We start from the raw sequence: 72,089 nt of genomic DNA on the forward strand, positions 1-72,089 counted from the left end.
TCCGGACAATACAATTATAGCATGAACAATAGACAATTACCATGAACAAAGAAATATAATAATAACCATTTATTATTGCCTCTAGGGCATATTTCCGACAAGACACGTCTCCGGTCAATAACCAATAGCGGGACCTGGATGCCCATATTGACTCCCACATATTCTACGAAGATCTTTATCGGTCAGACCGCATAACAACATACGTTGTTCCCTTTGTCACCGGTATGTTACTTGCCCGAGATTTGATCGTCGGTATCTCAATACCTAGTTCAATCTCGTTACCGGCAAGTCTCTTTACTCGTTCCGTAACACATCATCCCGCAACTAACTCATTAGTCACAATGCTTGCAAGGCTTATAGTGATGTGCTTTACCGAGTGGGCCTAGAGATACCTCTGCGACAATCGGAGTGACAAATCCTAATCTCGAAATACGCCAAGCCAACAAGTACCTTTGGAGACACCTATAGAGCACCTTTATAATCACCCATTTACGTTGTGACGTTTGGTAGCACACAAAGTGTTCCTCCGGCAAACGGGAGTTGCATAATCTCATAGTCATAGGAACATGTATAAGCCATGAAGAAAGCAATAGCAACATAATAAACGATCGAGTGCTAAGCTAACGGAATGGGTCAAGTCAATCACGTCATTCTCCATTTGATATTTCCTAATGAGGTGATCACCTCATTAGGAGAATGACGTGATTGACTTGAACCATTCCGTTAGTTTAGCACTCGATCGTTTAGTATGTTGCTATTGCTTTCTTCATGACTTATACATGTTCCTATGACTATGAGATTATGCAACTCCCGTTTACCGGAGGAACACTTTGTGTGCTACCAAACGTCACAACGTAAATGGGTGATTATAAAGGTGCTCTACAGGTGTCTCCAAAGGTACTTGTTGGGTTGGCGTATTTCGAGATTAGGATTTGTCACTCCGATTGTCGGAGAGGTATCTCTGGGCCCACTCGGTAATGCACATCACTATAAGCCTTGGAAGCATTGTGACTAATAAGTTAGTTGCGGGATGATGTGTTACGGAACGAGTAAAGAGACTTGCCGGTAACGAGATTGAACTAGGTATCGAGATACCGACGATCAAATCCCGGGCAAGTAACATACCGGTGACAAAGGGAACAACGTATGTTGTTATGCGGTCTGACCGATAAAGATCTTCGTAGAATATGTGGGAGCCAATATGGGCATCCAGGTCCCGCTATTGGTTATTGACCGGAGACGTGTCTCGGTCATGTCTACATAGTTCTCGAACCCGTAGGGTCCGCACGCTTAACGTTACGATGACAGTTTTATTGAGTTTTAATGTACCGAAGGAGTTCGGAGTCCCGGATGAGATCGGGGACATGACGAGGAGTCTCGAAATGGCCGAGACATAAAGATCGATATATTGGACGACTATATTCGGACTTCGGAAGGTTCCGAGTGATTCGGGTATTTTTCGGAGTACCGGAGAGTTACGGGAATACGTATTGGGCCTTATTGGGCCATACGGGAAAGAAGAAAAAGGGCCTCAAGGGTGGCCGCACCCCTCCCCTTGGTCTGGTCCGAATTGGACTAGGGAAGGGGGGCGCCCCCTTCCTTCCTTCTCTTTTTCCCTTCCTCTTTTCCTATTCCATATGGGAGGTGGAATCCAACTAGGACTAGGGAGTCCTAGTAGGACTCCACACTTGGTGCGCCCCCTCCTAGGGCCGGCCTCCTCCTCCCTTGCTCCTTTATATACGGGGGCAGGGGGGCACCCCAGAGACACAACAATTGATCCTTGAGATCTCTTAGCCGTGTGCGGTGCCCCCCTCCACCATATTACACCTCGATAATACCGTTGCGGAGCTTAGGCGAAGCCCTGCATCGGTGGAACATCATCATCGTCACCACGCCGTCGTGCTGACGAAACTCTCCCTCAACACTCGGCTGGATCGGAGTTCGAGGGACGTCATCGAGCTGAATGTGTGTAGAACTCGGAGGTGCCGTACGTTCGGTACTTGATCGGTCGGATCGTGAAGACGTACGACTACATCAACCGCGTTGTGATAACGCTTCCGCTGTCGGTCTACGAGGGTACGTGGACAACACTCTCCCCTCTCGTTGCTATGCATCACCATGATCTTGCGTGTGCGTAGGAATTTTTTTGAAATTACTACGTTCCCCAACAGAAGGCTTATGTCCTTAATGCACCGCTCGGTGTGCTGAACCTCAGCGTCGTCTGTAGATGTTGCGAAACATCTGACATACACGTTTTGATGACTACGTGATAGTTCAGTGCGTAATGCTAACGGTTTAGAATTGTGGCACCAAAGACGTTTTTGAAACGTCGCAGAACATATGAGATGTTCCGAAGACTGAAATTGGGATTTCAGACTAGTGCCCACGTCAAGAGGTATGAGACCCCTGACAAGTTTCTTAAGCCTGCAAACAAAGGGAGAAAAGCTCAATCGTTGAGCATATGCTCAGATTGTCTGAGTGCCACAATCGCTTGAATCGAGTGGGAGTTAATCTTCCAGATGACATAGTGATGGTTCTCCATAGTCAATGCCACCAAGCTATTAGAGCTTCGTGATGAACTATAACATATCAGGGATGGACATGATGATCCTTAAGCAACTCGCGATGTTTGACACCACGAAAGTAGAAATCAAGAAGGAGCATCAATTGTTGATGATTAGTAAAACCACTAGTTTCTGGAAGGGCAAGGGCAAAAGGGATACTTCATGAAACAGCAAATCATTTGCTGCTCTAGTGAAGAATCCCAAGGTTGAACCCAAACCCGAGACTAAGTGCTCCTGTAATGAGGGGAACGGTCACTGAAGCAGAACTACCCTAGATACTTGGTAGATGAGAAGGCAGGCAAGGTCGACAGAAGTATATTGGATATACATTATATGAATGTGTACTTTACTAGTACTCCTAGCAGCACCAGGGTATTAGATACCGGTTCGGTTCCTAAGTGTTAGTAACTCGAAATAAAAGCTGTGGAATAAACGGAGACTAGCTAAAGGTGAGATGACGATATGTGTTGGAAGTGTTTCCAAGGTTGATTTGATCAAGCATCGCATGCTCCCTCTACCATCGAGATTGGTGTTAAACCTAAATAATTGTTATTTGGTGTTTACATAGACATGATTGGATTATGTTGTTCATTTAAGAAGAATAATGGTTACTCTTTTTATTTGAATAATACCTTCAATGGTCTTGCACCTAAAATAAATGGTTTATTGAATCTCGATCGTAGTGATACACATGTTCATGCCAAAAGTAATGATAGTACCACATACTTGTGGCACTGCTATTCGAGTCATATTGGGATAAAACGCATGAAGAAGCTCCATGTAGATGGATCTTTGGACTCACTCGTTTTTGAAAGGATTGAGACATGCGAACCATGTCTATTGGTATATATATGCATGAAGAAACTCCATGCAGATGGATCGTTTGGACTCACTTGATTTTGAATCACTTGAGACATGCAAATCATACCATATGGGCAAGATGACTGAAAGGCCTCGTTTTCAGTAAGATGGAACAAGAGAGCAACTTGTTGGAAGTAACACATTTGATGTGTGCAGTCCAATGAGTGTTGAGGCACGCAGTGGATATCGATATGTTCTTACTTCACAGATGATTTGAGTAGATGCTGAGAATATTTACTTGATGAAACACAAGTCTGAATTATTGACAGGTTCAAGTAATTTCAGAGTGAAGTTGAAGATCGTCGTGACAAGAGGATAAAATATCTATGATATGATCATAGAGATATCCGAGTTACGAGTTTGGCACACAATTAAGACATTGTGGAAAGTGTTTCACAATTAATACCGCCTGGAACACCACAGTGTGATGGTGTGTCTGAACATCATAACTGCACCCTATTGGATATGGTGCATACCATGATGTCTCTTATCGAATTACCACTATGGTTTATGGGTTAGGCATTAGAGACAACCGCATTCACTTTAAATAGGGCACCACGCAATTCCGTTGAGACGACACCGTATGAACTATGGTTTAGAGAAACCTAAGCTGTCGTTTCTTAAAAGTCTAGGGCTGCGACACTTATGTGAAAAAGTTTCAGGCTGATAAGCTCGAACCCAAAGCGGATAAATGCATCTTCATAGAATACCGAAAACAGTTGGGTATACCTCCTGTTTCAGATCTGGAAGTAAACAGGTCCTTTCTCGGGAAAAAAGTTTCTCTCGAAAGAATTGAGTGGGAGGACGGTGGAGACTTGATGAGGTTATTGAACCATAACTTCAACTAGTGTGTAGCAGGGCACAGGAAGTTGTTCCTGTGGCACCTACACCAATTGAAGTGGAAGCTTATGATAGTGATCATGAACCTTCGGATCAAGTCACTACCAAACCTCGTAGGTCGATAAGGATGCGTACTACTTCAGAGTGGTACGTAATCCTGTCTTGGAAGTCATGTTGCTAGACAACAATGAACCTACGAGCTATGGAGAAGCGATGGTGGGCCCATATTCCGACAAATGGTTAGAAGCCATGAAATCCGAGATAGGATCCATGTATCAGAACAAAGCATGGACTTTGGTGAACTTGCCCGATGATCGGCAAGCCATTGAGATAAATGGATCTTTAAGAAGAAGACAGACGTGGACGGTAAGGTTACCGTCTATGAAGCTCGACTTGTGGCAAAGAGTATTTTCACAAGTTCAAGGAGTTGACTACGATGAGATTTTCTCATCCGTAGCGATGCTTAAGTCCATCGGAATCATGTTAGCATTAGCTGCATTTATGAAATCTAGCAGATGGATGTCAAAAATAAGTTTCCTTACCAGTTTTCGTAAGGAAAGGTTGTATGTGATACAACCAGAAGGTTTTTGTCAATCCTGAAAGATGCTAACAAGTATGCAAAGCTCTAGCAATCCTTCTAAGGACTGGAGTAAGCATCTCGGAGTTGGAATGTATGCTTTGATGAGATGATCAAAGTTTTTGGGTTTATACAAAGTTTGTTAGAAACTTGTATTTACAATAAAGTGAGTGGGAGCGCTACAACATTTCTGATAAGTATATGTGAATGACATATTGTTGATCCGAAATGATGTAAATTTTTTGGAAAGCATAAAGGGTTGTTTGAAAGGAGTTTTTTCAAAGGAAGACCTAGATAAAGCTGCTTAGATATTGGGCATCAAGATCTATAGAGATAGATCAAGACGCCTGATGATACTTTCAAAGAACGCACACCTTGACATGATTTTGAAAGAGTTCAAAATAGATCAGCAAGGAAGGAGTTCTTGGCTGTGTTACAAGGTGTGAGTATTGAGTAAGACTCAAGACCTGACCACAGCAGAAGAGAGAGAAAGGACGAAGGTCGTCCCCTATGCTTTAGACGTAGGCTCTACAGTATGCTATGCTGTGTACCGCACATGAAGTGTGCCTTGCCATGAGTTGGTCAAGGGGTACAATAGTGATCCGGGAATGGATCACATGACAGTGGTCAAACTTATCCTTAGTATCTAGTGGACTAAGGAATTTTCTTGATTATGGAGGTGAAAAGGAGTTCATCGTAAAGGGTTACGTCGATGCGAACTTTGACACTAATCCGGATGACTCTGAGTAGTAAACCGGATTCGTATAGTAGAGCAGTTATTTGAAATGGCTCCAAATAACGTGTGGTAGCATCCACAAGATGACATAGATATTCGTAAGGCACACACGGATCTGAAAGGTTCAGACCCGTTGACTAATAACCTCTCTCACAAGCATAACATGATCAAACCAGAACTCATTGAGTGTTAATCACATAGTGATGTGAACTAGATTGTTGACTCTAGTAAACTCTTTGGATGTTGGTCACATGGTGATGTGACCTGTGAGTGTTAATCACATGGTGATGTGAACTAGATTATTGACTCTAGTGCAAGTGGGAGACTGTTGGAAATATGCCCTAGAGGCAATAATAAATTGGTTATTATTATATTTCCTAGTTCATGATAATCGTTTATTATCCATGATAGAATTGTATTGATAGGAAACTCAGATACATGTGTGGATACATAGACAACACCATGTCCCTAGTAAGCCTCTAGTTGACTAGCTCGTTGATCAATAGATGGTTACGGTTTCCTGACCATGGACATTGGATGTCGTTGATAACGGGATCACATCATTAGGAGAATGATGTGATGGACAAGACCCAATCCTAAGCCTAGCACAAGATCGTGTAGTTCGTATGCTAAGAGCTTTTCTAATGTCAAGTATCATTTCCTTAGACCATGAGATTGTGCAACTCCCGGATACCGTAGGAATGCTTTGGGTGTACCAAACGTCACAACGTAACTGGGTGGCTATAAAGGTGCACTACAGGTATCTCCGAAAGTGTCTGTTGGGTTGGCACGAATCGAGACTGGGATTTGTCACTTCGTGTAAACGGAGAGGTATCTCTGGGCCCACTCGGTAGGACATCATCATAATGTGCACAATGTGACCAAGGAGTTGATCACGGGATGATGTGAGTTACGGAACGAGTAAAGAGACTTGCCGGTAACGAGATTGAACAAGGTATCGGGATACCGACGATCGAATCTCGGGCAAGTAACATACCGATAGACAAAGGGAATTGCATACGGGATTGATTGAATCCCCGACATCGTGGTTCATCCGATGAGATCATCATGGAACATGTGGGAGCGAACATGGGTATCCAGATCCCGCTGTTGGTTATTGACCGGAGAACGTCTCGGTCATGTCTGCATGGTTCCCGAACCCGTAGGGTCTACACGCTTAAGGTTCGATGACGCTAGGGTTATAGGGAATAGATGTACGTGGTTACCGAATGTTGTTCGGAGTCCCGGATGAGATCCCGGACGTCACGAGGAGTTCCGGAATGGTCCGGAGGTAAAGATTTATATATGGGAAGTCCTGTTTTGGTCACCGGAAAGGTTTCGGGTGATATCGGTAATGTACCGGGACCACCGGGAGGGTCCCGGGGGTCCACCAAGTGGGGCCACCAGCCCCAGAAGGCTGCGTGGGCCAAGTGTGGGAAGGGACCAGCCCCAGGTGGGCTGGTGCGCCCCCCACCAAGGCCCAAGGCGCATGGGAGAGTGGGAGGGGGCAAACCCTAGGTCCAGATGGGCCTTAAGGCCCACCCTAGTGGCGCCCCCCCTCTCCTCCCCTTGGCCGCACCCTAGAAGGGTTTGGGGGCTGCCGCCACCCCTGGGGAGGGAACCCTAGATGGGGGCGCAACCCCTCCCCTTCCCCTATATATACTTGAGGTATTTGGGGCTGCCATACACGACGAGAACCTCTCTCTCATGGCGCAGCCCTACCCCTCTTCCTCCTCCTCTCCCGCGGTGCTTGGCGAAGCCCTGCAGGATTGCCACGCTCCTCCACCACCACCACGCCGTCGTGCTGCTGCTGGACGGAGTCTTCCCCAACCTCTCCCTCTCTCCTTGCTGGATCAAGGCGTGGGAGACGTCACCGGGCTGCACGTGTGTTGAACGCGGAGGCACCGTTCTTCAGTGCTTAGATCGGAATCAACTGCGATCTGAATCGCTACGAGTACGACTCCTTCATCCGCGTTCTTGCAACGCTTCCGCATCGCGATCTACAAGGGAATGTAGATGCACTCCCCTTCCCCTCGTTGCTAGATTACTCCATAGATTGATCTTGGTGATGCGTAGAAAATTTTGAATTTCCGCTACGTTCCCCTAACACCCACCATGCCAGTTGGACTCCCAGAGAGAAGTAGCACGTTGGCTACTGCAGTGGCTAGTGGAAGCATCTGATGAAGCAAAACAAGCGACGGTGCAGGCGCTGTACAGCCTGTGGCTGGCTAGGAACGACGCGAGAGAAGGGAAGATGATCAAGCCACCACATGAAATATTGGCTTCAGTCTTGCGGCAGATGGAGGAGTGGATGCTGGCACACCCCACTTCAGGTAATGTTCCAGCACAGCAGCAGCACCAGAAGTGGGAGCCGCCGGACGAGGGGTGGATCAAGGTGAACTCCGACGGCGCAACTTCAAAAATGGGGGACAAGGCTGGTGGTGGGGCTGTGCTTAGGGACCATATGGGAGCGTTCAGAGTAGGTATGTGTCACTATTTCTCTGTTGTGGTTGATCCCGAGGTGGCTGAGCTCTTGGCATGTAAGCGGGCTCTGGAGGTAGCAAATGAAATCAACGATCCACGAGTGCATGTGGAGTTAGACTCTCAGGGAGTGGTGCATATGTTGAAGAAACACTCAAGGGAGCTCTCGGCGTCCGGGCCGCTGGTGGAGGAGATCGAAGCCTTGTTGAGGTCCTTTGTGGATTATAAGGTGTCTTGGGTTAGACGATCAGCAAATGTTGCCGCGCATAAGCTAGCTAGCTAGAGTAGGTGTGGGTGATGAACTTTGTAAGGTTTGGTTGGGGGCTCCCCCGAACTTCGTTCTTTCTGTTTTGTCGGATGAGATTCCGAACCTCGTAAGTTAAATAAAGCGGCAATTTTGTCCCTAAAAAAACAGGTTGCGCAAATTTATAGTTGGGTGTGGGGAAAATGTCAGAGAGGATTGGTGGGTTGGGCCAAAAATCTCTTAAAGACAGTTTTCCTAGGCTCTATAATGTCTGTTCTGATTAAAATAAATTTGTGGCAGAGATGTTTGGTAAAGGTTTGAATAATCTTAGTTTTAGAAGAACATTGTATGGTGAGTTATTGGAGCTATGGGATCACATTAAAGAAGTTTGTGCTTCTGTGGTTTTGAATGAACAAAAAGATGTGATTAAGTGGCCTTTGACTGGCAATGGGGTGTACACAGTGAAATCTTATTATAGATTTCCGATTCAAACTGGCTCTAAATACCCACATAATTTTTTTGTGGGGAGTTAAAATGCCTCCACGAGTCAAAGTTTTTATGTGCTTGGCTCTAAGAAATTGCATTCTTACCAAAGACAATTTGTTGCATAGGGGGTGGGCTGGTGATAGTAAGTGTTCTTTTTGTGGGAGAGAAGAAATTGTTAATCACCTGTGTTTCCATTGTTCTATTGCGAAATTGTTATGGGATATTATGAAATGTGTTTTTGACATGTTTGATATACCTGATACTATTCATGATTTGTTCAATTCTTAGGTGAAAAAAATCAATAAGAACTACAGAGATTTAGTGGTGGTTGGAATTTCTACTATCTTTTGGACTTTATGAAAGTTTAGAAATAGGGTCGTTTTATAACAACAGGGTCACCGATCCCTGTGTTCTAGTGAATATGATTCTAAAATGGTTACATGAATGGAATATCTTGCAGACAAATCAAGAAAAAATAAGGTGAATGACGGCGGGCGCAAGGTAGGTTGAACGGGTAGCAAGGGAAGTCTTCAAAGCGGCGCATGGGTGGAGAGTTGGAGCCGGCAGGATCATGGCAGGCTGATCTCCAAGGCTTTCTACATGGCACCAATCTGAAGATGTTTATTTATGCATGTTTCCTTAGTTTGCATGTTTGTTGCCGCAACTTTCTCATGGAACCTTTCCCTATCATAGTGGTAGATGTTATTTTGATGGGACAATTACATTTTTACCCCTAGTTGGTTCCTACCCACGGGTTTTGCCCTTACTTTTCGAGCTTGCTCAGTTTTGCCCTTACTTTTTCTGTCGAGGTCCCTCGAATGCCCTTTGACCGTATGACCAAAATTTTGAAAATTCATAACTAATTCATATGAACTCAGAAAAATGCAAATAAGATATAAAAATGTTCAGATAAACATTACCTTTATGTGCATATCATTTGCATTCAGGACAAACGCACCCTTTCAACTACCTGAGTTAATTAATGTTATTAACATTATTAAAAATAAAAAGGTATAAACAATATTTTTCGTGAATAAAAATTACATGCAAATGTAGGTGATGTTTCTGAACATCCTGATATCTTATTTACATTTTTCTGAGTTCGTATCAACTTGTTATGAAGTTTCCAAATAATGGTCAAAGTCGTTAGAACATTCTTAACAAGATGATACGAACTCAGAAAAAATGCAAATAAGATATCTGGATGTTCAGAAAACATCACTTACATTTGTATGTAATTTTTATTCATGAAAAAAAATATTGTTCATACCTTTTTATTTTTAATAATGTTAATAACATTAATTACCTCAAGTAGTTCAAAGGGTGCTTTTGTCCTGAATGCAAATGGTATGCACACAAAAGTAATGTTTATCTGAACATTTTGATATCTTATTTGCATTTTTCTGAGTTCATATGAATTAGTTATGAATTTTCAAAGTTTTGGTCAAACGGTCAAAGGGCATTCGAGGGATCTCGACGGAAAAAGTAAGGGCAAAACTGAGCAAGCTCGAAAAGTAAGGGCAAAACCCGTGGGTAGGAACCAACTAGGGGTAAAAATGCAATTGTCCCTATTTTGATTCTCTCCTGGAGACTCGCTTGTGGGCTTTGAGCGGAGATCATGAATGTTGATGGTTGTAAGGGAGTAAGGGATCGCCTTTGTTGTCTAGTTGGGGGTTAGGTCCCAGGTGGTCGCTGGAGGGGGGGGGGGTCTCCCTTCTTAGCGATCATGCATCGTTTGGTGTTCTTTGCTGTTGCTTTTTCTTTTGAATACCTGTAATCAAGACATTGTGGTTTTTGTCAGAGAGGATGCTCTTTTACAAAAAAGCAATAACGTCATTAAAACATGACTTATTCCTGGTTTTCCAAAATACCCAGATAATTGCCGATATACCACTAGCAATTACTCATGTAATATTATCAAAAAAATCATTGACCAACTAGCAATGTTACTAAAAGAGTCTGGAGTTTCACGCAGTTCAAAAGCACATTTTATCACATTCCAAGTATAGCTAGTCACATGACAAGTGAAAACAAGTGATCTAAACTTTCATTTATGCTACAAAACATACATTTAGCCTCACACCGCCAACCTTTATGAATAAGGCCCTGTTCGGAGAACCTCCACTCCACAACTCCACTCCCGAAGTAGGTGGAGTTACTGTTTAAAGTTGCAGAGCGGCTGTTTCCTGGCTCCGCAACTCCTCGGATTTCGTGGAGCTGGTGGAACTCCGAACAGGGTCTAAGTACGTCCTTTGTCAGCACACCTTTTTACTAGCTAAGCATAGAGATTCTTTAACCTTGAGGGAAATTTAACACAAAAAAATCTTTCAAAGGACAAACAACTTGTCTAGCTTTGAGAGCTTTATAGATAGACTTTACTTGACTAGTTGGTCAAGCATATTTATCTTAACTCTTCGAATCTTGGTATCCAAGATAGTCAGAAGGAAACATTCATGCCAAGCTTTTTTTTAAGGAACCGGCAGGAGCACTGCCTTTTCATATAAGAAGAAGAAGATAGTTTATGTACAACAGAGATCCGTTTTTTTGAGAGAAACCAGACAAAACCCCTAGAAAAAAAACAGCACGATGGCACTAATCAACCGATACCGGCTGCCACCTGTGCGCGGCCAAAGGCCAAAGTCCTTTGCTTAATGTCGTCGAAGGCAATAGCTGCTACCTCTAGGTGCGTGAGGCGAGTTCCATTGAAGATGCGTCGGTTTCGCTCCTTTCAGATGTTCCAGATTGTGTAAAGGAAACGCCCGCTCCGCCTTCTTCTGTCATCCTTGGGCAAATTGGTGGTGAACGAATCCCACCAGTCCGAAATCCCCATAGTCCTCTCCCGTCCACACCTGGACGTGAGACCAAACTGCGGCGGCAAACGGGCAGTCCTTGCAGAGATGAGTGGCCGTCTCCGGTGCCCCCAGGCAAAGGGGGCAGCGAGGGTCGTGCGGCCATCCACGAACGGCAAGCATGTCGGCCGAGCTTTCTTAGTCTCCAAACTCGCTTGTTGAATCGTTGAATCATATGCATGTTTGTCTGCATGAGCCAAATCAGGGACATGCCTAAGCCGAGATCGATTCATCAGGTTCGTGAGAGGGTATAAGTGATCTTCTAAAAAAAGAGTTGATTGTTGTATTTGGAGCTACCGGAGTGCACCTTACATGAGCTAGCTAAAGTGGGTGCTTGCAAACGAAAATCTACTAGACTCTGGTGCATGCCCGTAGTCGTCACACATGTTTCATAACAGCCATGTCGATAGTAACATCTTCAGAGGTACACAAGTCGAATTTTCTCCCGAATGAATTTAAACCCTATTTAAGCATTCCACCTTTTGAGATACGTTGCATCTTGCGGGCGCACAACCACCATTCTTGGTATAAAGCAAGCACCAGCTTAACAATATTTTACCAGTTTAAGATGCGTTAGATGGGGATACATGCATGCACATTTTCCGCAAAAGAACTCTCTTCCCTGATTGGGCCGATATGGATAAGCCCTAACCATGCTCTTCCTTAACGATACGCATCTCAGTTAACTCCAATAATGCTCAATCTCTCTAAGCTACTAGCAACACAACATAAAGGTGGGTGCACTAAGCTAAGCTAGTAGTAGTAGATCTCCAAATCTTCGAGAATGTTCGGCTAAATATGACAGTTAACTTTGACGCACTATCAAATTAATCGACATTAAGAACAAGAAAGGCCTGTGATGTATGTGAAAAACAAAGGGGGGCGTGCAAGTTGGTCGCCCATGGTGACGCAAACGACCTTTGGCACGCACGCAAAAGTCTGCGTACGTACCCACTTTGCGCTAGTTTACTCGGCGAAACCAAACTAAGTTCGTCAGCGCACCAGCGCTCGATGTGGATATATGATGGGAGCCGGATAACGAAGGCCATTAGCAGCACTGATCAATGATCAGGGGTGCTACTACTACATACTCTACGTTACATCGCGATTATATTAAGCTAACACTAGCCCCCGTCGCCGTCGAGCTAATTAAGCTCCATGGCGTCGACGCAGCTAAAAGCAGAACGCGCATTTATCCGGTGGTGGTACGTAGCGCGAGAATCGACGGCCTGGTCGCCGGCGGGCGGGGCCCGGGGAGGCACGGGCGTATGCGGCGGCGACACGAGACGGCGCGGGGGAACAGCCGTGGGCGGGGGTCGCCGTCGGGCTGACGCACGGCCCCGCATCTCGCCGCGCGCGTGACGATGGCGCGTGCTTCTCAGGTGTCGCGCAACGAGCCTCGCCTCGACCCCGAGACGCCTCTTCTTCCGTCGCTCGCAATACCTTTTTTTCTCCCGTGGTTCCGGTTATCATATGCGTTTCCCGTTTTGGGTGCGTGGTTTGGTTTGCTACACGGCCTGCAGCCCTACACCACCAACACTTAATTAGCTCTATTTGTTGTGTTCGGGGGCATACGAGGGTGTGACAAGAAAGTAAAACAAAGTGACCCACACTAGCAAAGTAGTGCCAGAGAATTATAATAGACGAGGAACCAAAGGCGCCTCATGATGACCCATGTAAAACACCATGGCTTGATCTCAGCTTCGCCAATTTGCGTGGGGAAGAGAGACATGTGTCGAAATGTGACAAATGCCCATAGCTTTCCTCCACCTAGCTACTACTTTTTCTTTTTCTGAATCAAATGTATGTAGACATATTTTACTGTGTTTACTCACTTATTTCAGTCTGTATGTAGTTCATATTGAAATATTTAAAATATTTTATATTTGTGAACGGAGGAGTGGTAGTTTGTTGCAAATATCGTGGTATATACCGTTGGAATTATGCGACAATAGTTAGCACTATACGGTAGCGTCAGCAACTTAGCAGGTGAACTTTACAAATCATTTTTATTCTATTTATAGACAGAAAACTTGGGACACATGACAGCCAAAATCTTTTGTGGTCGTATCTTCTTGCTACATGACAAAGAAACAATAAAAAGATATTGATTAGACCAGGCGTTTTGGCTCCCGAGCTCCGATGAGTCTGGGAGTGTACAAACAAATAGTTAAAAATACTAAATAAATTCAAAAAAAATCTGGATTTTTGTGTGGAGAAAGATGGCTGAGTGCGTGATGTCCGCGCCAAATTTTAGAGCATTGGATGTCTGAGTAGCTCTCACAAAAAAGACAAATTTGAGGTATGTGAAAAAGTTTACTGTTTGTGCACTGTTCGGCCTTGATTTTTTTTCCTGTGAGCTATTCAGATGTCCAAATGCTTTGAAATTTGGAACGCACCTCGCGCACTCAAACATCTTCCATGCAAAAATATGTTTTTTTTGAATTTATTGTTCGTGTGAGCCAGGGTTCAGAATTGGATATTCGATATTGATTGATTTTTTAATTGTCTTAGGGTGGGACATCTTGACGCTGTCGATGTAGATCCTAGCATAGTGGATGTCGGAGGGCCCCTGCTTGGTCACGACCTTGATGCAGGGCTAGATGCACCAAAAGTTAACTCCTCGGAAATTGAGGGGTTAGGTTTTGAGGTTCCTTATAGAAAAAACACCCTCAGGTCTCTTTATTCATCAGTGGACAAATTCATCATATGTGATTTAACATGCTCAACCAGATTAACAGGGATTACATCATAAACAGTAAAGTAATGAGCAAGATGAAAAGCCTTTCTACTAGCCAACACATGTGCTAAAACTGAAGCTTAAACCCCCGCGGGGACGAGACCGCCACACCGACACCACCTCATGGCACTCCATCTCAATCATCACATCCAGGAACCAGTTATGAAGGTTATTTGAGGACTTCAAGTTCAGGAGAAGGGCTAGAGATGCTTCCAAGCTCTTTAGAGAGTGTTTTTGTTGTTGCGGGAAAACATGTGAATTTTACAAATCATATTTTATTTTATTTATAGATAGAAAAATTGGGACACATCAAAAGCCAAACTCTCGTGTGATTTTAATATCTCATTACTGACAAAGAATCATTCAAAGAATTATTTTCGAAAGGAAAATATGTACAAAGAAGTTGCACATAATGCTAGAGTCAGATACACATGTTTCTTTCTTTTTTGATGGTACACACATGTTTCCTTTTAATTAGGGGAAGATCTCCATGTTTCTTTAGCAAAAAATCTATATTTTGAGAAGAGATTCCCATGTTTTCTTTTCTTGAGAACCATGCTCCTGTGATGGATGACCTATGATCCAGTAAGACCCAGTTTGGAAGTACTACATTTGGGCCTACAGCTGTACGAATCCAGTAAAGGCTAAGCCCAGTACAACTACTTGTCTCTCAGTACTGTAGGGCCCAATAGAATTATAGCCCGAGCCAAAAAGGGATTGCACGGGCCGGAATCCCATTTCGACCTCATCCACGACGCGACGCACCCGCCGCGCCTCCGGCGCACGACGCGCCCGCCCTTGCCATCGTCTTCACTGCCCTCGCCGGCCGTGACACGCTCGCTGCACGCCGCTCGTTCCTCCTCCACGCTCGCTGCCACAAGCGATGCCTCCTCCCACCGTCCCCTTCTTCCTCACCTCCACCACGCTCGCCACCGCCGCGAAACCGCAACGGCAGCAGCTACCGGCGCAGCCGCCGTCATGCGGCGCCCAAACCCCAGCCGACTCCCTCGCCGCGTCGTACACCGCGCGCATGCGGCTCAACCCGCACCTCGCGCTCCGCTTGTTCGACCACCTGCTCCGCTCCGGCGCCGACCCGGACCCCATAGCGTACGCGCTCGCCCTGGCCCGCTGCGCGCGGGCGCGGGCCCACCCCGCTGCCGCGCAGCTCCACGGGCACGCCGCCAAGCGCGGGGCCGCGTCCCACCGCCGCGTGCGCAACGGGCTCATCCACGCCTACTCCGTCTGCGGGATGCTCCGCGACGCGCGCAAGGTGTTCGACTATGGGCCCGAGGTGGACATGATCGCCTGGAACTGCCTGCTGCGAGGGTACGCGCATGTCAGGGACGCAGGAGCACTCCGGGAGTTCTTCGCGCGGATGCCAGCCCGAGACTCGGTCTCTTGGAACACGGTCATTGCATGGTGTGTTGTGAATGGGGAGCATGAGGAGGCAGTTGCGGTGTTCCGGGAGATGCTTGCGAGCAATGAGTGCCAGCCTGATAGGGTGACATTGGTGAGCGTAATCTCAGCAATCGCGTACTTGGGAGCACTTGCGCAGGGGCTCTGGGCACATGCATATGTTTGCAGGAAAGAGATTGAGGTCGATGAGAAGTTGAGCTCAGCTCTAATAAACATGTACTCCAAGTGTGGTTTCATTGAGGGTTCAGTTTATGTGTTTGAAAATTCGTGTGCGCTGAGGAGCGTGGATACCTGGAATGCGATGTTAGCTGGTTTCACAGCAAGTGGCTGCAGTGAAAGAGCTTTGGATCTTTTTGCTAGAATGGAGTCATCTGGGTTCATGCCTAACAAAATTACGTTTAACAGTTTACTGAATGCTTGCAGCCACGGGGGGTTTGTTGAGGAAGGTATTGGTTATTTTGAGAGAATGACAAATTCGTATAGTATTGAGCCCGACATTGCCCACTATGGTTGTATGGTGGATCTGTTTTGCCGCGCGGGGCTGTTTGAGAAGGCAGAGGAGATGATTCAGATGATGCCAATGGAGCCAGATGCTGCTGTGTGGAAGGCCCTAGTTGGTGCTTGTAGAACTTACAACAACTTCGAGTTGGGAAAGAAGGCAGGCCACAGGCTTATCGAGGCTGCACCGAATGATCATGCAGGGTATGTGTTACTATCCAACATTTATGCGCTGGATGGCAACTGGAAAGGAGTGCATAAGGTGAGGAAGCTGATGTTGGATTGTGGAGTGCAGAAGGTACCTGGGAGCAGTTCAATAGAACTTGATGGTGTTATTCATGAGTTCATATCTGGAGATAAAAGTCACTCAAGGAAGAGGGATGTATATGAGATGCTAAGCGAGATATGCCAGCAGTTGAAAATTGCGGGATATGCTCCAGACACCTCCCAAGTGCTGCTAGATATTGATGATGAGGATGTGAAAGAGAGTTCACTTGCTCTTCACAGCGAGAAGCTTGCACTTGCCTTTGGGTTGATTAGCACTGCACCTGGGACACCAATTAGAATTGTAAAGAACCTCCGGGTCTGTGGAGACTGTCATAATGCGATAAAACTTCTAAGCAAGATTTATGGGAGGTGCATTATTGTTAGGGATGCAAATCGATTTCATCGTTTCAGAGAAGGGTCTTGTTCTTGCGGAGATTACTGGTAACCTTTCAGATGAGCTGCAGTTCAGTTCCGTTAGTTTCTTGTTACACAGAAATATATAGCATGCTAGAAATGTTCTGGCAATGATTATACTTGTCCATTTGAGAAAGATTTTTAGATGGGCCATGAAGCTCTTGACTCGATTTCATGTCTCTTAAATGCTAAGCTACCCATAAACCAACACCATGATGACCACCCTCTTGTGTCTACACAACTTGAAACCTAATTATTGTCCTTTTCAGTCCCCATGATTCAATACTGAACATGAATCTGAGATGTATGCCCTACGCAAAAGTGCCATTAAATTCCGATAATTATACATCCTTTCAAATGGTAGGGACTAGAAATCATCAATTACCTGTTACATACTTAATGCTGTTTTCCAAATGTCATTACTGTCATCATACAGTTGAGGATGACTGCTTCACATAAACTCACATTTGAATGAGAAAAGCGTAAGCCACAGGACCAACTAGGCCTTCTGCTTTTAGTTTTGGCATGTGAACTGAGACCTTGTCCGTTTTTTTTTCATCTCACACCAAGTATTAGCCTTTATGTTATATTTTTTCTGCACATGATAGATAGTCTACATTGTAGTAGCCTTGTAGGTACATATATATTTGCAGATTTTCCATAAGCCATTTGATTGCACATTCTTTGGCGAAGGCTGAGGTTGATGGATTTAACTTGCTGTTGTGTTCTTCGGTAACTGCCCTTGAGGGCATCAGAAACTCATGTACTAAAGTTTTTAACTCCTGGGATAGCAGTTACCCACTACCACTTTTATGATAGTATTATTATCTCCCTTGCTACCTGTTGTTGATTTCAGAAGAGACATGAAGCGTTCTGCACAAGTGATAGTAATTATTGAATTTATGAACCATCTAAAGAGTGAGATTGGTAACAAGGACAAAGATCAACACTATTGGATATAAGTAATCACTTCCACCGTGCTCTTGTTATTACTACCTGGTGGTCTGGTGGATGTAGGAGCTTTGCTTTTGAATGAAAGGACAGTGGATGATGCAAACGCATGCCTATTTGGCATTATAGCATGGGTGCTGTCTGACGGGAAGGCTTCCTAGGTGTAAGTATCACATTCTTGAAGGTGTAGTTTTCTTTGCTAGCGAAACTTTGCATGATTGCATCAAAGCCAGTAATCTTAAAGTTTAACTCTTAGATGTCAAAATTGAATGTTTACTCTTATCTGTGCAATTATATTAATATTTGCATCTGCATGTGATATTTTGCAAGGACATTTTCATGATAAAGAGGAAGGATGTAAAGCATCATACATCTTCACTCTTCACATCATATGATGTTTGCCATTGCTTTATAGAAAGCACCAGACTTAGAGAGACTGGACAACAGTTAATCTAATCAACCTTGTCCCATGTAAAACAGGACGTTCTAACATTTGTAAACATTTCGAATGGTTAGTTGATTGCTAATCGAACGGGAATCTCCAATAGTGTGACGCTGGTTATCTCAAAGCTTTGCTGCATCTGATTTTGGGTGAGGTAAAGGGGGGAGAACTCCAAAGACAAACCAAAGCTGTCTTTCATGCAAGCGACCACTTTGCTGTGGAGTGTTTGAGCCATTATTTTGACAATTTATAGATAACATTTTCTCTACCATTGAGTGGTGTGTTTTGCATTCATCCAAGATTATGTTGAGGGGTATTAGAAATAACTATTGTTAGACTATTATATGTTCCCTTAGGCACCAGAAAGTTCTACACGGCATTAGTAAGCGACCAGATGTGGTACATTATGATTACAAATTGATTTTCTTCTCTCTCTTCACACAAGGCAACATACACACGCATGCATGCACATACGCACACGCACATAATGTTATATGATAGTGTAGAATGCCCTAGCTCCACGCCAATCATTAACAGGTTGGCCTTAATAAACAGCCTGCTGCCCTTATCAACACTATTAGTTTATTTTCCTCTTGGGGGAAGTTCTTTAGTGTTCCCCAGATATGCATTTTGTATTTTGCACCCTATGCCCTAGTTTGTAGCTCTAATCACTGCTCTAGAGTATAATAAGACCATTAGCGTACGCCATAATGCATAATTAGGGTTTAGAATAATCGGTAATATTTACCGCTTTGTATGAATCATAGCCCACGAGGAAGGTTTCACCTAACATCGACCTTTACCAAAAATATACTCACTTGCATCTCGCGTGGAGCTGGCTTTGCCATGGACTGTGCTTTGTTTATGGTTTACAGAAAGGTGTAACATACGCTTTCCTAAGCACAATTAGAGATCCTGTACCCTAGCACATGGGAACAAATGCTGAATTAACACAGAGGTGTACTCACAATGTGGAGATACTATGGGCCAACTTGCCCTGTAATCGAATCATCCATGTTCAACTCAAATCATTCATCCTTGGTAATGATCCCGTTAAGACTGCTTTTGTGCTCTTTGCTTCTCGATACATCTTGGTAGTAAGTGTTTGCACAAACTTTTGTAGCATGTAGTACAAACTATGATAGGTATGGTGGATTGTTTGGTCGTTTTCTTTTTTCTTTTACTTTGAGGAAGCTTAGCATGTTTGAATCAAATCCCTTTATAGCAAGTGTTTGCACAAACTTTTGTAGCATGTAGTACAAACTATGATAGGCATGGTGGATTGTTTGGTGTGTTCTTTTTATACTTTGAGGAAGCTTAGCATGTTCAAATCAAAACTCTTTATATTTGTTCTGGATATTAGATAATTTCTCTTAATAAAAAACCTAAATCATTTGCTGTGTGCTGTTCTGATGATGTTCAAATTTTAAAAGGCGAAGTTGTGATTATTTTTTTCCTGGGAAGAAAAAAAGACATCCGTTCAGAACTTGCTAAGCAGGACAGTAAATACAGGGAGCAGATTCTGAGAGATGAACGAATCCGATGTCGAAACTCTTACCCCATTCTAGCAGGGGGTGTGTATTTTAGCTTTAGACTTACCCGCTAAAGAGACGATTGCCAGCTAATCTCGCGCAGGCATTATTCCATTTGTTTACTTACAGCTCTTTGGCTGCTATTTGTTGGAGCTTCTTTTGTTTGCAGGAATCAATCCTCTGCTCTCACTCACACCAGACGAATGGATGGATTGTCCTGCTGCCAACATGTAGGACCTAAACTCATGTATGTAGTCACTCTCATCACATCAGTACTGCCTATTTGCTCTAAATTATTTCTCTTGACAAAAAAACGCTGCTCTCATTTTCAGCTCATCCTTGACAGCAAGCTCTTCCGCGTCGTCCGTGGATAGGCTGCCCTCGCGCGCTATCCGTCCGTGATGCGATGCGATGCAGGCGCATTCGCATTGGCGCGAGAGAGCACGGATGGATGGATGGATGGACGGATGGTACTGCAACACATGAATTTGTGCGGCAATGATTGGGGAAGGGGGACATAGATCTGCGGCAACCTTTCTGGCGAGCATAATGATGCAGAAGAAGATAATCTGGTGGGCGGTCGGGTCCAGTTCCATTCCTCAATGACTGCGGCGCACGACGGGGGTGGCAATGGCATGGCATGGCACGGGTAAATGCCTTGTGCCGAGCCCGGCCAGCGCTGCCGTGCACAGGACTGGCAAAGCGCGTGCGGACGGACACCGGGTCGTGGACGGCGAAGGCCATGTGTAGGGGCTACCCTAACAAAACCAAAACCCTCTACGATACGAGGCTCACGGTCTTCTCCTCCTCGTTCTCAAAGATAAGATGAGGAGGGGAAAAGAAAAGCGGAGGCAGAGCTAAGCTGGGGAGGGGACTGGTCTCGGAATCTATCTATCTATCGAGGCTTGTTATCTACGTAGCAGCAGCAGCAGCTCGTGGTCCATGCCCTGGGCAGTTTGAAGTCGTATCCTTTCCGGTCTTTGGCCCGGCATTTCTCTCTCAAGATTCGCTACGTATACGTACGTACGTGCCTTTGCTTTATTTATTTATTTTTATCTTCTCCTTCCCGCTTTGGGGTGAACAGTTTCCTAATGGCTCCACTAATGTTAGGCAGATGAGGAGGGGAAAAGGCATGGAGCGAGGGAGGGACGCTGCTGCGCTGAGTAGAAAGATAAAGAGGAATGGAGGAGGTAAGCTTAGCTTAGCTGCAGGGGAATAACTTGCACTTCACTTCTTGCAGTGTTAATCAGCATAGATGGCTTATGACACGGCTGCTTCCTTCCTTGCTGATGCTTTTCTTAAGCCCGGATTTGAAAGCTTAAGGAGGGGGGAAGGGGGAGGGGGGGCAAAAGCGTGTTTGGAGTGAATAAAAGTATTGCATGGGTAGTAGGCTTTAACTAATCTAAAGCTAGATTCGAGCCTTCGCTAACCCCGAGGCTAACGAATTGTTTTTATCCTGCTGCAGCCACAGAAAGATTGAGATTAGGAGAATCTCAACTCTGCCCTGCGGGAAAAAGCATCTCCAGCAGCTGGGGCAGACCGCAACTCCTCCTCTAATCAATCAAACAAAGGTTTCATTTTCAGCTCTGAATTTCGCAAGAAAAAGAAAACGGTATAATTCCTACTACTCCCTAGTATGAGTTTCCTACGCTCGAAAGTCCAAACAAATCTCAATCAATAATGAAATGAAATGAAATGGGACGAAAGCGGCGTTGCTTTGCCGTGGGGGGCAAAACGGCGAGGCCTCGAACGCAGCCCCTCCTAATGTTGACCACCAATTTCCCTTGAGCAAAAAACTAATGATGGCGATCATGGAGGGCGTGTAAATAATTGCCCGTGTCCACCCATTAAAGAAGTGCAAACAGTCAAATAATGATGAGCGGGGTGGGTGCACAAGTTTTACAGCCAGGCAGGCACCTTGAGAAAGCGAGCATAAACTAATGCCTGCGAGGGTTGGCAATGTCAGGGATGCCTCTTTACGCCTGCTCCTCCTCTGCTCCTGCTATGCTATGAGCGGTGCGGTGCGATGCCAAGCAAGTAAGTAACCCAGGCAGAGGGAGTTGTAACTAAAGGAAAGCAAAGGTAAACACCATGATTAAAGGGCTGTTAACAAAGGAAAGATAAAGCGGGGACGGTTAAGGTGCCCTAAACATTTTAATAAAGCTTATTAAACAAACAGAAAACTGGCCGTGGATGGCGGTGGTGGCCAGTTTGTGACTAGGAGGAGGAGCAGAGGGCTAAAGCGGTTTGTTGCCTCTCTCTCTCTCTCTCTATCTCTCTCCTCTCTCTGTGGTTAACCATGCACAAAAACTAGTAGGGCCTCTGGTGGTGGTGGTCAAGAAGAACTAGTAGTAGTACTAGCAGTGTAGTCCTACAAATGCCACAAGCCTTTGCCTCCACACTCCCTCTAGCTATGTAAGCATGGTCTATGCGTCTCCCTCTTTTCCTAGCTCATCTTCTTCCTACGCCTCTCGCCGGAACCCCTAGCGCCACAATCTGCAGCGGCCGCCCCTCCTTTTCTTGCCGTTTCTGTCCATAGCCTCGCTGCCTTAAGAGCTTTTGCCCATCGCATTGCCCACACGGCCCTACCCGACCAGAGCACTTCGTCTTCCCTCTCGGCTGCCTCTCGGGTTCTTTCGGCCAGCGGAGGAATCCATTTGCTACGCTTGTTGTGCGAGCAGGCAGCTAGCTAGGAGCCATGGACATGAACGAGAGCAGCGAGAAAGGGATGGAGGGCAATGGGTCCTCTGGCCCCGGCGGCGGCATCCCCGTGGAGTGGCAGAGCCAATTCAGCGGCGGCGGCTTCTCGGCGCACCAGCACCAGCATCCCCACATGATGGACTCCTTCGCGTCGGGCATGTGGTCGGCGGCCTCGCAGCATGGCGCGGGGTTCCTGGCGCCGGTGCCCGGGTTCCTCCCGCCGCCTGGCCTAGGTGGCCATTTCCCGGTGGACTCGGGCTTCATCGAGCGCGCCGCGCGATCGTCGTGCTTCGTCGGCCCCGGCGCTGGCGGTGGGATGATGGGCGCCGGCGCCTACGGCGGGGCGGGCGATCAGCACATGGGCAGCGCTTTCGGGGAGGGGTACTTGGATCATCGTAGGAAGGAAGGCGGGGACAAGGCCGAGCCGGAGCTCGCCGGGAGCGGAGGCGTGCCGAGCTCGGAGGCAGCCGGCGGAGACTGCTCGTCCAAAGGGTCGGACTCCAAGAAGAGGAGAAGGCCCAGCGAGGTATATACTGCTTGCTGTTCGTCGTGTGCTTCTCGCTTAAACTGTCTCCAGCTTCAGTTCAGTACTTAGAAAGCAAGTCTCGTGTTTCATTCAGGCGATGGGCGGAGGCGATCAGGTTCAGTCTTCCAACGTGGCCGCTGACTCCGCAAACGAGAGCGCCCAGAGCAAAGATAAAGGCGAGGAGAGCAGCCCGGCGACGGGGACGACGACCGGCGGCAAGTCCAAGGGGAAGGGTGCCAAGGAGAGCTCCGAGAAGGAAGACTACATCCATGTCCGAGCCCGGCGCGGGCAGGCAACCAACAGCCACAGCCTTGCTGAAAGGGTACACAGATTTTGCTCACCGCTTCCTCGTTTGATTAGCATGGATGCAGTATGTATGCATTTGAGCACACGAGTGGTGCTGAAACCATGGATGTTTTTATCCTTTGTGCAGCTGAGAAGGGAGAAGATCAGTGAGAGGATGAAGCTTCTACAGGACCTTGTTCCCGGCTGCAGCAAGGTACTCCCTTTTTCCACCGAAAGAAGTTACGTGTTTCTCATCAGTCCTAGTATTTCGTAGCAAATGTAAAGGATGTTCTGTGTCTTGGACTGAATTCAGGTCACCGGGAAGGCGGTGATGCTCGACGAGATCATCAACTATGTTCAGTCCCTGCAAAGACAAGTTGAGGTAACGGCCAACAATTCATCTGAGAATCTATCTAGGCAACCTGAGCATACATACTAGTAGGATTTTAGCTTCTCTTGAACATACTCCGTGTCAGGTGTAAGGGAAGAAGTACAATCACTGGATACAGATAACTTTTTTTTTGTTGAAACATTGATACAGATAACTGAATACTTTGCTCTAGTAAGTAGCATGTCAGTGATCACTGGATGCAGATAACTGATCAGTAGTGTGTTCTAGTAACTGGTACGTCAGTGATGGTAAACAACCACCAGAGTTTTGACGCTCGCTCCCTTTGCAATTTGCAGTTCTTATCGATGAAGCTGGCGACAGTAAACCCGAGGCTTGACCTCAACATAGAAGGGCTTCTCTCAAAGGATGTAAGAGCATCATCGCTTATATGAATTTCCTTGGACTACCAGTTGCCTGCTTTCAAGTAGTGTCTAACTAATCATGTTCATGCCAACAACAGCTTCTTCGCTTCCCTGGGGTGTCTTCGTCGTCCATGGGATTCTCCCCGGAGATGATGCACCCGCAGCTGCAGCTGTCGCAGCCGGGGCTGATGCAGGGAGGCGCCGCCGCCATGGCAAACTCGGACGTGTTCAGAAGAATCATGCAAGCGCAACTAGGAGCAAAAGATGGATCCCATTCCCAGGTTAGCATGATAGCATCTCCAAGCTCAACAACTGACATACATACCAGTACGTGGTTAATTACTCCAGCAACGAGCTAGTAGGAGATGACACAGCTCACTAAGATAAACAATTTAATTTGCTCCCAAAACCCCATAGTACGTCAGCAGTCAACAGCTCCCAAAGATCCACTACCTACCAATGTGCTAGATAGACCATAGTGTGACCGAGACCTACGCCTGTAGGCTAGCAGCTAGCAGCCTATTAGATTCATTCACCTGGCCTGGCCAGTAGGAGTATGAAATGAATAGTTTGAACAAGTACGTGCATGCATACTTACATAGCTAACGTGCGCGGCAGCTTCATGCATAAACAACATGTGGATGAATTACTAACATGTTGAAGCTTGCTGATAATGTTTCCGTTTGGTTTTGTTGTTTGGATTGCGCAGATGGCCCACGCATTGAATGGCCCGTTCAGCGATCACGTTGCGCAGATGGCTTACCCGTCCATGGGCTCCTCGCACTCGCACTCGCAGGACCTCAGCATCAGGCCGTCCCAGGACGCCTACCAAATGTGATTGATGAGAGATGCCATTGCCAGCCCCGAGCCTGAGAGCCACCCGGCCCGAGTTTGTTTGTCCAGCTAGCTGGCTGGCCTAGCTATCAATCACCTGACCGCCAACGGGACGGGCAGCAGAGGCCACATGCACGAGCAATATGACCACTGAAGCTGCTGCTGCTGCTGCCCGTGCGTGCGTGCAGTGCACAGCTGGAGCCTTTAACTGCGCCGTGCGTGCGTGGCCGTGTGTAAATCGATCCATGGGTGGATCGGTCGTGTTCTTGTTGTATTCGGGGCTGGAACTGGAAAAGGGGGTTGAGCCCCGCGGGGTGAAATGAAATCCTGTGGCGTGGAATGGATGGGAATTGTGCTCTGTCTGCATTTATGTGTGGTGCACGAGGCGGTGGCAGCGGCAGCGGCTGATGAATTGCTGCCGCTGCTGCTGCTGCTGCTGCTGCAGGATATCTCATCCCAGGGACGCAAGCACAACCAGTACGTCCCAGAACTATGGGGGTGCATGGCGACGTTCAAACATCGAACGGGAACGGGAATCTACACCTGCACGAGTACGAATGAATGGCAAGATGATTAAGCGTCTCCGTCGATTGATTCGGTGCTCCTGGCGAGCACGAACTTTTACCAGCCCCGGTCACACGACGAAAGCCCTAGCGACCAGTGCATGCAGGTGACGCCGAAGCGGACAATGCTACGCGCACGGGTGCACGCAACCCACAGCACAGTACTACGAGTAAAACACAAGTCGATCTTTGGGGTGGTACGTAGAGTACGTATATTCTGCTCTGCGGGTGTCGTCGTGTCATCGCTAGGGGTTCCAGCCAGGACAAGGGGTTTGGCACGATTGGGATCAGTTTAATTCCTCCAACGAGAGGGGCCGCTGCTTCTAGTGTTTTGTATCTACGTCTGCCTGCGGCCTGCACACGTCGAAAACACCGGCGCAAGGCGATTCCGTGAACGCCTTTTTTTTAGGCAAACTCGGCTGTTGATCGTGCAAGGATTTATCTAGAGGAAAATATAGGAGAGAGAGATCGATCCCGGTTGGCGGTACGGTCGGAAACACCCAGCGAAGGCGACGGCGAATGGGACAATTTTCTCGCCGTGCATGCGCTCTGCTCCACGCGCGTTTCCACACTCGTCTTGTATTCTTGTTGGCCGTAGACATGTAAGTTTTCTGGCCGGCTGGTTGGCTGGCTGTCTATGGCGCACCTATGCAGCGATTTCTATCACAGGGTCGCCTGCACGGCGCCTGTTGGGGGGTGGGGGGGTGCGTTCATATTTTCGTTTTTTTATTTTTTTCCTAATGTATATATATATGAAAAAAATACTAATCATGCATTTGATTTTTTTAAACATGTATACAAAAATGTTAATCATGTGTAAATAAATGTTTGTGACATTGAAAAAAATGTCATGTGCGCACAAAAGTGTATGTGCCATTTAAATTTTGTTTACAAAATTTATGAAAAATGTTCAAAAATGTTTTTATGACATTTTCAAAAATAATTATACAATGTAAAAAAATTGTATTAATTTTTTTTCATACCATTAAAAATGTACATGAAATTTTACAGAAAAAATTCGTCGATTCAAAAAAATGTTTGTGACATTTAAAAATCTGTTTGTAAAATGTTAAAAAAAAATGTTCTCATAGGTTAAAAAATTGTATTAAAAAATGTACAACGTGTATTTGGAAAGAAATATATTCAATTTTTTTTTAAAAATGTACATCAAGTATTTGAAAAATATCCAAAGTGTTTCATAAAAATGTTTCACATGTGCTCTAAAAATGTACATCGGGTACTAAGGAAAAAATAAGACATGTTTGGGAGGCGGGGGGACCTATGAAAACGGACAAAGAAACAAAAAAACAAAGAAAACGAATAAAAGCAAAGAAGAAACCAAAGTATAACGAAAGAAAAAAACAATGAGGAAACAAAGAAAACCATAGCAATAGGGAAAAAAAGAAAACCGACGAAAACTGGTGGAAAACAAATAAAACGAAAGTAAAAAATTTTTGTAAACCAGACCTACAGCGACCGGAGTGAGCGAACATACGCGTGCAGCGAGCACACGCGCTAAAATGGGTCGGCCTGCTACTGTCGCCCGTAGGTGATTCCTATTAGGAATCAGTACGTGCGACATATAGTCCTGGCGCGTGTGTAAAAAAATGTTTGTGACATTGAAAAGATGTCACGTGCTTATAAAAGTGTATGTGCCATTTTAAAATTTATTTGCACAATTTATGAAAAACGTTTTTATGACACTTTAAAAAAATATACAATGTAAAACCCAAATTGTGTGCTTAAAAAATGTTTCATACCATTAAAAATGTAGATGACATTTTACAGAAACAATTCGTCGATTCAAAAAAAAATGTTTGTGACACTTAAAAATATGTTTGTACAACGTTAAAAAGATGTTCTCATAGGTTAAAAAAGGTTTATGAAATGTACAACGTGTATTTGGAAAAAATGCTATTAAAAAAGTGTTAAAAAATGTACGTCATGTATTTGAAAAATGTCCAAAGTGTTTCATAAAAATGTTTCACGTCCGCTCTAAAAATGTACATTGGGTACTAAGGAAAAAATAAGACATTATAATTAAACAAAAAACCCAAAGAAAATTAATAAAAGCAAGGAATAAACCAAAGTATAACAAAAGAAAAAAGAAAGAGAAAACAAAGAAAACCGTAGCGAAATGAAAAAAAGGAAAACCGAAGAAAACCGGTGATAAACAAATAAAATGAAAGTAAAAAATAGTTGTAAACCAGACCTACAGCGACCGAAGCGAGCGAACTTATGTGCGCAACGGGTACACACGCTAAAATGGGTCGGCCTGCTACTGTCGCCCGTAGGTGATTCCTATTAGGAATCAATACGTGCGACATATAGTCCTGGCAGGCTGTCTACGTGGTTTGCGGAGGTGGGCGGGTCGAACAAGGCCGGGAGAAAGGGAGCAGCCGTTTCCTGCTAGGTTGTGGCCCTTTGGGTCGCTTGTGCAGTCGTTGGCATGCATAATGATCTACTCAATCATAACTGTGTTGCTCAAAAGAAAAAAACTTGGTCATAACTTTAAAAAAGCTTTTGATCAAATGCCTGGTTTTGACTATAATTTTTCATAAAGGTAAACTCTCTCTAATTTGGGGGGAGGGGATACTATTGAAAAATGCGATCTATATCAAGATTTTTTTACTTGTGAGTTGGGTTCCGTTCCTTTGAAATATTTGGGCTTACGTGTGTCCATTGTTAGGAATAAATTAGAAAGGAGTAGATGTTAACGTTGGCAAAGGAGGCTGTTGAACGACAATTTTTCTAATCGCAACAGGTATGGGATTGAAAGACATCATGAAAAGAGCAATATTAGTTAAACAAGACCGCACTAGGGTAATTTTGCCAACAATGTTATGTGCTATGTAGAGATGTAGAAATGGCATTGTATTTGAGAGGAAATTGATTAGTGATCCTATGATAGTCGTAAAATTGATTTGTCAATGGATTACCGGTTGGTCCATTTTGCAGGTAAAGGTGTAAGAACAAAGGGAGATGTCCCCGGGGGCAAAACTCGTCGAATGAGTAGCAAATGAGGTGTATCGCGCTTCACAAGCCTTGCGGCCAGGAGTTCTGAGGATTGATGGCTGATCACCAGCGGTGCTTCTCTCTTAGGGTGCCTCTTGCTGCTCCGAATGGATGATGTCTCTTCATGCTTTAGTTTGCTTTATTATCTTCTATCATACTTGTTTAGTATAAGCCATGGTGGTTTGGAGTCTGGGATCCGGCATGTGTTGACTTGAGACTTGGAGTTGTTCATGCTTGATCCTTTTGCTACATCTAGACCCTCTTATCTAGATGATTGCAATTAGGTTGGTTTCCTTTATGGTCATGGGAGTCTGTAGCTTGTCACCTGAACCACTTGATTTCATTTATATGAAATCGGAGGGGGTGACCTCGCTTTCACTAAACAAAACTGTAAAAAAAATTTAGTTTCCATAAAAAATGTTACCCCTAAATTACTCCGATAACGACAAGTGGTGTAAAACATTTGCATTGGTTTCCACTACGAGAGAGTTTTGCTGGATTTTTTTCACCGTGGGAGGATGGGGAGGGTGTTGTGTGCATTTTTCTATGAGATCTGATTTTAATATGAAATATCTCTTAAACCGAGCTTCCAAACAGTTTTCATAGTTGCATTCCTTGCGTTGAGACCTCCCAAATTAGATCACATATTGACAGGCTTTGATGAACTCTTTTCTGGACGTTATGTGCTCCCATCGAGAACTAATTTGTGTCCCACTGTAACGTACTTGTGTTTCATGCTGCAAAAAAGTGGTACTCCCCACGAGCAATGTAGTCCCATGTGCTGCAACTTATGCCTTCTATATAGTGTAACTTGCACTTCCACTGTAATGTTCTTGTGCTTCACGCCACAGCAAATTGTACTCCCATGTATTGCAAGTTGTGCTTCCTGGGTAGTGCAACTTGTGTTCCTGTTATAGTACAACTTGTACTCCTCAACGCAACATGCCAACATGTACCTCCTGCACAATGTAACGTGTACTATGCATGCAACTTGTGCTTCATGGGTGGTGCAACTTGTACTCCCCTATGCACCTAAGTAGTGCAGTATGTGCCCCCTGTGATGCACAACGGGGCACGCTTGTGATGCGTCATGGAGCACACCGTGCGCATCATGCTACAACTTGTATTCCCACCTTTTTTTTACAATGCACGGAAAAAAGGTAAAAAACCAAAAGAAAAGAAAGGGAAAATACCATTTCATTGGGGAACATAGTACAAATTTAGAAAATTACTGTCTGTACAAACACAACCAGGAACACTATAAAGATGCATGGATAGATCAGTCTCACCAATACAACACAACGAAGATGAAGTAGATGTTGATGAAGATTTGAAGATTCCCACAACTAGGTATTACCTCTCAGCCGTGAGAATTTTCCCCAATCGAGAATCGAATGTACGGCCCCTCTACTACAAAGCGTACCATATCAGTGATTCGACAACACTTCATCATCTAGGACAATGAGCTACTAGTAGAGAACTAGAGACGGAGCAGCCTTCCGGCGTGAGAGAAAGATCACACAAATGGGAGGGGGCGCAACCTTGGACTTGTGTGTCTTTGGGGGTTGCCCCTCCCCTCTATTTATAGATGGACATGGGTGCGACTTGGAGGAGGGGCAGCCCCCTCCTAAGGCTGGCAAACGAAGGGGAGGGAAATCCTCCCACGACCCCCTCCCCCCGACACCAAGTGCCCCCCCCCCCCGGATGGGAGGGGCCAAACCACCTTGGGACCAATGTGGCGCATGTGGCTACTGCCTCTTGGACCAGCCAAGGAGGAGTCCCACTGGGACTTTCTAGAACCTTTGTGAAAGTTACATGCCCTTCTAAATTATTCCCGGACCTTCCAAGGCCTTTCGGGACACTCCCAAAACATTTTTAAAACATTCAGAACACTTCTGGTGCCTTTCTCTCATTCTCATATGATCTCCAAGTACTCTATCAAATCACTAACGACTAGCATGTGACCCTGCAGAATTGGTAATATGCAAATATGGCACAGAACACCTTCCGGTCAATAATTAACAATGGGATCTAGGCACCCATATAAATTTCCACACATACATGAAGATATTTATTTTGCTTTTGTTCCCGTACACAATTCCCTTTGCTTCAATACACTACAAAACTCAAGGCGAGACTTCAGTTGGTATCTTTGTGAAGCAACTCTTTGACCACAATACCAAGTTATCTTTGTTATCTGTTTGTTCTCTTTTCGTGTACTTATTCCAGTAAGCCCGTGATCACTATCTCAATGTGTCTAGCCAGACGGTGATGGATACCGTAATACTGAGTGCGCGTAAAGAGTATCCCTCCATCTTCGGAGAAGCAAATTCCAGTCTTGTACTATCGAGTCCCGTGACAAACTTTTCTGATGTACCCAGAAGTTACCGTTATGATCACCCATTTACGAATAACGTTTGGAAACCCCAAAGTAACCGTTCGGTATGAAGGTCCACAATATTCTCATGGTCTAAGGACGTGATTATACGTCAACCTATAATATGAAAATATCAACAACAGGGTGACGATTAAATCTCATAGTAATCATAAGTTGGATCTATCCAATACCATTATTCTGCCAACAATGTGTTATCATTATTACCATTAAAAGAGGCGTCATTGTACACCTACTGTAGGGTTTTTACCCTACTGTTTTTGCTAAAAAAAAGAGGTGTCACCGTACACCGCCAACCATGCTCATAGACCGACGATTTTGCTGCAACTTCACCGAAGAGCACCGCCGTGCCGCGAAGGACAAGACCTCCACAATCATGACATGTGTCACTCCGGTCTTGAGAGGGTGGCCAGCCTGATTCGTCTAACGGTACATGCATGCCAAGTGTGCTCCAAATGCCCAACACTGACAACCAATGGTCAGCCCCAAACGGACCCACCACCGAAGACACCACCCTCACCTTACCATCACAAGCTCCCGACATTAACGGCGAGAAAGTGCACACCTACCGTCGAGACAACATCCCAAAAGCACCCCATCATCAGATATGGAGCTCCACACATCCTGGTCGGAGCACAACCAACAGCACCGCGGTCTCGACCCGAGAGCTGAACAAGGACGCAGCCCTAAGGTGCACCTCCACTCCACGACATCGGGTGTCACAACTCAGGCCACCGCACCGAAGCTTCCCCATATGCATCGTGCTAGTTGGAGAAAACGACCAACAGGGAAACAACATGCCGCCGGCTTCCCTAGAGCTGGCCCGACGTAAAAGGAAGGTGGCAGCGGTTTTAGGGTTTCTTCCCCCACGCCACCCGAGGGATAACACGGTATGATATCACAATACTTAATTCAAAGTGCATATTGATACTCAGAGTTGCAGCTGGTTAATCCGTTAATGTTTTACCACAAATACTCAGCAACCAAATAAAATACCAAGAATACAACAATTCTTCGCAACAGGTAATACTGAAACAGATTCAATGAAATGAATGTAGCATCGCCTACAAACAAGCTTCAGGTAGCATATACCTTCAGACTTAAGACAAAAAATTGTTCCGAACAGATGCTGAAACCGGTTCGATGAAATGAATCAAGCATCGCCTGCATACATCTGCTGGACGGAATTTTATTTCATGATGATACTTGCATGCTTCGGGTTGTTGCACGTCTTCGGACTTGAGAACATACAACGACCCACCAGCCTACTGTTATCCCATCAGGTCTCCTTGGATACCTGTCTCTTGGCAGGTGTCAGATTGTTTTCTGTTGCCGGAACACCTGCATTATTTTTTGGCGAGGCTTCAGCTACCACAGATGGAGAATCGTTCTTCACAGAGGAATCTGCTGCTGATGGAGAATCCCTCCTTTCATGGTTGTTCTTCTCTCGGAGAAAATTTGCCGGGTTCGCATACGAGCTTGTGCATGGCCACCTAAGAACGAAAAATGAAGATGATTGCTATATCCAAATTTGAGATATTTACACAAAAGCACATAGGAAACGCACCTGCTTGAATGGATGGTTTCGCCTTCAACAATAGTTTCTTCTTCAAAGATTTTTCCTATTAACAAAAAAAGGATGAGGAACTGAACATTGACACGGTCTAATAGCAAAAAGAAGGACCAACATATAATTAGTAATAATCAGGAAATTTGAACACAATTATCAGTCATTTACACAAGTTTGCAGACTAGCGATCACTACTGAGTTCTGAAAAAAGGCAAACATGCAAATTGACCTAAAAGACCACCTCAGTAATGAGGTGTCCCATTCAATAAAGTCACTTCTATACTATTTTCCCCTGAGAATTCATTTAAGTAGGAGTCTGCTAGTGGACACTAGTAAAGTATATGTAAAGTCAAAAAAGGAAATGGCTGAGAAAAATGTGAACATAAAGTACATAACTATTGTTAATAATTTTCAATAGTATATTCCCATAACCATAGATTCATAGTGCTTCAAGATGTTGATCAAATCACTTGCTATATAAAAGGGCCAATTTACAAATAACCATATACCATGACTACAATGCTGGCTAAGTCACATGGCCCCATATTAAGAAACAATGGATCATTTTTTTTGACAGAAAGACTGTAAGGGAACCCCCTACAGTATAATTGGTGCAACAACCCCAAATTGCACGTACCATGCCTTGAAACTGAGTGGGTCATTGTCAATATAGATTGACAAACTAGGCATAAAGATAAAATATAGCATGTACTTGTGCATAAATAATTACAATCAAAGTTCATACCATATATGCAAAATATCATGTGGGAGATATCATTCATTGGCAAAAAACATAGCCACGGACCCATAGCTCTTGACTTGTTGAAACTTAGGATTACTGGTAGTAAGTTAGCTAATTTAACAATTAAAATATGACCTTCAGATAGAGATATTTCAAAATCATGTACTCCCATTAGATTTTCAGTTATGGATATCTGGCTGACTTGTGAATGAAAATGCGCAAGTTATTTCCCTATTACCAGGCAGATAAACAACAAGACAGGCTATATTTTTTCATTTACAATATGAACCAAGTAACTCACTCGAAATCAGATGAGCTTAAATCAACCCTACCTCTACATAGTTGGAAGTCGTACATTGGAAAATACATAAATAGAAACACCATCATAGTTCGAGATCTACTATCAAGATACGATGCCTGACGCAGAGGTTGTGTGCTTAATTGTTTGGAGCTCTGTTCTCACAAGGCTTGAGTAAAATTTGCAATAGAATTCTGCCCTTAACTTAGTTGTGGAGCAGATAGCAACTAATATGTAGGATTTGTCCTGACCCACACTGAAGAAAACTTAAACAATACAAGTACGAGGTTTAATTCCTTTTTCTTATTTCATCCAGTTTTTCTGAAAGCAACTTGATGCATTGTGAACAAATGATAACTGCTACAATATCAGACGAAAATAACAACCTATCTGACATCAAAACAAGTTTTAGAAAGTTCAGAATACTAGGTGATTATACACATCTATTAAGGTGAATCCATTTAATGCATGAAGCTGAAGACTAAAGAAGTACCTCCGTCAGAAGCCTTATTAGAGAAGTATTTGGCCTTAATGCGGGCTGCAAGTTCAGCTTGGTATCTGTTTACCTTCTGTTCATGCTCCTCAATTTCCGGTTCACTGCACATGAGTAGGCAAAGAACTTACTACCATGTTTCATGATCTCTTACAGCAACAACAAGCAGAAGATAAAGTCTGTAACAAAAGAGTAACTGTGCTCTGTCAAGGATGGGCTAAGATCTAGATGTTCAAAATTCATGATCATTTTGGTCCTGAGGTGACATGGAAGTATCAATTTGTCTTTTCCGAAGCCCATGTGTATTTAGTTTATCTCAAACTTTTAATGGTACAAGATTCCCGATAGAAAAGGTTCAAATATTTATGGCAAAGGAAATATTAGATGGAATAGAGGTGGCATGTTCAGGTTAATTAGGATATAAAGAAAGTACATGACTGTCGGAAACATAAAAACCAAAGCCTCCTTCATTCTGTCATTGTTTGCCTTATTATTCTAGCCCTAGGTCTAGTAAAGTTATATGCCACTTTTTCTCATAAAAGAAGTAGTATGGCACTTCCACTCGCAAAAAAGAAGCGACATGCCATTTCAAATGATAGTAAAGCGTAACATCCTGAGTGACTTGAAACTAAGTCCAGCACAGACCTACAGAATGGTATCTGTGAGCAAAAATGCAGGCTGTCCTTTTTCAGAAGATAGATTCAACTTCACAACTATATCATTTGTGTTCAAAATAATCTGCGCTTACAATTTATTGTCAGGCAAACAATTCACTGTGTTACTCTTTCTTTTCTCTCTCGAGAAAATGCAAAGCTTGCATCTCAATATATTGTTAGAACAAATATTAATTACAAGCCTAAGAGTAGGCCGGAATAACCGGCCATGAATAAAACGGCATCCAACGGATGACAGACACTCGTTACAACTGACAGCAATGTATTCTATCCTCATTCACCATGTTACTCCTACCTAGCCAAAATTGTAAAAATTAACTTCCACAGCATAGGTTTTATGTACAATTGTTTATGTACATCTGAATTCTGAAGGATCAAAATTGAACAAAACATAAAGCGCATAGGCATGAAGTCTAAAATGGCATCCTTCGTGTTCTCTAGAGAACTCCACATGCTGAAGTGGAAAAAGCAAAATAGGAGGAAAACCATAAAACTGAACGGTGTGCTCCCCCCCGTCGTGCACAAAGAACATTGCCGCTTTCAGACATTAAAAGGCAAAATTGACTCACCCCACTGCATCCATTGCAGTTGCAGGTTCGGACTTGACGTTGAGCATGGTTCCTCAATGCCCAGCCGAACGCCGCCGGAAACTCTTGGAAGGTCAGCCGCCACGCGAGCCCGCAAGAAACTGAACGCGTTGGAGAAAAATGAACACTCGGATTACCAGGAACAGAACGCGAGCCGGTTAGGGTTCGTCACCAGCAAACCTACCGAATCGAGCCCAGACGGGTGCCAACTCCACGCCGGTCTAGTGCGACGGGGGAGAAGAAGCCGACGGCGGGGCTGATGGGGAGAAATTTCTTCGGGGTGGCGAGCTTCGGCGGAGGGGGAGCGCTGTCGCGGAGGGCAGGGGAGGCGAAGTGGGCGGTGGGGATGGCCAGGAGGGAGTGATGGAAAGTCTGGGAGTCAACTGGGAACTCGCTTGACCCTCTACGAATTTGGTGGGCCCTCCGGGGTGAGGTCGCGTTTCTTTCTGTTTCCAGCGGCGTACTCGTAAACGGTGGGTAAAAAAGGAAACGACGTAAATGATAAAATAGTAAAGTGACAGCGGGGTGTATGCGCGTATTCTTTACTGTATTCTGTTTTGTTTAATTGGCAATTTGTTATTGAATACATTAATGTTCTTTTGACAGCTTTCGTCCCTGCTGTACAATAGACGTGTGTTAAACTTTGAAAATCATAAAAAAAATCTTTAGATTTGGATTTATCTATAAAAAACCACAAACATTGAGCAGAAATCTCAACATTCGGAATTTGAAGCATATTACGCGCATGCAGTAGAAAATCACGAAGATCGAAATTTGGATCCATGAAAAAAACACTACCTGATGGAATCGGCCGTCGCCGCCGCTACTTGCGCAACATCATCCTTGCTCCTCCGTGGCGGGTTGCTTGTGGAGTAGGGGGAGATCTGGGCTCCAGGGGCATCCAGCGCCAGCACCACCTGTCTATGAAGGGGAAGGGCGGCCGCCGCTGCTCTTCCCGCCTCGGCGTTGCTCTTCCCATGACGAGGTGGGCGTGACATGGAGAAACTTGGATGGGAAATCGGGGCCTCGGCGAGTAGTAGCCCCTAGACGACAAAGAAGAAGAACTGGGAAAGATGCAGGACGGGGTCGGCGGCGGAGGGTTTTCTCGAGCAGTCCCGGGTTCGCTCTCACCCTTGTCCGGTAAAGCGGTCTATTTACGGTGGGGGGTGGGGGAATTTGGGCTTGAGTAGGGCCGTGCTAGTTTGTGCGGTACCCATTTACGGTCCAGTATAACCAAACATGTTCACGAGAATGGGGTAACAATGTAATTGAATGACGAGTAACAAAAGTTGGAACCAAACACGTTCCAAACGTTCTTAGCTGTGAGACACAAAGAGGCGAACACAAGTAGACAAGAGCGCCTAAGAATAACGAAGGAACTCATATGTACCCAATATTTTGAAAACATAGGAGCATAAGAAAAAATCGATTGTACCAAAAACCAAAAACATCATTTGTTGAGGAGAATCGTTTGGATACCTCACAAGAAACGAGCAAATAGAGGTAGTAGTGCTTGATTGGCAAGAAAAAGATAAAAAGGTACATTGGAAGTTTCAAAGGATTTTTTTCACCGAGCTACCGAAGTATCCTGGCCATCCCCCCTCATCGCCGATGGAACCAACGTGGGATGCGGCCACACCTCTCCTTCCTTCGCATATAACATGCCATCGGAGGTGGTCGAGTTCGGTTGGCCTAAAAGTGGATTAGGGGGAGAAGCTGCGTGAAAAAGAACCGTCTAAGGACGACGAAGCGGAAGCCCGGATAAACAAAATATGAAATACATAACCAGATAGGAATTTCCCAGCCCGGGAATGGTAACACATGAGTACAACATGACCATCCTTCACTGCAAAGCATGATGACGGCAGCCCAGCTCCCCAGATGGTCATTGCATCATCTTCTCATATTAACTGCGCAGATGATACGACCGAACAAAGGGTGTCCTGCGAACATGGTTCGCAATGCTTGATCGGGCGGGCCCAGGTCGATCTTATTCGGCACAAGCGGCTCGAAAAGAGTGATGAAACGGACTCGCCAGTTGGCGCTCGTTCTATTGCTTTCTCTATACACGGTTATCGCACACGAACTGGTCAGCCCTATTGTTGTGTACTTGTCATATGATTTTCACGTGTAGCGGCTCTTCTTAGCGCTTCATTTATTCGCACCCGTCTGCTGAACGCCAACTGCTCGCCCCTAGTGTGCTCACCAGGCTAGCGATCGTGTTTTAATGTAATCTTGTCTTGGTTCGATGTTGGCTATCCACATGTATCATTCTTGTTCGCTCTCAGGACTTCGAATAGGGCAGGCCGAGGCCACTCGCACTGGTCGTACATGGCGTTGCAGAGCAAACATATGAGGGTAGGATTGGGGCAACGACTCGTATGTGCGAGCATTTAATTTGGTTCTTCGAACTTGGTCATCCTTACACGCAAGCAAGTTATCGGCAGTCGCACCACTCTATGGGGTCTTTCAATGGAGTCTGGATAAGCGGTGTGGGAATACGAATCGGGACCGAACAGACGCAACAATACAAGCAGTTGCATGCTTTTGAGTGGTTGGATGTTTCGTGTGACCGACTCCGATGGTTTAGGGTGTTCGCCGAGGGGTGACGACGATGGTAGAGGAAAGTTACATGTTCCATTCCCTCCCGCCTGACACGCACGGAGAAGATTGATACCACTACAAAAAAAGACACTTCCATGATGATACGTGTTTGTCACAGTACGTCACGTTTTCTGTCATGCATGTCCATCCATGACAATTTTATGACAGAATCAAGATAGTCATACATGTGTTGTCGTAGAAGTGTTCCATGACATTACCAAAATTATCATCACGGATGTGTCCACTTCGATGACGATAAATCGCGCGTCATAGAAGTGCTTTCGTCAAGGGTGACCGACACGTGGCATCCACCGTAACGGTTCACCGTTAAGCTATCGGGACCGGTTTTGGATCCGATAACCCGTTAACAGCCGGCCACGGGAGGCAGGAGCAGGCGGCATGACCGGCGCTGCTTTGGGCGGCTGGAGCAAGAAGACCAGAGGTTGAAGAAGCACTACGACCGTTGGATGGACATCGTACGGTCACTTGAGCTAGAATCGTTCATATTGACTAAGTTGACAAAGCCCTCCGTCCCCGTCAACTTAGGAGTAGTATAGGAATTTGATAGGATGTCACTTGCCATCCTAAGGAATTGACTTGCCTCATTCCTACGCGCAAAATGAGCTTTGAGTGGATGTGTAGTTTCCCCCAAAAACACAGGAAATGAGTGGTATTCCTACGAAATTCCTGTACGCATTTCCTACAAACCGAATGTATATATAGGAAATTTTCCTCCGGAATCCTTGTACCTATGTTTTTCCTACAAAAATCCTTCAAACCGAATGAGGCCTGAAGTTTTGTCATGTCGGATTGAATGTCAGACTTGGGAACACATGATGTATGTCTTGCGGTATGAATACTTGAGGTGATAATGAGGTGTCATATTGATTCACTTGATATACGTTATGGCACTCAACTTGCGGATTCCCACGGTGACATTGGGTAATCTATGCATAGGGGTTGATGCACGTTTTTATTATCTTTTCTCCGATGGAAACTTTGGGGTCTCCTTGTAGTTCTTTGTGTGGATTGAGTATTATGAATATGAATTTGCTTTGGTGTTATTTTAGTATGAACTATAGGATATATCGAACGGAAAGAATAGCTGTGTGTTATTTTAGTATGAACTCTTGAATAGATCGAACGGAAAGAATAGCTTTGAGGTGGTTTCGTACCCTACAAACAATTTTTTTCTTTTGTTCTCCGCTAATAGGAACTCGGGAGTGATTCTTTATTGCACTTTGAGGGATAATCATATGATCCAACTATGGTAGCATTGTTGACAAGTTGCACTAGTGAAAGTACGGACCCTAGGCCTCATTTTAAAGCATTGCAATACCGTTTTTGTGCCCGTTTACTATTTGTTACCTTGCTGTTTTTATTTATTTAAATTATAAAAATATATTTCTACCATCCATATTACACTTTTGTCACCATCTCTTCGCCGAAGTAGTGCACCTATACAATTCACCATCCATATTACCTAACATAATTTTCAATGCAATTCTCTTTACTGCGGCATGAATGTTCAGATCCGAAAGATTCAAGACAAAAGTTTAATATTGACATAAAAATAATAATACTTCAAGCATAATAGTCAAGCAATTATGTCTTATCAAAATAACATAGCCAAAGAAAGCTTATCCCTACAAAATCATATAGTTTGGCCATGCTTCATTTTCGTCACACAGAATGCTCTCATCATGCACAACCCCGATGACAAGCTAAGCAATTGTTTCATACTTTAGTATTCTCAAACTTTTTCAACTTTCACGCAATACATGAGCGCGAGCCATGGACATAGCACTATGGGTGGAATAGGATATGATGATGGAGGTTGTGTGGAGAAGACTGCTACCTCTTGAGCATGCGTTAGTTTTCCCTTGAAGAGGAAAGGGTGATGCAGCAAAGTAGCGTAAGTATTTCCCTCAGTTTTTGAGAACCAAGGTATCAATCCAGTAGGAGGTTACACGCAAGTCGCCTCGTACCTACACAAACAAATAAGAACCTTGCAACCAACGCGATAAAGGGATTGTCAATCCCTTCACGACCACTTGCAAAAGTGAGATCTGATAGAGATAATAAGATAAATATCTTTGGTATTTTTATGATATAGATTGGAAAGTAAAGATTGCAAAATAAATAACGGAAGAAATAGTAAATTGATAGGAAAGTAATATGATGGAAGATAGACTCGGGGGCCATAGGTTTCACTAGTGGCTTCTCTCAAGATAACATAATTTACGGTGGGTGAACAAATTACTGTCGAGCAATTGATAAAAAAGCGCATAGTTATGAGAATATCTAGCCATGATCATGTATATAGGCATCACGTCCGCGACAAGTAGACCAAAACGATTCTGCATCTACTACTATTACTCCACACATCGACCTCTATCCAGCATGCATCTAGAGTATTAAGTTCATAAGAACAGAGTAACGCATTAGGCAAGATGACATGATGTAGAGGGATAAACTCAAGGAATATGATATAAATCCCATCTTTTTATCCTCGATGGCAACAATACAATACGTGCCTTGCTGCCCCTGCTGTCACAGGGAAAGGACACCGCAAGATTGAACCCAAAGCTAAGCACATCTCCCATGGCAAGAAAGATAACAAATCATACATATAAGAATTCAGAGAACAAATCATACATATAAGAATTCGAAGAGACTTGCAAAGATAACAAATCATACATATAAGAATTCAGAGAAGAACCAAATATTGTTCATAGATAATCTTGATCATAAACCCACAATTCATCGGATCTCGGCAAACACACCGCAGAAAGAATTACATCGAATAGATCTCCAAGAGAATCGAGGAGAACTTTGTATTGAGATCCAAAGAGAGAGAAGAAGCCATCTAGCTAATAACTATGGACCTGAAGGTCTGTGGTAAACTACTCACACATCATCGGAGAGGCTATGGTGTTGATGTAGAAGCCCTCCGTGATCGATTCCCCCTCCGGCGGAGCGCCGGAAAAGGCCCCAAGATGGGATCTCACGAGTACAGAAGGTTGCAGCGGTGGAAATAGGGTTTCATGGTGCTCTCGGATGTTTTCAGGGTACATGAGTATATATAGGCGAAAGAAGTAGGTCGGTTGAGCCACGAGGGGCCCACGAGGGTGGGGGGAGCGCCTACCTCCCTGGGCGCGCCTCCCTGCCGCGTGGCCACCTCATTGCTTGCTTGACGTCCACTCTAAGTCTCCTGGATTGCGTTTGTTCCAAAAATAACTCTCCCGGAGGTTTCATTCCGATTGAATTCTGTTTGATGTTCCTTTTCTGCGGAACACTGAAATAGGCAAAAAAACAGCAATTTGCACTGGGCCTTCGTTTAATAGGTTAGTCCCAAAAATAATATAAAAATGTATAATAAAGCCCATTAAACATCCAAAACAGATAATATAATAGCATGGAACAATAAAAAATTATAGATACGTTGGAGACGTATCAAGCATCGCCAAGCTTAATTCTTGCTCGTCCTCGAGTAGGTAAATGATAAAAACAGAATTTTTGATGTGGAATGCTACCTAGCATAATTTTCTAAGTAATTTTGTTTGTTGTGGCATGAATGTTCAGATCCGAAAGATTCAAGATAAAAGTTTAATATTGACATAAAAATAATAATACTTCAAGCATACTAACTAAGCAATTATGCCTCCTGAAAATAACATGGCCAAAGAAAGCTTATCCCTACAAAATCATATAGTTTGGCTATGCTTCATTTTCGTCACACAAAAATGCTCTCATCATGCACAGCCCCGATGAGAAGCCAAGCAATTGTTTCATACTTTAGTAATCTCAAACTTTTTTCAACTTTCACGCAATACATGAGCGTGAGCCATGGACATAGCACTATGGGTGGAATAGAGTATAACGATGGGGGTTGTGTGGAGAAGACAAAAAAGGAGAAAGTCTCACATTGACGCGGCTAATCAACGGGCTAGGGAAATGCCCATCAATTGATGTCAATGCAAGGAGTAGGGATTGCCATGCAACGGATGCACTAGAGCTATAAATGTATGAGAGCTCAACAAAAGAAACAAAGTGGGTGTGCATCCAACTTGCTTGCTCACGAAGACCTAGGGCATTTGAGGAAGCCCATTGTTGGAATATACAAGCCAAGTTCTATAATGAAAAATTCCCACTAGTATATGCAAGTGACAAAACAAGAGACTCTCTATCATAAAGATCATGGTGCTACTTTGAAGCACAAGTGTGGAAAAGGATAGTAGCATTGTCCCTTTTATTTCTTTTATTTCTTTTTTTTGGCCTTCCTTTTTTTATTTGGCCTTTCTCTTTTTTTGGGACAACGCTCTATTAATGATGATCATCACACTTCTATTTATTTACAACTCAATGATTACAACTCGATACTAGAACAAAATATGACTCTATATGAATGCCTCCGGCGGTGTACCGGGATGGGCAATGAATCAAGAGTGACATGTATGAAAAATTATGCATGGTGGCTTTGCCACAAATACGATGTCAACTACATGATCATGCAAGGCAATATGACAATGATGAAGCGTGTCATGGTAAATGAAACGGTGGAAAGTTGCATGGCAATATATCTCGGAATGGCTACGGAAATGCCATAATAGGTAGGTATGGTGGCTGTTTTGAGGAAGATATAAGGAGGTTTATGTGTGATAGAGCATATCATATCACGGGGTTTGGATGCACCGGCGAATTTTGCACCAACTCTCAAGGTGAGAAAGGGCAATGCACGGTACCGAAGAGGCTAGCAATGATGGAAAGGTGAGAGTGCATATAATCCATGGACTCAACATTAGTCATAAAGAACTCACATACTTATTGCAAAAATCTACAAGTCATTAAAAACCAAGCATTACGCGCCTACTCCTAGGGGGATAGATTGGTAGGAAAAGACCATCGCTCGTCCCCGACCGCCACTCATAAGGATGACAATCAAAGAACACCTCATGTTTTAAATTTGTCACACAACGGTTACCATACGTGCATGCTACGGGACTTGCAAACTTCAACACAAGTATTTCTCAAATTCAAAACTACTCAACTAGCATGACTCTAATATTACCATCTTCATATCTCAAAACAATCATCAAGTATCAAACTTCTCATAGTATTCAATGCACTTTTTATGAAAGTTTTTATTATACCCATCTTGGATGCCTATCATATTAGGACTAATTTTATAGCCGAAGTAAATTACCATCCTGTTCTAAAGGACTCTCGAAATAATATAAGTGAAGCATGAGAGATCAATAATTTCTATAAAATAAAACCACCACCGTGCTCTAAAAGATATAAGTGAAGCACTAGAGCAAAATTATCTAGCTCAAAAGATATAAGTGAAGCACATAGTGTATTCTAATAAATTCCGATTCATGTGTGTCTCTCCAAAAGGTGTGTACAGCAAGGATGATTGTGGTAAACTAAAAGGCAAAGACTTAAATCATACAAGACGCTCCAAGCAAAACACATATCATGTGGTGAATAAAAATATAGCCTCAAGTAAAGTTACCGATAGATGAAGACGAAAGAGGGGATGCCTTCCGGGGCATCCCCAAGCTTAGGCTTTTGGTTGTCCTTGAATTTTACCTTGGGGTGCCTTGTACATCCCCAAGCTTAGGCTCTTGCCACTCCTTATTCCAAAATCCATCAAATCTTTACCCAAAAACTTGAAAACTTCACAACACAAAACTCAACAGAAAATCTCATGAGCTCCGTTAGTATAAGAAAACAAATCACCACTTTAAGGTACTGTAATGAACTCATTATTTATTTATATTTGTGTTAACCCTACTGTATTCCAACTTCTCTATGGTTCATACCCCCCCGATACTAGCCATAGATTCATCAAAATAAGCAAACAACACACGAAAAACAGAATATGTCAAAAACAGAACAGTCTGTAGTAATCTGTATCAAACGTATACTTATTTAACTTTAAAAATTCTTAAATAAATTGGTGGACGTCAGGAATTTGTCTATTAATCATCTGCAAAAATAATCAACCTAAAATCACTCTCCAATAAAAAATGGCAGCTAATCTCGTGAGCGCTAAAGTTTCTGTTTTTTACAGCAAGATCAAAAAGACTCCACCCAAGTCTTCCCAAAGGTTCTACTTGGCACAAACACTAATTTAAAACATAAAACCACATATAAATAGAAGCTAGATGAATTATTTATTACTAATCAGAAACAAAAATCAAGAAACAAAAATAAAAATTGGGTTGCCTCCCAACAAGCGCTATCGTTTAACGCCCCTAGCTAGGCATAAAGGCGAGAATAGATCTAGGTATTATCATCTTTGGTTGGCAATTATTCAATAGAACACTTATACCCCTTAGGAGTTTCCTTACTTTTGTTAATGATCGAACTCCTAGGCAAGAAATCAAGAAATTCATTTGTAGCAAAAGGTTCCTGAATGATAGCGAAAAAGTTGGAGTGAACACTTATGGATTTGAGATCCGCATTTTCCTTACTAGAAGATTCACCCTTATTTGTAGGAACATACATCAATTTGGTAACTTTAGTAGTAGGAGGATTTGGAGTATTTTTCACGGATGAAAAGGCAGACCCTAAGTTGGTAATAATATCCTCAAGTTTACCAATTCTTGTGGAATCTTGATCTATTCTTTCGTTAACTATAGGTTCCTTTTCTTTTAAAAAAATTCAGAGTAACTCCTACCTTAGATCCATATTGGGTAATTTGGTTGTGGATATTTTTATCCAAATTTTCAATCAACTCTACAGTGGCAACTTTATTTTCAATAATTTCAAGCCTTTCCATCACATGTTCCAAAGTTAAAATAGTTCCATTAACCAAAAGAGGTGGTGGGCCAAACAAATCTATCATAGCATTATAAGAATCAAAAGTATGGCTATCCAAGAAATTCCCTCCGGTAATGGTATCAAGAATATATCTGTTCCAAGGAGTGATGCCTACATAAAAATTGTGAAGAAGAACAGAAGTAGATTGCTTCCTAGTAGATCTATTCTGAGCATTGCAAATTCTATGCCAAGCATCTTTTAGATTTTCTCCGTCCCTTTGTTTAAAATTAAGAACTTCATGATCGGGAGTACTAACAATGATAGAAGGACTAGTGATGACGACGAAGGATCTAACACACGGCGACACAAGAAACAAGCGAAAAAGAGGCGAACGGAAAAAGAGGGCGAATAAAATGGCAAAGGTGAAGTGGGGGAAAGGAAAACGAGAGGCAAATGGAAAATAATGTAATGCGAGGGATAAGAGTTTGTGATGGGTACTTGGTATGTCTTGACTTGACTTGACTTGGCGTAAGCCTCCCCGGCAACGGCGCCAGAAATCCTTCTTGCTACCTCTTGAGCATGCGTTGGTTTTCCCTTGAAGAGGAAAGGGTGATGCAGCAAAGTAGCGTAAGTATTTCCCTCAGTTTTTGAGAACCAAGGTATCAATCCAGTAGGAGGTTACACGCAAGTCGCCTCGTACCTACACAAACAAATAAGGACCTTGCAACCAACGCGATAAAGGGATTGTCAATCCCTTCACGGCCACTTGCAAAAGTGAGATCTGATAGAGATAATAAGATAAATATTTTTGGTATTTTTATGATATAGATTGGAAAGTAAAGATTGCAAAATAAATAACGGAAGAAATAGTAAATTGATAGGAAAGTAATATGATGGAAGATAGACCCGGGGGCCATAGGTTTCACTAGTGGCTTCTCTCAAGAGCATAAGTATTACGGTGGGTGAACAAATTACTGTCGAGGAATTGATAGAAAAGCGCATAGTTATGAGAATATCTAGGCATGATCATGTATATAGGCATCACGTCCGCGACAAGTAGACCGAAACGATTATGCATCTACTACTATTACTCCACACATCGACCGCTATCCAGCATGCATCTAGAGTATTAAGTTCATAAGAACAGAGTAACGCATTAGGCAAGATGACATGATGTAGAGGGATAAACTCAAGCAATATGATATAAACCCCATCTTTTTATCCTCGAGCAACAATACAATACGTGCCTTGCTGCCCCTGCTGTCACTGGGAAAGGACACCGCAAGATTGAACCCAAAGCTAAGCACATCTCCCATGGCATCAAAGAACACCTCATGCTTCAAATTTGTCACGCAACGTTTACCATACGTGCATGCTACGGGACTTGCAAACCTCAACACAAGTATTTCTCAATTCCACAATTACTCAACTAGCACGACTCTAATATTACCATCTTCATATCTCAAAACAATCATCAAGTATCAAACTTCTCATAGTATTCAATGCACTCTATATGGAAGTTTTTTTATACCGATCTTGGATGCCTATCATATTAGGACTAATTTTATAGAGAAAGCAAATTACCATGTTGTTCTAAAAGACTCTCAAAATAATATAAGTGAAGCATGAGAGATTAATAATTTCTATAAAATAAAACCACCACCGTGCTCTAAAAAGGTATAAGTGAAGCACTAGAGCAAAATCATCTAGCTCAAAAGATATAAGTGAAGCACATACAGTATTCTAATAAATTCCGATTCATGTGTGTCCCTCCAAAAGGTGTGTACAGCAAGGATGATTGTGGTAAACTAAAAAGCAAAGACTCAAATCATACAAGACGCTCCAAGCAAAACCCATATCATGTGGTGAATAAAGGTATAGCCTCAAGTAAAGTTACCGATAGACGGAGACGAAAGAGGGGATGCCTTCCGGGGCATCCCCAAGCTTAGGCTTTTGGTTGTCCTTGAATTTTACCTTGGGGTGCCTTGGGCATCCCCAAGCTTAGGCTCTTGCCACTCCTTATTCCAAAATCCATCAAATCTTTACCCAAAAACTTGAAAACTTCACAACACAAAACTCAACAGAAAATCTGAAATAAATTGTCAAAAATAGAACACACGAGAAACAGAATCTGTCAAAAACAGAACAGTCTGTAGTAATCTGTATCAAACGTATACTTATGGAACTCCAAAAATTCTGAAATAAATTGTTGGACGTGTGTAATTTGTCTATTAATCATCTTCAAAAAGAATCAACCTAAAAGCACTCTCCAGTAAAAAATGGCAGCTAATCTCGTGAGCGCTAAAGTTTCTGTTTTTTACAGCAAGATCACAAAGACTTCACCCAAGTCTTCCCAATGGTTCTACTTGGCACAAACACTAATTAAAAAAATAAAACCACATCTAAACAGAGGCTAGATGAATTATTTAGTACTAAACAGGAACAAAAAGCAAGGAACAAAAATAAAATTAGGTTGCCTCCCAACAAGCGCTATCGTTTAACGCCCCTAGCTAGGCATAAAAACAAGAATAGATCTAGGTATTGTCATCTTTGGTATGCAATACATAAGTGGCTCATAATAGATTCATAAGGTAATTTAATTTTCTTCCTAGGAAAGTGTTCCATGCCTTTCGTTAATGGAAAGTGGAATCTAATATTTCCTTCTTTTATATCAATAATTGCACCAATCGTTCTAAGGAAAGGTCTACCAAGAATAATAGGACATGTAGGATTGCAATCTATATCAAGAAAATGAAATCTACGGGCACATAATTCCTATTTGCAACAATAAGAAAATCATTAATCCTTCCCATAGGTTTCTTAATGGTGGAATCCACAAGATGCAAATTTAAAGAACAATCATCAAATTCACAGAAACCTAACACATCACACAAAGGTTTTGGAATCGTGGAAACACTAGCACCCAAATCACATAAGGCATAGCATTCATGATCTTTAATCTTAATTTTAATAGTAGGTTCCCACTCATCATAAAGTTTTCTAGGGATAGAAACTTCTAATTCAAGTTTTTCTTCATAAGATTGCATTAAAGCATCAACAATATGTTTAGTAAAAGCTTTATTTTGATCATAAGCATGTGGAGAATTTAACACGGATTGCAACAAGGAAATACAATCTATCAAAGAACAATTATCATAATTAAATTCCTTGAAATCCAAAATAGTGGGTTCATTGCTATGTAAAGTTTTGACCTCTTCAATCCCACTTTTATCAATTTTTGCATCAAGATCTAAAAACTCTGAATCATTGGGACGCCTTTTAACTAAAGTTGACTCATCTCCAGTCCCATCTTTATCAAGATTCATATTGGAAAAAAAATATTTAATAGGAGACACATCAATCACTTTTAGATATTCATCATTATTATCATGAAAACTAGAAGAACACGCTTTCACAAAGCAATCTTTTTTAGCACGCATCTTAGCGGTTCTTTCTTTGCACTCATCAATGGAAGTTCTCATGGCTTTGAGAGACTCATTGATATCATGCTTAGGTGGAATAGATCTAAGTTTCAAAGAATCAACATCAAGAGAAATTCTATCCACGTTCCTAGCCAACTCATCAATCTTAGGCAATTTTTCTTCAAGCAAAGCATTGAAATTCTTTTGCGAATTCATAAATTCTTTAAAACTAGTCTCAAAATCAGAGGGAATCTTATTAAAATTTCCATAAGAGTTGTTGTAGGAGTTACCATAATTATTAGAGGAATTACTAGGGAACGACCTAGAATTAAAGTTTCCTCTATACGCGTTGTTACCAAAATTGTTCCTACCAACAAATTCACATCCATAGGTTCATTATTATTCTCAATCAAAGTGGACAAAGGCATATCATTAGGATCAGAAGAAACACTCTTATTAGCAAACAATTTCATAAGTTCATCCATCTTTCCACTCAAAACATTAATCTCTTCAATCGCATGAACCTTTTTACTAGTAGATCTTTCGGTGTGCCATTGAGAATAATTAACCATAATATTATCTAGGAGTTTAGTAGCTTCTCCTAAAGTGATTTCCATAAAAGTGCCTCCCGCGGCCGAATCTAAAAGATTTCTAGAAGCAAAATTCAATCCGGCATAAAAAATTTGTATAATCATCCATAAATTCAAACCATGTGTAGGGCAATTACGTATCATTAATTTCATCCTGTCCCAAGCTTGTGCAACATGCTCATGCTCAAGTTGCTTAAAATTCATAATATCGTTTCTAAGGGAGATGATCTTAGCGGGAGGAAAATACTTAAAGATAAAAGCATCTTTGCACTTATTCCATGAATCAATACTATTCTTAGACAAAGAAGAGAACCAAGTTTTAGCACGATCTCTAAGCAAAAATGGAAATAGCTTCAATTTAACAATATCATTATCCACATCTTTCTTCTTTTGCATAACGCACAAATCAACAAAGTTGTTTAGATGGGTAGCGACATCTTCACTAGGAAGGCCAGAAAATTGATCTTTCATGACAAGATTCAACAAAGCAACATTAATTTCACAAGATTCAGCATCGGTAATAGGAGCAATCGGAGTGCTAATAAAATCATTGTTGTTGGTATTGGAAAAGTCACATGATTTAGTATTGTCTTGAGCCATCGTGACAAACAATCAATCCAACACACAAGCACAGAAGAAGCAGGCGAAAAGAAGTGAATGAAAAAGGGCGAATAAAACGGCAAAGGTGAAGTGGGGGAGAGGAAAACGAGAGGCAAATGGCAAATAATGTAATGCGATGGATAAGAGTTTGTGATGGGTACTTGGTATGTCTTGACTTGAGCATAGATCTCCCCGGAAACGGCGCCAGAAATCCTTCTTGCTACCTCTTGAGCATGCGTTGGTTTTCCCTTGAAGAGGAAAGGGTGATGCAGCAAAGTAGCGTAAGTATTTCCCTTAGTTTTTGAGAACCAAGCTATCAATCCAATAGGAGACTACACGCAAATCGCCTAGTACCTGCACAAACAATCAAGAACCTTGCAACCAACGCGATAAAGGGGTTGTCAATCCCTTCATGGCCACTTGCAAAAGTGAGATCTGATAAAGATAATAAGATAATTTTTTTGGTATTGTTGTTGTATAGATTGGAAAATAAATATTGCAAAATAAATAGTAAACTAGAATTATAGATCGGAAACTTATATGATGTAAAGTAGTCCCGGGGGCCATAGGTTTCACTAGTGGCTTCTCTCAAGATAGCATATATTATGGTGGGTGAACAAATTACTGCCGAGCAATTGATAGCAAAGTGCATAGTTATGAGAATATCTAGGCATGATCATGAACATAGGCATCACGTCCGTGTCAAGTAGACCGAAACGATTCTGCATCTACTACTATTACTCCACACATCGACAACTATCCAGTATGCATCTAGAGTATTAAGTTCATAAGAACAGAGTAACGCATCAGGCAAGATGACATGATGTAGAGGGATAAACTCAAGCAATATGATATAAACCCCATCTTTTTATCCTCGATGGCAACAATACAATACGTGTCGGTTCCCTTCCTGTCACTTGGATCGAGCACCGCAAAATTGAACCCAAAGCTAAGCACTTCTCCCATTGCAAGAAAGATCAATCTAGTAGGCCAAACTAAACCGATAATTCGAAGAGACTTGCAAAGATATCAAATCATGCATATAAAAATTCAGAGAAGAATCAAATATTGTTCATAGATAATCTTGATCATAAACCCACAATTCATCGGATCTCAGCATACACACCGCAAAAATTATTACATCGAATAGATGTCCAAGAACATCGAGGAGAACTTTGTATTGAGAACCAAAGAGAGAGAAGAAGCCATCTAGCTAATAACTATGGACCCGAAGGCATAGCCTAGTGGTGGGAAGGGGCTGATGCCTTCCCACCCACCCAGGTTCAAGGCATGGTACTTGCAATTTGGGGTTGTTGCACCAATTATACTGTAGGGGGTTCCCTTACAGTCTTTCTGTCAAAAAAACTATGGACCCGAAGGTCTGTGGTAAACTACTCACACATCATCGGAGTGTGGCACCCCGGCTCAGAGAAAACCGGAACGCCCCGTATTCCAGCCCAGAGATCGAGGAGAAGTCTTCTGGAATACGACACTGCTTAGCATAGAACAAACCAGCTTACTATTTATTACATGAATATGAATACAAGGTCTCCGATATTACAATGAATAACATCGGCACTACGACACTATGCCATCCTCAGTTGCTCTATGCAAGCAGCAGAACAACTCGAAGCAGCGGAAAGACTTCTAGCAGCGGAACAACGACAACGGTGGTGAACTCCACTCCGTAGGGACTCTGGCTGGAACGCTTATCCTAGCTTGCGAACACAGGAACAACACCAAACAAGCAAGCAATCTAGGCACGACCTGCAAGCTGGCATGGCACGCCAGGTCAGTACATTGAATGTACTTGCAAGCTCACAATAACCAGACGCATTCAAGACAAACAACGGCATGGCAATTACATGTTAATCAGGGATTATCATGAGATCATCAGGATAACATGGCATGAACAATATGAACATAATATCGCTAGGACAATACATGATCATGGCATGAACATATAAATCTTATGATACTAGCATGCAACATGAAGACACTACATGCACCATTTATTCTGTTCGGGTTACCTCATAACCATCACATGCATCACTTACCAACCTCGGACATCACACGATCATCTCAGGATCAAATCAAGCTTGGTATAAACAATACCGTAGTAATCATTAAATGACGACAAGGAGCTTGATTTTTACCCACGATTCTCGCACAACATCATGAATGTACAACAAGTCGGTATCCTCGATACCACGGTGATCTTTTCGGCGATCACAACCACGACCACACTTGGTCTTACACGGTGATCTTTCCAGCGATCACAACCAACTTATCTCATCGTCGAACCGGGGTTGTCATTAATCAAGTTATTATTAATACTGTTGACTCACAGTGGGACCGACTATGAACTGGGCCATTATCCGCGGGCGCGGCTATCGATATATTTAATATACGCTCTGCAGAGGTTAGTACACTGTACCCACACCACGGAACCCATGGCCTCGCACTCCCATTCGGGTGGACCAACGGCGTTCCGACAAAACCGATCTACTGCCATGACACTCTCCCGGCCACTCCGACTCGCTCCCCATTGGGCTAGTCCTGGGTGGCCCCGTGTCTACCAAAGACACAACGACCACCGTCGTGGTCCGTCCCAAACAGGGACAAAAGCGCTTATCATCCAACTACGGTCACACAAGGTTATGTCCTGCTTACCTGATCAGGGCACGCATGCCCATAACCTTCCCTAGTTGGAGGCACCGGTGATAGGCACGACAATAGACCCAGTTAGGACCCCCCATAAGGCAAGTGTGGTTGCACTGGTCAGCTCGATTTGGTGGCACCATGACTCCGCCAAAAGTTGTCAAGTTCAATTTAATCCGGTTAAACTTGAATGCAATATGCTGAGCCATGATAAAATAACATGATGCAATAATGCATAAACATGATATCAACATAAGCACGGGGTGCAACATAACTATCCACCATATCCACAATGAATCATATCCAACTGAGCATAGTATAATGACAAGCATGAATATCACAAGTACAACACTACTCATAGAAACCTAGCATGACCACTAGCATCAACAATAAATATCATGCAAGACCTATCAACAATGCTACCATGCAAGCATTTACCCAGCTGGATGCAATGGAACATGCATAACAACGGTACTCGGGACAGACAACAGCCATGCATCGAAGACCATCACCAACATCAACATGTACTACTAGCAAGCATAAGCATATGAAAGGAATACTAGCAACTAGCAGGGCATGATAACCAGGTGCATAACAACATAGCAAGAAAGTAAGCACTAACCCAGAAGCATTACCGAAACAACGATAACCATATTTTAAACAAGCAATCATTTAATAAATATTCAAGTTGAAAACCATGGCTACTGCATGACTATCATGCATGTGGGTATTGTGGCTTGCCTGGGGGTGAAGAAGGCATCGGGGAGAAGTGCGGTGAAGCCGCGGAAAGATTTGCCGGAAACAGTTCTCTCTCGGAGGGGTTGTTTACGTGCAAGGGCAAAAGGGTCATTTTCATAGTGTCAAACCATAGTGAAAATGAAACCAACAGAACGGGCTCGACGAAACAAAGACGTGGGCTTTGGAATCACCTCATTTGGAGTTGCGAGCCAAAAGTTATAGCCCGACGAAATTCAGGGACCGATCTGTAAAAGAATCTCTACAAACAGGCCCCTGAGTGAGAAAACAGAAGGCGCCTAAGGACAAAACACGTTTAAAAACTATGAAAGCGCACTTACGGCTGGAGCAGCAGAGAAATACGCTTTCTGAAGGCGAAAACTTACTTGTTCAAAGTACGCTTCCACTTATCCACGTGGACACTGGCGGGGCCGGGCTTAGGGTCGCTGACGCGCGGGTCCCGCGGGGTGGGACCCGTCACTTATCCACGTCGGCCGACCGGGTCAACGCGCGCAGAGGTGGGGCCGGGGTTTGTGCGGCTGATGGGTTGGGTCAGGGAAGAGGAGCGGGGCCCGGCTGGCCCTGTCTTCTTCCTCCTCTCCCCGCCCCCGATGGAAACAGAGGAGGAAGCAGCCGGCGACGGGCCGGCCTGCTCCGGCTGGCTCCGGCCAGGCGGCGGCCACAGGAGGACGCGCGGTAGTGTGCCGCTCCCGCCTGGAGCAGCAGCAGCGCCAGAGAGGGGATAGGACGGCGGCGGCTCGCGGAGCAGAGGGCTTGGGCGGCTCGGCCGATCCTAGGGTCGCGGTCGCACGGGCTCCGGCGGTGAAACAAGGAGGTGGGAAGAACCACTGGATCTTGGTGAAGATGTAGGTGAGGTCAGAAGGGAGGGGGAAGGCCGGCATCGAGCCAACTTGGGCGGAGCTGAACCGCGGCCATGGCGGCAGTGGGAGAGGAGGGGAGCTCCGGGAGGCTAAAGGAGAGGCTGGGGAGGGAGCTAGGAGTGCGGGGAGGCTGTTGGTGTGCTCGACCGGCTCGGGGGATGGCTACTTATAGCCGGGGCGAGAGGGATGGGCTCGGGTGCCGCCGGGCACGTCCGGCCGAGGCTCTGGCGACGGCCAGCGAGCACGGGATGGCGCGAGAAGGTGACGAGGGAGGCAATGGACGAGCTACATCAGTGTACAGGGCAAGAGGGGCCGAGGGCGTAGAGGAGAAGCGGCCACGGCGCCATTAAAGCGCGGTCGGCCACAGTGCGCCCGTGGGCGCGTGGCGACGAGCTCTGACGGAGGGGCTGACGGAGGGGGAGAGGGGTCTAGGGGAATGGCGACGACGAGATGCAGCCACTGGACATGCTCACGAGCTCTAAGACGACGAGAGGGAGCGGTGCCAAAGCACAAACGATGCTCTGGACACGCCACAGCGCACAGAGCGCGTGCACAGGCACGCCATTGTCGTGGTCACCATGTGAATCGGGGCATTAAATGCTCTAAAACACCCAAGACATTGTCTAGATGATAGAGCATCCAGGGGAGGTTGCAACTGCGGTGGTAGTTCGGTGAAAAGAGCTCTGGTTGAATGGTAATTAACCTATGAAGTTTACTGCAGTAAACTTGGATGAGAACTGCTGATCAACAGGAAGGAGTTTGGAAGCAATGGAGTTGTCTGGTAGGTCTAGGGTAAGAAGGACTTTCACCCTGGTAACTTGGAGAGGATTAGAATCAAGATTTAATGTAGTTGCTTAACAACCACATAAACTGGTCCAGAAACTAGATTAGGATGATGCACTCTGATGAAGCATCAACATGAGCTCAAATTGGGCAAGGCAGAGTCATGTGGTCCTATGAAGATGCTCAAAAAGTCTCATACCAATTGGCCTAGCCAAACTGGTACTTGCTTCACAAACATCTCCTCTGGACAGAAACTTGCAAACATTCTAGAGGAAAAATGGCGTGATTAAACATGCCCAAAATGGGTGGAGGTTGGTTATATGGATAATAGAAGGCCTAGAAAAATTGGCAGCCATAATGGAGCAAGATAAAATATACTTGCTTCACAAACTGAAATTTTGGACAGAATCAAAGAATTGAAGATGAGCTCACATGGAGGCATGACATGAGCTCTACTTTGGTGAAGGTCTATTATATGATGATATGAGGGATCATGCAAAATGGCAACTCATTTGGACATGCCTAGCTTGCACCTCCTTCACAAAGCTTCTTTCTGGATAGAAACTTTGGAAAATCATAATTCAATAATTAATAGGCAAATGAGGTTGCATTTTGGCATGTGGCAATTATATGGACAGGAAAAGGTGTCCAAGGAGTTTGAGGTCAATTGGGAAAAGTAAAATAACACTTGCTTCACAATGTGCCATCTATGGCAGAATAGGAAATGAATTATTTGAGCATGATGATAAACATGAAAAATGAAATATTTTTCCATATTTGAGAAAGATATGACCCAAAAAATTTATGAGAATTATTTGGGAATTTTAGGAGTGATGGAAATAAAGGTTGCTTCACAACCTAGGGCAATTTGAGTTATTCCTTTAATAGAAAAGGAATATTCCCAGTAAAAAGAATATTGGGATTTGGGCTAGGATGAAAATGACAGGGTCTAGGGAAGGATTTGGGTATGACAAGCCACTCTGGAAGCAAAGAAGAGTTCATCTTCTTCACTTTCCAGACCACAAAGCCACGGGAAAAAGAAAACTCAAGCAAAAACCTCGGAAAAACAAAAGAAAAAGAAAGGGCCAAAAATCAGGCTGTCACAAACCTTACCCCCTTAAAGAAATCTCGTCCTCGAGATTTGGTTGCTCAGGGAACAAGTATGATGGTACTGACTTAAGGAAACTGTTTCCAACTCGGGTATCCTTTTTCTTATTTTTGTTCCCACTAAATTCTTATCTGACTAGTCCCGGGGTGGTCTGATTCACTGTATCCATATTCTGACAGATCCTACCTGGCTGGTTCATGTTTATATAGGCTCCCATTTCTTTTAAGATCTGCCGACTTAACTGACTGTGATGGATTCTCACGACTGAAATATATGTCGGTCTCACAAATCCAAGAGTGATTTCCGCTGGGTGTGTCATTCGGCACTGACAATCTTTCATGGAGTGGTGATCAGATTTTTCTAGTGGCCACCCAAGCTCTAACTCCTTGCATTGGGTTTCTCCACTAAATGCAGGTCCTTTGGGTTCCAAACAGTGAGTTGGGTCATAACCGCTTTCCTGACAGATTCTGGCTTATCGCGGAAGTTTCTGAATCATCTTAACTGGTTCCACTATCTTGAGTATCGGATCCGTACCAAATATTTGATTGTCACCTGTCGTGGCTAGCATAAGAGTTTGACCTGTATGATAATATCTGCAGACTTGATTGATGGTGGTTCTGCACCACGCGGGTCTTGCAACAATTTTCATACCTGCATCACTGGTCTTGCTCCTTCATTATTGTTTTCTTGGCCTGGATCCTTGGCTGAAAGAGCTGGGTCATATTGCTTCTTCGTATCACCATAGGTACTATTGGTGCAATTTTGGCAATCGTAACTTATCCTCATTTTTCTGACAGGGTACCCCATTAAATGGCAGGTTCAACACCCCTCAAGTTCTGACCGCAGGAAAATGATCATCCAAACCTTTGCAAGAAATCGGCAAATAAATCAGTAGCCACCAGAATGGTCTTTACAACTCAGATCTGGGACATTACTGAAATAACTCAACCACGGCTCAGGACGGCCGAAAAGCAGCTCAGAACATGGGACCGGGTTGATAAGAAGAAGGTGGCAGCTCCCTAAAATAGCCAAAAAGCAGCTATAGGGCTACTGTCACAGAAAGAAACTCAACAGATGTACGAGACGGCCGAAAAGCAGCTCAGAACTCATAACAGTCGTTGAAGAGAGAAATAAAAATCGGCATCCACCCCGGATAGCTAAAAACAGCTTAGATCACAGGCGTGGTGCCGTCATTGGAGAAAAAGGGGACAATGGCTCATCAGGATCATTTTCCAGGTTAACAGGTACTTGTATTGAGCTCATTGATGTCATAAATCCTCATAATCCTTTGTCATAGTGCTGTGTATACTGGCTTTCTTCTCTTAACCATCCTTGCGTGGTTGTCAGATCCTCATCCGAGTGACTTGTAAGATCTTGGTGGTATGCTCATCGCATATATATGAGAATCCGATTCCCGAGACAGACGTGTATTCTGACTGATTCTTGCTTCTGACCAAAATGTTGCGGATCTGATTCTTGGGATTCACTACCATATGCTGTCAATTCACAACGTACTACCTTGTACCAATGTCTTACTGAGGAAGATTGGCCGGCTTGTGCTTGAAACTTTCATCGGACAACTTGCTGAAGAAGACTGGGTATCGTGCTTCAGAAGCTTACCCCCCTTAAAGACTTTGCTGGGGAAAGACTCAGTACCTTATGCCGGAAGCTTTTGCGGTTGCTTACTGAAGAAGGTAGAGTACCTTGTACGGGAAATCATCCATGTATTGTACTGAGGAAGATAGATGAATCTTGCCTTGGAAGCTACTCGGGTATCTTGCGAGGGAAGATTGGGTTGCTTACACCAGAAGCTTCTTATTGTGATATGCGGACCGATTTCCACATATATAACCATCTTACAATTTCTGTTATTGATTTCTTGTATGAAATGGGGTTTTGCAGGACTATCCTCCTTTCCATTTTTTTGCTTGCTTCTAGGTACATCGGGTTCCAAAATCATCCTCAACGAAAAATTAAACTTGTTTCTGAGCCATACCTTTGATAATATTCTGTTAACCTTGCACACAATTTTATCTTCTTGCCGATTTGATCATTTCTGCTATGAGGAGTGCACGCTGAGAGAGACTTGACACTCAGTAACATGATCAGATATCCCCCAATCTGAATGCAGTCGGCTGAGAATTCCATACTATTGTGAGGAGTGCAGGTTAATGCAAACTTTATACTGACATTCCATCCATGATTTCTTTTGTATTCAAACGAGCTATTTCCAATTTCACTACAGTCTGCTGACAATTCCATTCTGTTTAGCTGAGTTTCCAAATATATGCATTTCTTGCTGACTCTTCGGGTCCGGTGTCGGCTGACGAGCAACTTTAATAGGGGGAAAATTTGTAACACCGAAGGCCCAAAGAAAGAAACAAAAGAAACGACTAAAACAAAAGCACCCAAACATACTACTAATTTAATTAATCAAGCAATCATCACATATTACTACTACTCACACCATAATATGCATGCACACCTAAGCACACAAATCGCGCGAAAACTCCGGTATTATGGTCTAATATGCTATGGCAGTGTGCACGAAAATTATATCCATGTGTGGAAGGAGTTGGCGTAACCGAAGCTACACCAAGCACTGGCTGAACAGTGGCTGGATCTGGATGGATACACACGTGAGGACGGACTTGACGATCAAGTAGCAAGACACAAAAGTCACGACCACATCATCATCAAGCGTACGAAAGGGATTCGTACACGTCCAAAGAATAGAATGACTGGGTAGGGTAGCGGTGGAAAAACAAGGCTCGCTGGCATTGCCCTTTTCTGATAACCAAGATCAGTAAGGATTGCCAGAGGGACGATATGGATGGCATGATTCGGGATAGAAACAAGTCTATCACCGAAATAATATGGGTGGGTGGCGAAAAAATATACGCGATACCTGAGCATAACTCCTGCAAATGGTGCCTGGAACTCTGGGTACCAGGGCATCACTCTGCTGGGACAGAGATGACGCCGAACACCAAAGGGCAGACATGCTAAGAAGGAGGGTGCAGGTGGTGGACCGAAAACGATGCCACCTACACTCACAAGATTAACCGTTAGTGAAAAAATAATAATCTATATGCATGCTATGCGACAAACAAATGCAACAAAACAACTGGGGTCTATACTACCGCTTTCTAATGTTCGCGCGGGCTAGGACATCCTACAGCCAGACCTGCTCTGATACCAAGCCTGTGGCACCCCGGCTCAGAGAAAACCGGAACACCCCGTATTCCAGCCCAGAGATCGAGGAGAAGTCTTCTGGAATACGGCACTGCCTAGCATAGAACAAACCAGCTTACTATTATTACACGAATATGAATACAAGGTCTCCGATATTACAATGAATAACATCGGCACGGCGACACTACGCCATCCTCAGTTGCTCTATGCAAGCAACAGAACAACTCGAAGCAGCAGAAACACTTCTAGCAACGGAACAATGACAACGGTGGTGAACTCCACTCCGCAGGGACTCTGGCTGGAACGCTTATCCTAGCTCGCGAACACAGGAACAACACCAAACAAGCAAGCAATCCAGGCACGACCTGCAAGCTGGCATGACACGCCAGGTCAGTACATTGAATGTACTTGCAAGCTCACAATAACCAGACGCATTCAAGACAAACAACAACATGGCAATTACATGTTAATCAGGGATTATCATGAGATCATCAGGATAACATGGCATGAACAATATGAACATAATATCGCTAGGACAATATATGATCATGGCATGAACATATAAATCTTATGATACTAGCATGCAACATGATGACACTACATGCACCATTTATTCTGTTCGGGTTACCTCGTAACCATCACATGCATCACTTACCAACCTCGGACATCACACGATCATCTCAGGATCAAATCAAGCTTGGTATAAACAATACCGTAGTAATCATTAAATGACCACAAGGAGCTTGATTTTTACCCACGATTCTCGCACAACATCACGAATGTACAACAAGTCGATATCCTCGATACCACGGTGATCTTTCCGGCGATCACAACCATGACCAACACTTGGTCTTACACGGTGATCTTTCCGGCGATCACAACCAACTTATGTCATCGTCGAACCGGGGTTGTCATTAATCAAGTTATTATTAATACCGTTGACTCACAGTGGGACCGACTATGAACTGGGCCCTTATCCGCGGGCACGGCTATCGATAGATTTAATATACACTCTGCAGAGGTTAGTACATTGTACCCACACCACGGAACCCATGGCCTCGCACTCCCATTCAGGTGGACCAACGGCGTTCCGACAAAACCGATCTACTACCATGACACTCTCCCGGCCACTCCGACTCACTCCCCATTGGGCTAGTCCTGGGTGGCCCCGTGTCTACCAAAGACACAACGACCACCGTCGTGGTCCGTCCCAAACAGGGACAAAAGCGCTTATCATCCAACTACGGTCACACAAGGTTATGTCTGCTTACCTGATCAGGGTACGCATGCCCATAACCTTCCCTAGTTGGAGGCACCGGTGAGAGGCACGACAATAGACCCAGTTAGGACCCCCCATAAGGCAAGTGTGGTTGCACTGGTCAGCTCGATTTGGTGGCACCATGACTCGGCCAACAGTTGTTCAAGTTCAATTTAATCCGGTTAAACTTGAATGCAATATGCTGAGCCATGATAAAATAACATGATGCAATAATGCATAAACATGATATCAACATAAGCACGGGGTGCAACATAACTATCCACCATATCCACAATGAATCATATCCAACTGAGCATAGTATAATGACGAGCATGAATATCACAAGTACAACACTACTCATAGAAACCTAGCATGACCACTAGCATCAACAATAAATATCATGCAAGACCTATCAACAATGCTACCATGCAAGCATTTACCCAGCTGGATGCAATGGAACATGCATACCAACAGTACTCGGGACAGACAATAGCCATGCATCGAAGACCATCACCAACATCAACATGTACTACTAGCAAGCATGAGCATATGAAAGGAATACTAGCAACTAGCAGGGCATGATAACCAGGTGCATAACAACATAGCAAGAAAGTAAGCACTAACCCAGAAGCATTACCGAAACAACGATAACCATATTTTAAACAAGCAATCATTTAATAAATATTCAAGTTGAAAACCATGGCTACTGCATGACTATCATTCAAGTTTGTATTGTAGCTTGCCTGGGGGTGAAGAAGGCATCAGGGAGAAGTGCGGTGAAGCCGCGGAAAGATTTGCCGGAAACAGTTCTCTCTCGGAGGAGCTGTTTTTGTGCAAGGGCAAAAGGTCATTTTCATAGTGTCAAACCATAGTGAAAATGAAACCAACAGAACGGGCTCGACGAAACAAAGACGTGGGCTTTGGAATCACCTCATTTGGAGTTGCGAGCAAAAAGTTATAGCCCGACGAAGTTCAGGGACCGATCTGTAAAAGAATCTCTACAAACAGGCCCCTGAGTGAGAAAACAGAAGGCGCCTAAGGAGAAAATACGTTTTCAAACTATGAAAGCGCACTTACGGCTGGAGCAGAAGAGAAATACGCTTTCTGAAGGCGAAAACGTACTTTTGCGAAGTACGCTTCCACTTATCCACGTGGACACTGCGGGGCCGGGCTTGGGGTCGCTGACGCGCGGGTCCCGCGGGGTGGGACCCGTCACTTATCCACGTCGGCCGACCGGGTCAACGCGCGCAGAGGTGGGGCCGAGGTTTGTGCGGCTGACGGGTGGGGTCAGGTAAGAGGAGCGGGGCCCGCCTGGCCCTGTCTTCTTCCTCCTCTCCCGCCCCCGATGGAAACAGAGGAGGGAGCAGGGGAGGGCACTGCTGGCGACGGGCCGGCCTGCTCCGGCTGGCTCCAGCCAGGCGGAGGCCACCGGAGGACGCGCGGCAGTGCGCTGCTCCCGCCTGGAGCAGTATCAGCGCCGGAGAGGGGACGGGACGACGGCGGCTCGCGGAGTAGAGGGCTTGGGCGGCTCGGCCGATCCTTGGGGTCGCGGCCGCACGGGCTCCGGCGATGAAACGAGGAGGTGGGAAGAACCATTGGATCTTGGTGAAGATGTAGGTGAGCTCAGAAGGGAGGGGGAAGGCCGGCATCGAGCCAACTTGGGCGGAGCTGAACCGCGGCCATGGCGGCAGTGGGAGAGGAGGGGAGCTCCGGGAGGCTAAAGGAGAGGCTGGGGAGGGAGCTAGGAGTGCGTGGAGGCTGCTGGTGTGCTCGACTGGCTCGGGGGATGGCTACTTATAGCCGGGGCAAGAGGGATGGGCTTGGGTGCCGCCGGGCACGTCCGGCCGAGGCTCTGGCGATGGTCAGCGAGCACGGGATGGCGTGAGAAGGCGACGAGAGAGGCAATGGACGAGCTACAGCAGTGTACAGGGCAAGAGGGGCAAGAGGGGCCGAGGGTGTAGAGGAGAAGCGGCCACGGCGCCATTAAAGCGCGATCAGCCACAGTGCGCCCGTGGGTGCGCGACGACGAGCTCTGACGGAGGGGCTGACGGAGGGGGAGAGGGGTCTAGGGGAACGGCGACGATGAGATGCAGCCACTGGACATGCTCACGAGCTCTAAGCCGACGAGAGGGAGCGGTGCCAAAGCACAAACGGTGCTCTAGACACGCGACAGCGCACAGAGCGCGTGCACAGGCACGCCATTGTCGTGGTCACCATGTGAACTGGGGCATTAAATGCTCTACATCACCCAAAACGTTGTCTAGCTGATAGATCATCTAGGGGAGGTTGCAACTGCGGTGGTAGTTCGGTGAAAAGAGCTCTGGTTGAATGGTAATTAACCTCTGAAGTTTACTGCAGTAAACTTGGATGAGAACTGCTGATCAACAGGAAGGAGTTTGGAAGCAATGGAGTTGTCTGGTAGGTCTAGGGTATGAAGGACTTTTACCCTGGTAACTTGGAGAGGATTAGGATCAAGATTTAATGCAGTTGCTTAACAACCACATAAACTGGTCTAGAAACTAGATTAGGATGATGCACTCTGATGAATAAGGATGGCAATTTTACCCATGGACATGGATATCCATGGATATCCGACCCGGATGGATAGGGTTTGGATATGCTTTGTGTCCATGGGCGGCGCCCAAACCCGACCCGGTTGCTCGTGGGTAGGGCATGGATATAATCTTGTACCCATGGATATACCCAAACCCGACCCGATAGTATGACTTAATGGTTAAAAATCTGCTATGCCTATCCCACAATCACATGTCCCACTGCAATTTTACACTTTCTTATATAAAACATTCAAAAGAAATTACACAATCCCCGTCGTAGCTTTTATTAATTGACATTCAATCCCCTTCGTAACATACTCCAACGCACATATAATCCCTTATTTTTGTCTCCTTGTTAAATGACTCGTCATTCTCATCTATTAGAAAAATACTAAATGATCTTATGTTGTTAGTGGACATTGATTTACCCTAAGTGAAGCCTAACCTGCCACGAGGTGAAGAATGGAAGAGCTTATGTTGAAATTGTGTTATATCTTATTTATATGTCTCGCGAGGACCCAATGGATATCCAATGGGTATGGATATCCATCGGGTTTGGACATGGACACAATTTTTCAACCGTGGATTTTTTCATGGGCGGGTAAAGACCGTCTTCATGGACATGGATATGGATTTGATATTGTTCAACCCGATCCAAACCCGACCCATTGCCATCCTTACTGATGAAGCATCAACTTGAGCTCAAATTGGGCAAGGCAGAGTCATTTGGTCCTATGAAGATGCTCAAAAAGTCTCATACCAATTGGCCTAGCCAAACTGGTACTTGCTTCACAAACATCTCCTCTGGACAGAACCTTGCAAAAATTCTAGAGGAAAAATGGCTTGATGAAACATGCCAAAAATGGGTGGAGCTAAGTTATATGGATAATAGAAGGCCTAGAAAAATTGGCAGCCATAATGGAGCAAGATAAAATATACTTGCTTCACAAACTGAAATTTTGGACAGAATCAAAGAATTGAAGATGAGCTCACATGGAGGCATTATAGGAGCTCTACTTTGGTGGAGGTCTATGATATGATGATATGAGGGATCATGCAAAATGGTAACTCATTTGGACATGCCTAGCTTGCACCTCCTTCACAAAGCTTCTTTCTGGATAGAAACTTTGGAAAATCATAATTAAATAATTACTAGGCAAATGAGGTTGCATTTTGGCATGTGGCAATGATATGGATAGGAAAAGATGTCCAAGGAGTTTGAGGTCAATTGGGAAAAGGAAAATAGCACTTGCTTCACAATGTGCCATTTAGGGCAGAATAGGAAATGAATTATTTGAGCATGATGATAAACATGAAAAATGAAATATTTTGCCATATTTGAGAAAGATATGACCCAAAAAATTTATGAGAATTATTTGGGAATTTTAGGAGTGATGGAAATAAAGGTTGCTTCACAACCTAGGGCGGAGTTATTCCTTTAATAAAAAGGAATATTCCCAGTAAAAAGAATATTGGGATTTGGGCTAGGATGAAAATGACAGGGTCTAGGGAAGGATTTGGGTATGACAAGCCACTCTGGAAGCAAAGAAGAGTTCATCTTCTTCACTTTCCAGACCACAAAGCCATGGAAAAAAGAAAACTCAAGCAAAAACCTCGGAAAAACAAAAGAAAAAGAAAGGGCCAAAAATCAGGCTGTCACACGGAGAGGCTAGGGTGTTGATGTAGAAGCCCCCCGTGATCGAATCCCCCTCCGACAGATCGCCAAAAAAGGCCCCAAGATGGGATCTCATGGGTACAGAAGGTTGCGGCGGTGGAAAAGTGGTTTCGTGGCTCCCCTGGATGTTTTCAGGGTATAAGAGTATATATAGGCAAAAGAAGTAGGTCGATGGAGCTACGAGGGGCCCATGAGGGTGGGGGCGCGCCTAGCCCACTGGGCGCACCCTCCTGCTTCGTGGCCACCTCGTTGCATCTCTGACTTCCACTCCAAGTGTCCTGGATTGTGTTTGTTCCAAGAAAGATCCTCGCGAAGGTTTCGTTCCGTTTGGATTCCGTTTGATATTCCTTTTCTGCGAAACACTGAAATAGACCAAAAAACAGCAATTTGCACTGGGCCTTCGGTTAATTGGTTAGTCCCAAAAATAATATAAATGAGTATATTAAAGCCCATTAAACATCCAAAACAGATAATATAATAGCATGGAACAATAAAAAATTATAGATACATTGGAGACGTATCAGTGCCGCGGTGAGCGAACCAAGGCGGAGGACGATGGTGAGGCCTCGGACGGGAACTTACAGGAGCCGGGGAAGACGCGCAGAGTTTTAGGGTGCGATGTGGCCATGATGCGTGCGCGGCAGCACAACCAGCCGTGGGAGGCGGGAGCAGGCGGTCCCGCCGGCACTGGTTTGGCTTTGGCTGCTGGAGGAAGAAGAGACTGAAGTAACACGACGGACGTTGAATGTCAATCCAACGGTCAAGGTTGGCACAATCGTTTGTTGACTAAGCTGACACCAAGTAGCATACTTTTTATATATAGAAAGAAAAGAAAAACTGGGCTCGTTCGCCTGATAACATTCCCGAAACTGCGACCGTTCGATCTTGCGTCACAACTAAAACTGCGAGGAAAATGCGTTCGTCTGCCGTCCTCCTCCCAGGGAACGTTTGCCACATAATTGACTAGCACCCTTGGTTTTCAACCGAGAGGTCTTGGGCTCGAGTCCCAGGAACTCTCAATTTTGTCCTCCTTCCTTCCTCGCAAAAAAAGAAAGAAAATCAAAGACTTGAGAAGGCATACAAAACAAGCTAGCGTACCAGTAAAGGGACGTTGCTGAGTTTTAGAAAAAAGAGAGACGTGCTCCTGTAGCTGGTTCGATCCAAACCTAGACTATGACTACATATGGTGCTATGCTACTCTGCAAGTAATGAAACTGACATATCCAATGTTCGCTTCTCCTCTTCTCTACTTACTCCGCCTAGCGTCAGAAGCTCTGGCCGCAGCAACCATGTCCGCTGGCTGCTCGTCCACCTGCTCTTCAGCAGGCAACAACCAGATATGCGCCAAGTCGCCACCCGTACCATCGCCTGTGGGTCTCATCACACCCCCGCCGACACACGCACCGCAGCCGGTTGCTCATCGCAACCCGCTGCCGTTGGTGTGGTGCCACTGCTGCAAATCACGCAGAGTCATCCGTCGCGTCTCAACCACAATCCTCAACCCTGGCCGAGTCTTCTACAAATGCCCGAATCATGGGGGTAATAATATGTTTAAGTGTTGTTCTACTGCTTTTAGTTGCTGATTTTTTAATAGTTTGGTTGATGATCTTCCAATTTGATTCGTGCAAAAAAGGGAAGATTCGTGTGATTTGTATTTCTGGGAAGTTGCTGATGTGAGGGAACGCAACTACGCTGATTATTTGGTTAGCCGAGGAATCCCAATACCAGCAGGTTCGGGTGTTGGACAAGTAACTGAAGGAACGATAGAAGAGGAAGATGTAGAGCAGAAGGTTAAAGATGCAGTTCCTCTGATCATGGCCAAGCAACAGCTGCTGAACGACCTTGACAACAATGAGGAGATGAAAGAGCTTGTGAAGATAATGGGCAAAATCGGTGTGCTCTGTAGGATGATTGTCTCTTTATTTGCAGTGTATGTAGCACTTGTGATGTATTCAGTGGCTATGACATGAGCACTTTGCTGAAACTAGTAATGAATGAAACCTGTGTAGCAGGCTGGGCGTAGTGTTGTGAACATCTAATGATTTCTATTAACAAAAATGGGGGGGGGTATCCCCTTTTGCTCATAATTAAATAAATAGCATAGGCCCTTTTGGTAATAAATAAATAAATTAGCAGAGGCCCTGTCGGGTCAGCTTTGTTCCCATTTGAAGACGTCGAGCAAATTGCAGTCCAACAGCAAACTATGTCATCAAATTCAAGTTTCACAGCCAAATATGAGTACAACTAAACAACAATGTCATCATGTTTTAGTCGTCATACAATCACCAAACACAAATGAACATACATAACAAGTGATGTTCTCACAGCAAAATACTAAACAACACGTTCATCAGGTTTCAGTTGTCATAGCAAACCCAATTTCACATAGTAGATAAAAAACGTCTTCTGACAGGAAAATACGACAAAAGCAATCTAATCATCATCCGCAGCAGCAGCGTCAACATCTTCGCCATGTGTATCAGTCTGAATCATAATTCCCCAGAGTGTCATCTTCTTCTTCATCCTCAATGTCCTCGAACGTTAGCTTCTTCTTGATCAACTCTTGTATGTCCACAACACGACAGGCAATCTTTTTGCCAGCGTCATTGACATGATGGTTCTCAAAGATATTAGGAACATCTGTGGAATCTTGTACATCAGGAGCAGTGTAAGCATCATCTTGTTGTGCAACTTCATTAAACGAATTCCTCTGCTCAAACCTTGGCAATACTCTCCAGTCATCGCTACGTGCAAATGTGTCTTCCAAGAAAAATATCTGTGTTGCTTGAGTTGCCAAAATAAAAGGCTCGTTGGTATGGTACGCCGCCTTGACATTGATGGATCTGAAATAATCATCAGCTCTGGGTTTTGCGATCCTGGAAAACAGGTTATACCAACGACAACACAACAGAACCACACACCGATGATCCTCGAAACTGGAGATATACTGCAACTGAACAATGCCTGTTATGTTAGCATACATTTCAGTTGTCTCTCTGTCGTACATATCCGTGCTCATGATGGCACTGTTTTGTGTCTTCCTACCTTCGTCGCGTGCAAGGGTGTTGTAGCGCACATCTCCAACAACGCAAGATTCATAATGTCTTACCCGAGTATCAGGACCCATTGCTAGTGCGTAAAGGGCATCATCAACTGCCTGCCCATCCTCCCGGATCTTCTTAACCAATGGTTAGAAAATAGACAAGCTGACCATCTTATGTACTCAATATATTAAAAAACTGACAGTGCAATTCAAAAGCTTACATGGAACCATTTCACAAATCTTGCCATAACCAGTTTGTCAATGTTTCTTGGATTTTGCGGTAGTAACTCCTTTTTGTAGATGCTGCACAGCATAGTGATCGCGTCAAACATGTAAATATATAAGAATGTGCTGCAAGTTTAGTAGATTACGATGTATAAGCTGCAGTACTGAGCACTTACTTGATATAAGGTAGTATCTCAGGACAGTTATTCAACACATACCAAACCATTTTGTCCAAATCTTTAGGTTTGTCCTCTTGTCGACTCTTCCCTGTAACTCGAACAGAATAATCGAAAACATTGAGCCCGAGATTGTCTTCACCCACCTCTTTGCTAAGCTGATCAGCTGTTTCAATGTATTTTGAGCAGAATGTCAACGCTTCTGTAGCAATGTAGGCCTCTTCAATGGAACCCTCGGGTCTAGCTCTGTTCCTAACATAGCCCTTGAAAGTGCATAGCCGCCTTTCAATAGGGAACATCTAGCCATACTGTACTGGACCTCTAAGTAGTGCCTCATCAGGTAGATGAACAACCAAATGCACCATCACATCAAAGAAGGCTGGAGGATATATCTTCTCAAGGTCGCATAGGATAGTTGGTATCTTGTCTCTAAGACGCTCCAAAGCATCTACCCTGATATTTCTACTACAGAGTTCCCTGAAGAATTGTCCCAACTCTGCAACTGCTCTGTATATGTCAGGGCGGTCCAATCCTCTAAGGATAACAGGTAAAACCCTTTGAAGTAGGACGTAGCAGTCATGAGTTTTCAACCCTTGTACCTTGTTTCCATCTGCACTGACTCTCCTTTCAGGGTTGGAAGCAAATCCATGTGGGAATCTCACACGTGACAGGACCTCGCAAAATTCTTTTCTTTTTACCTTATCCAAGACGTACACAGCTGGTGCCATATCCCGTGGTTTACCTTCATCTTCCACCTACAAATCCTTTCTGATACCCAAGTGTGTCAAATCAACCCTAGATTTTAAGGTATCTTTCGTCTTGCCTTCAATATTAAGAAGTGTGCCGATAATGCTGTCACATATATTTTTCTCGATGTGCATCACATCAAGATTATGCCGCAGATCCAAATCTGTCCAATACTCCAAGTCCCACAAAGTGGACCTGTGGGTAAACAATAATCTCTCTTCTGCCCTGCCACATTCCTTTTCCCGCTACCATTAAAAGGATGGTTTCCTGGTGTAATATGCCTGACCTTCTCTAATTCCACTTGCAACTCATCGGCGGTGAGCCTCTTTGGCGCATCGCGATTTTCATGCTTTGCGTTGAACACATGTCTTCGGTATTTTGTAGGACGCGGCTTGTCCTTGGCAAGGAAACGACAATGTCCAATGTAACAGATCTTGCTAAGTATTGTGCATGACAGCGGATTCCTGTCACAGCGAACCCATGCATTGTAACCATGTGTCATTCGCCCTGACATAGTGCCCAAAGCCGGATAATCATGGATACACCAAATTATAACAGCACGCAGAAAGAAATCAGCTGGTGGGCTGCTATATAGGTCTCGAGTGAGAACACCCCTCCATAGCTGTTGAAGTTCCTCCACAAGAGGCTCCATGAATAAATCAAAATCCTTTCCAGGACTTTTTGGACCTGGGGTGAGCAAGGCCATCATGTAGTTTGATTCTTTGGTGCAGACATTTGGAGGCATGTTGTAAGGGATAACAAGCACTGACCACATGCTATATGTGGCGCTCTAGTGGCCAAATGGGTTAAATCCATCTGAAGCTAAGCCAAGTCTAATGTTTCCAGGACAGCAACAAACTTTTTGTGTTTCTGATTGAAGACCTTTTCCACTCACTACCATGTGATGGATGGCTCATGACATTCTGATCTCTGTACTCCTGGTTCCTAGAATGCCACAGTACATCCTCTCTTGTTTCAGCATCATGAAACAACCTCTGCAATCTTGGTGTAATTGGAAAATGTCTCAGAACATTATGAGGAATCCTCTTCACAGCATCGCCATCTTTCCATCTTGATGATTTGCATTTCGGGCATTCACTTAAGTTGGCATAATCCTTCCAGAATAGAACACAATTATTCTTACAAACATGGATCATATCACATCCAATTCCAACTGCACGAAGGAAATTCTTCATTTTACTGTAGGTGTGTGGCAACTCAGACGCATCTGGGAAAGCTTTGCGGAAAGCAGCCAACATTGCATCGAATGATTTGTTGGTCATCCGCTCAGATGTCTTCACCTGAAGAAAGGTGACCATAGCTGAGAATACTGACAGCTTATTTCCTGGGGTGACAGGCACGTTGCATTGTTCCAACATGCGGGCCCACCGATTTTCTTCTGCAGGTGAAAGTTCACGAAATGCATGAGCATTTAGTAGCATTGTTTTAATGTTGGTCAAACTCACTGGCTCCGCGACCACCACCTCCTCCTCCTCTTCCACCTGAGCATCAGGCAGATCAAGATGGTGATCGGCTGCTTCCATGTAGTCAGTAACATTGACGTTCACAGCTTCACCATGATGAACTCACCTAGTATATGTGACCGACATCCCATACAAGTGTAGATGATTTTGCATAGTTGACTGGGGTCTTGTAACTGAATTCATACAACTGCTACACGGGCAGAGCACATCTGATTTCGGACCACCGTACTCGGCTCTGATAAAGTTCATGAAGTTTTCAACCCCCTCGACATATGCAGCGGAGAATCTTCGAGCAGAAGTTATCCAAGTCATGTCCACCTGTTAGACATACAAATTAGTTCTTCTACTAGATATTACAGGAAAAACATATATGTTTTTTTATGAAGTCCAGAAAAAAATACCTAGGTCGATGTCTAAAGCTATTGCAAGATATTTAGACGAGCAGATCTAAGTAACAAAATATATTTAAAGCTAATTCAGCAAACATATTTGAGTGCTAAATTATGGTAGGCTGTTTCAGCAGACAATGAGGCCGAGCACACATCCATCAAACTATCGAAGGCCATCGCAGCAACAACGATCGAGTATAAAACGGTGTAGAGTTATTTCACCTAACAGATTGGCTACTAGACCATGGCAATCTACGTCACAATAAATATATGGCAGGATATTTTAGCAACTAATCGGGCTTGGCATGCCATCTCAACTAAGCAGATTGAGTGCAGAACAGAGCAAGGAAGCTTCTTAAGCAGAGCATACTGACTGTAAACTACTTCGGCAAACAGTGAGATTAACAGCGTCTATCAGCTAACATTCAGCGCTACACCGACATGTACGGGGCCTCAGTCTAGAATGCGCGTACCGTGGGAGAAGCTGACCATCGTGCGTCTCCACACGAACGTTGCCAGCGGTGGCGGCGCTGACCGCCGTGCGCCTCCACAAGAACGTCGCCAGCGGTGGTGGCGCGGCTCGAGGATGGCAGTCTATGCGAGCGTACTGTGGGAGCAAGAGGATCGCCGTGCATCCCCTCGACGAACCGCGGCGCCGACGTATCGTCGCGGCGGGGAGGGCGGCTTTGGTGGAGCGAATGGAGTGGAGGTGGACAGGGGGGAGGGGGTTTGGGGAATATTATTGGCTAGTTGGCCGAAGGGCGGTTGAATTTGGGGTTTGGGGGAATTTGGGGGGGGGGATTTTCGCGCGGTGGGCGGGGGGAGTTTGGCGCATGGTCGGTTTCTCCAAGTGTAGTCCCACGTGTTAGTGAAGAGGCAAGCCGAAGCGCGTTCCGTTTGCATGAGCCATGTGTAGGACCGAACATGTGAGCTGTTGATTGTAGATTGGGGGGAGGGAGGGGCCCACCACCATGAAAATCAGGGAGGAGAGAGAGAGAGAGGCAATTTACGTTAACCCTTTCGTAGGTTCCCGTAGATGTAGAAAGATGTGAAATGTGTGAATGTGTAGTGGACGTACTATTGGAGTGCCTAAGATAAATTGTGTATGTAGACCCTATGTGTTTATTTACTTCGCATGTTAGCTTTGTCTTGGTTCAATAAAAAGCAGAGTTGGTGATGATGGTGTGCCTGCCATCCTGCAATATATGCCATCCGATCTATATCTAATGGATAGGAAGGAAACTATGACAATTTACCCGCACTCCTCTCCACATTTGCAGATAAGGCCTTCCCTCGTTCATCCTTTTCTCCCACAAGATCTTGATGTTCCGTGCAATGCACGGGCATCTTGCTAGTACTCCTACAATATACTATATTATTGTGAAAGTTCATATACACCGGCCGAGATTAATGCAAACACGGCAGATTTTCATTACATTTTGAACTTTTATAGGACAGAAAAGTAAAAGAAACCCGACCCTAAACCTATTCTACGGCAGCGACGACGTCCTCCATCTGCGATCTCCATGTACGGAGGCGGGGTTCAAGACGAAGGTGCGGCCTCCAGCGAGGAAGAGTAGAACACGGGAGACGGACCGGCCAATTGGCACACCATGCCCTGCCGCCTAACATGCCCTACTCATCCTCGGAGGAGTCCCCGACCTCAGCGGTGCCGGACGTTGGACGGCGGCAAGTAGGACGCGTGGCTGACGGTGCTCCTATCGTCAGCCGCCATCGTGGCCACCGCTTGTGCGGTCGCGTCCGTGTCCGGCTACGCCGCTATTGCGTCGCGAGCGGCGACTTGAGCGAGGGCGCCGACCTCGAGCTTCATCCCCGAAGACAAAACTCTCCCGC

General features: G+C 44.3%; 3 protein-coding genes across 4 annotated transcripts; 2 read left to right on the top strand and 1 right to left on the bottom strand.

Annotated features, from left to right (window-relative positions):
* Window positions 1–15,122: 15,122 nt before the first annotated feature.
* Window positions 15,123–17,140, top strand: LOC109735214 (pentatricopeptide repeat-containing protein At5g48910). Its single transcript, XM_020294419.4, has one exon. The coding sequence runs from the start codon at window positions 15,262–15,264 to the stop codon at window positions 17,002–17,004; it is 1,743 nt and encodes a 580-aa protein (XP_020150008.1). The 5' UTR covers window positions 15,123–15,261; the 3' UTR covers window positions 17,005–17,140.
* A 301-nt stretch (window positions 17,141–17,441) lies between these two features.
* Window positions 17,442–25,340, top strand: LOC109735215 (transcription factor bHLH76). Of its 2 annotated transcripts, none has more exons than XM_073500428.1 (10): window positions 17,442–20,145; window positions 20,231–20,917; window positions 21,013–21,088; window positions 21,364–23,124; window positions 23,219–23,446; window positions 23,558–23,623; window positions 23,723–23,791; window positions 24,097–24,168; window positions 24,261–24,443; window positions 24,872–25,340. In XM_073500428.1, exons 4-10 carry the CDS (start codon window positions 22,597–22,599, stop codon window positions 24,998–25,000), a joined length of 1,275 nt encoding a protein of 424 aa, XP_073356529.1. In that variant the 5' UTR covers window positions 17,442–20,145; window positions 20,231–20,917; window positions 21,013–21,088; window positions 21,364–22,596; the 3' UTR covers window positions 25,001–25,340. The 2 variants fall into 2 exon arrangements, with proteins under 2 accessions (XP_073356529.1, XP_020150009.1); XM_020294420.4 differs by having other exon boundaries at window positions 19,934–20,145; window positions 20,231–20,921.
* A 6,566-nt stretch (window positions 25,341–31,906) lies between these two features.
* On the bottom strand, window positions 31,907–35,724 carry LOC109735216 (uncharacterized). The gene is made up of 5 exons (XM_020294421.4): window positions 35,518–35,724; window positions 35,316–35,434; window positions 34,073–34,176; window positions 32,537–32,591; window positions 31,907–32,462 (listed from the first exon to the last, which is right to left on the bottom strand). Exons 2-5 carry the CDS (start codon window positions 35,360–35,362, stop codon window positions 32,249–32,251), a joined length of 420 nt encoding a protein of 139 aa, XP_020150010.1. The 5' UTR covers window positions 35,363–35,434; window positions 35,518–35,724; the 3' UTR covers window positions 31,907–32,248.
* Between the last annotated feature and the right edge of the window lie 36,365 nt (window positions 35,725–72,089).

This window comes from Aegilops tauschii, chromosome 5, assembly GCF_002575655.3.
Source record: "Aegilops tauschii subsp. strangulata cultivar AL8/78 chromosome 5, Aet v6.0, whole genome shotgun sequence".
NCBI lineage: Eukaryota > Viridiplantae > Streptophyta > Magnoliopsida > Poales > Poaceae > Aegilops > Aegilops tauschii.

Excerpts from the sequence above, each read along its gene's own strand:
- LOC109735214 (XM_020294419.4), top strand. The coding sequence starts at position 15,262 with ATGCCTCCTCCCACCGTCCCCTTCTTCCTCACCTCCACCACGCTCGCC.
- LOC109735215 (XM_073500428.1), top strand. The coding sequence starts at position 22,597 with ATGGACATGAACGAGAGCAGCGAGAAAGGGATGGAGGGCAATGGGTCC. Across the intron at positions 23,792-24,096 it reads CCCTGCAAAGACAAGTTGAG|TTCTTATCGATGAAGCTGGC; the intron begins GTAACGGCCAAC and ends TGCAATTTGCAG. Across the intron at positions 24,169-24,260 it reads AAGGGCTTCTCTCAAAGGAT|CTTCTTCGCTTCCCTGGGGT; the intron begins GTAAGAGCATCA and ends TGCCAACAACAG.
- LOC109735216 (XM_020294421.4), bottom strand. The coding sequence starts at position 35,362 with ATGCTCAACGTCAAGTCCGAACCTGCAACTGCAATGGATGCAGTGGG. Across the intron at positions 34,177-35,315 it reads ACTGCAATGGATGCAGTGGG|TGAACCGGAAATTGAGGAGC; the intron begins GTGAGTCAATTT and ends ACTCATGTGCAG. Across the intron at positions 32,592-34,072 it reads TAATAAGGCTTCTGACGGAG|GAAAAATCTTTGAAGAAGAA; the intron begins GTACTTCTTTAG and ends TTTTGTTAATAG.